This window comes from Panulirus ornatus, chromosome 7, assembly GCF_036320965.1.
Source record: "Panulirus ornatus isolate Po-2019 chromosome 7, ASM3632096v1, whole genome shotgun sequence".
Lineage (NCBI taxonomy): Eukaryota > Metazoa > Arthropoda > Malacostraca > Decapoda > Palinuridae > Panulirus > Panulirus ornatus.
The window spans coordinates 3,504,148-3,576,236 of record NC_092230.1 but is presented as its reverse complement, the minus strand read 5'-3'; the positions used below and the strand labels follow the sequence as shown (position 1 = coordinate 3,576,236).

The 72,089-nt window shown below is 43.3% G+C and overlaps 1 protein-coding gene across 1 annotated transcript; it reads left to right on the top strand.

Annotated features, from left to right (window-relative positions):
- The first annotated feature begins 19,986 nt into the window (after window positions 1-19,986).
- On the top strand, window positions 19,987-59,019 carry LOC139749374 (limbic system-associated membrane protein-like). The gene is made up of 9 exons (XM_071663156.1): window positions 19,987-20,159; window positions 26,077-26,293; window positions 31,004-31,153; window positions 37,995-38,123; window positions 44,558-44,686; window positions 46,235-46,378; window positions 52,555-52,767; window positions 54,640-54,747; window positions 55,310-59,019. Exons 1-9 carry the CDS (start codon window positions 20,019-20,021, stop codon window positions 55,405-55,407), a joined length of 1,329 nt encoding a protein of 442 aa, XP_071519257.1. The 5' UTR covers window positions 19,987-20,018; the 3' UTR covers window positions 55,408-59,019.
- Window positions 59,020-72,089: the final 13,070 nt, after the last annotated feature.

Below are 72,089 nucleotides of genomic sequence, written 5' to 3'. Positions count from 1 at the left end.
TGCTGAGGCTTCGATAGTTCTGTGATGTTCAGTGAGAGACGTAGGAGGAGAGATAGTAGCGGAAGAGAGAGACGATAGATAGGCAGAGATATCTTTATGATATTCTGCGAGAGACGGAGAGAGATAGAGACAGAGAGGGGTAGAGGAAGAGAAAAATATTGACATGGACAAGATAGATGGGTATAGATTCTTATGCGGTATTCACTGAAGGACAGATATAAATGGAGACAAAGATAGATAGATAAATAGAGAGAGAGAGAGAGAGAGAGAGAGAGAGAGAGAGAGAGAGAGAGAGAGAGAGACAGAGATAGAGAGAGAGAGACTGGACTGACATAGAGAAAATAGACTGGCGTCGATTGTGCCACTGAGAGACACAGATTGACATAGAAAGATAGAAAAAGATATTGACGTGTCATACCCACGTGACATGATGAGTGGAGAGGATCCTGGTGTTGACCTAACCACTGAGACACTGACTAGTGGCCACTGTATGGTGTGTTTCTCGTAAGGTCAACAGACTGTTAAAGACGGTCCTTAACATACGCAAAATGGCCATGAGCTACAGATAGTGGTGTTATATACGCCCTTTTTTATACTGCGTTATGTGTGTGCTTGTATGTGTGTTGCTATGGAGGTATGCGTGTGTGTGTGTGTGTGTGTGTTGCTACAGATGGCTACATGTATGTGTGTTGCGACGGATGAATGCGCATATTTGTGTTGCCACAGAATGGTGTTTGTCTTTGTGTTGCTGCAGAAATATGCGTGAATATATATGCAAATATAGAGGCGTGTATATATGCAGAAGAATATGAGAATATGCACGTGCATGCAAGAGTGCCTACAAGCATATATATGGGTGTTTATATTCATGACATATATGTACACTTGCGTATGACTCAAAGTTGTGGGTGATGTAGGCGTGTGTGTGTGCGTGTGTGTGTGTGTGTGTGTGTGTGTGTGTGTGTGTGTGTGTGTGTGTGTTACGGGAAGAGAGTTCTACACTCGTGTTGCCCCGTCTCTTAACCTTATAGATATGTATTATGTTTCAACTCCTATACGTGTATTTAATCACACACACACACACACACACACACACACACACACACACACACACACACACACACACACACATCCCAGCCTATTTTAGGTCCCCATTTATCGACCAGCCCCAGGGGAAGGATGAACACCTAAGTTTCGTGTGGGCAGACTGCCACACCCAGGATTCGAATCCAAACTTTCATAGGGTTTGGTACATGACATCACACGATCTCATAATACATGTAAAACAAGAGCCACACAAACACACATCCAGTTTCCCTACATCACCAAACAAGATTGTATTGATAAATAGAATGTCATTAATGGTATAAATTACTTAATGCTAAACTGCCAAAGATAAACTGGTTAATTTCCTACAGTTACAGACGCCTAGGATTTGGTTGGCCTCTTGTTCAGATCTACTCCTGTACCTTGAAGACTACAGCTGTGGCTGTTGTAGTTGTAGATGTAATAAGTGGTTATGAGCAGAAGGTCATATTAGTCTGGGTTATAGATGTGCAGATCTATACGCTGGTGTTTGAGTGTGTGGTTCATGGGGGATCTGGATAGCATTCGGGAGCGTTGGAGAATCGACTCCCGTGATAATAAACTAATATGCACGATGCTCATATGTTTTGTTTCCAGTCCATTATTGTGACCCTCTGTGGGTCCTGGAAGGTTGGGATATTGTAACCTTCTGTGGGTCCTGGAAGACTTGGATATTGTGATCCTCTGTGGGTCCTGGAAGGTTGGGATATTGTGACCCTCTGTGGGTCCTGGAAGACTTGGATATTGTGATCCTCTGTGGGTCCTGGAAGGCTGGGATATTGTGATCCTCTGTGGGTCCTGGAAGGCTGGGATTTTGTGACCATCTGTGGGTCCTGGAAGACTGGGATGTTGTGACCCTCTGTGGGTCCTGGAAGACTGGGATATTGTGACCCTCTGTGGGTCCTGGAAGGCTGGGATATTGTAACCCTATGGGTTCTGGAAGGCTGGGATATTGTGACCCTCTGTGGGTCCTGGAAGACTGGGATATTGTGACCCTCTGTGGGTCCTGGAAGGCTGGGATATTGTGACCCTCTGTGGGTCCTGGAAGGCTGGGATATTGTGACCCTCTGTGGGTCCTGGAAGGCTAGGATATTGTGACCCTCTGTGGGTCCTGGAAGACTGGGATATTGTGACCCTCTGTGGGTCCTGGAAGGCTGGAATATTGTGACCCTCTTTGGGTCCTGGAAGGCTGGAATATTGTGATCCTCTGTGGGTCCTGGAAGGCTGGGATATTGTGACCCTCTGTGGGTTCTGGAAGGCTGGGATATTGTGATCCTCTGTGGGTCCTGGAAGGCTGGAATATTGTGATCCTCTTTGGGTCCTGGAAGGCTGGAATATTGTGATCCTCTGTGGGTCCTGGAAGGCTGGAATATTGTGATCCTCTGTGGGTCCTCGAAGGCTGGGATATTGTGATCCTCTGTGGGTTCTGGAAGGCTGGGATATTGTGACTCTCTCTGGGTCCTGGAAAGCTGTGCTATTGTGATCCTCTGTGGGTCCTGGAAGGCTGGGATATTGTGATCCTGCGTTTCCTGAAAGGTCCTAGGTATTGTGACCCTGTGTGTGTGCTCTGGGGGGCCTCACATATTGTGACCTCGCACGGGTCCTGGAAGGGCATTAAGAGCTTGACCTGTGTGTGGTGGGCCCTGTGTTTAATACACGTTCCATCTGTGTTGTTCTCCGCTGTCTGTATAATCATGACACAATATCTCTCCCGAGCACAACTTGTTTACCACGATGTGTGTAAGACGAACGTTAATCATGTCGCCTCACTAATTATGCGGCTATCGTAATGGGGCTAATTAAGCAATAACTTCTTTCTTCATATCTTCATCTCTGGAGCCTCAGTCACGGACGATAATAATAATCCAGGCTGGATCCTAAATGAAACCTTGAAAAGGGATCAAGAGATAAAGAGATGATAAGGAAAGCAGAAGGGATCAATTCTGAGGAAATGATTAATGTATCATCTATTTCTTCAGATCATATCTGTAAGGAAAGATATAAAGAATTATCAGTATAGATTTCGAATATATTCTGGCTTGTTTAAGTATTGATATCTGTCTGTCTCAGTATTATGGACTGTCTGTCAATTAAGCGTCTTTTTTCTCTCTCCTTACTGAGAAATCAATCGACGAATAAGCTTAAGCTTTTAAGGTATGGTGATTATTCAAAGCCAAAGATAATGTAAGGAAAGAGACAGACCTTACAAAACACTTCCCTTCAGTTTCTGTCACCACACAGTGGTCAGACAGACGCATACGTCTGTCTGTAGACAGGGAAACACGACCAGTCATTCTTTGTGGAAGACGAAAACCCGAAGTAATAGCTGCAGAAGAGAGAGTGAAAGGAAACTTTTCGGCGAAGAGTATGTGAAGGATTAAGCTTGGGAGATGTTAGACCCCAGTGACACGCCCTGTCAAAAGCTTTGGATAACTCAAGCTTACAACACAGCTCAAGCTTACAGCACAACGCAAGCTTACAACACAGCAGTCCAGAATAAATCTCAGTGAAGATGACCAGGCATTGGTAACATTGGATTGGTACTGAGTGAAAAAGTGGCATAATATAAGGTTTAATGAAGGAAAGGAAATGTACGAAAGGGTAAAAGTATGCAGAGAACCACTTCTGATCTGTCCAGGTGGTAGATGGGATGTGGACGTTTGAGAACGAGTGGTAGGATGAGGATGTTAAGTTTCTGTGGAAAAAAAAAAAATTGTGAACAGCCGGTAGCTGCAGGGGAGGTGTGCGAAGGCTTGGGAGGGGTACAAGAGAAAGCGGCGGGAGGCCAGGAGGGAATTGCAGGGACTGAAAAAGAGCGCAAATGAGAGATGGGGTGAGAGAGCAACGTTGGTTATAAGGGAGGGTAAGGAGAGGTTTAGGGAGGAGGTTAATAATAAGATGAAAACAGGATGACGGCTGAGAGCGTCAATAAAGGGTTCAGATGAAGTAGTGGTAATAGGCAAAAATGGCGTCGAAAAATGATGGTAGGAGTAAAATTAGAATACAATTGAGTATGTTAGATAATAAGGAGGTAGATGCTTAGGACGAGGTGGTATGTGGAGCCAGAGAATCGTAACGACTGGTCTGGTGAAAAGAAATGAGGTGGTTAAAACCTTACGGAAAATTCAGTGTGGCAATGTGGCCCGTGGGGTGGATGGGACTGCAGATGAATTTCTCGAGGAAGGGGTGCGAGTAGTGTTGCTGACTGGCTCGTTAGTGATGGTGGTGAGGGGGAGGCAAGCAGGCAGCTGTGGAGTGGTGTCTCCGTCAGCGGTGGTGATGTGGTGGGTGGAGGCAAGCGAGCGACTGCGGCAGCGTCTCCGTCAATGCAGCAGATATATTACCACAGCTTGAGCCCGCCTCCAGGATCCATCTCCACACGCCCTAATAACTGTCGTGGAAGAGCGCAATATTACCTACTTCTTCCCTCACACATTATTTGAGGAGAGATTCCCTTCTTCAGGAAATGCTCGCTGCCTGACGAGGACGAGATGGCCAAGGGTGTTGCCTGGATTAGGCACGGCGTCTGCACCGCGTCAGGATCAAGAAGTTAATTTCTATATAATCATAAAAAAGAAACGTATAAAAGCCATCTTTTTTTTTCAGTCAAGGTTTGATTTTGCGCGTTTTTTTCTTAAATTTTGGACCGTTAAAGTGGAGATATTTTGAACGAAAACGTGTTGGCTAAATCTCACTTAAAAGTCCTCAATAAAGTTTGGGTTTACAAATGTTTAAAGAAATCGATAAAAAGAAGAAAGCAGTAAGAGATCTTATATAGACAACCACACATTCACGTGAATGCACGTGCGCGCGCGCACACACACACACACACACACACACACACACACACACACACACACACACACACACACACACCAACCAAAGCAAGGTACCCCATGTTTATCTGGTATCTTTCACGATGGTGTCGACGTGACGTAAATCCTCGTGGTGTAGGATCACGAGCACAGGGGATTATCTTCTGATTATAATGTGTTTGTTTTCCTTCAGTCACTTCGTCAGCATTATGGAAGGGACGAGTGGTGTGAGGACTGCTCTTTTGTGTCTTGCATAACGCTCCGGCCTCTCTGCGGCTAATGGTTCTTGGAGGTCTGGACTGAAGTCAAACGTGGAGATTGGACTGAGGTCAAACATCGCATCCTGGTGGAGATTGGACTGAGGTCAAACATCGCATCCTGGTGAAGATTGGACTGAGGTCAAACATCACATCCTGGTAGAGATTGGACTGAGGTCAAACATCTCATCCTGGTGGAGATTGGACTGAGGTCAAACATCGCATCCTGGTGGAGATTGGACTGAGGTCAAACACATCTCGTCCTGGTGGAGATTGGACTGAGGTCAAACATCGCATCCTGGTGGAGATTGGACTGAGGTCAAATATCTTATCCTGGTGGAGATTGGACTGAGGTCAAACACATCTCATCCTGGTGGAGATTGGACTGAGGTCAAACATCGCATCATGGTGGAGATTACAGTAGCTGTCAACTTTTATTTTCTTGACGTGAATGTTTAAGAAGGTAGCAGCAATTCAACCCTAGATTAGATAGGATTTTTTGATGATTATGTGGAGAGCTTTTATGGACACTGACAAGCGGTAGACCTTCCTTTTCATCCCCTGCATAGTGACGCGTTTGTGGAGTTCCTTCCTTTGATGTAAGGCATTGTCTGTCCTTCACTCTACCTCGTAAAAATCCTTGGCCTTTTCTCAATTGAAATTTCGTACGAAGTTTGGGCCAAAAAAGTCGTATAATCTTTCTTCTCCCAAATGATAAACGGAATTAGGAATCTGATATCCGGTTTGCAGCCGAGAACAAAAGACTGTCATTCATCAAGTGTTGGGGTGTCTGATACTTCCAGCCCATAGGCTTCAAGCACCACCAAAAACTCCTCTCTATCAAAGCTGCTCAATGGCAGATCAATGATCCCTTTGTCCTTGTCGTCTATGGCTTTATAATGGCATGAAGCAGCGCATCGGAACCAGTGTCTTGTTCTTGGTCAAGTAGATGCAGCATCGAGACGCACTTGATTTGTGTCCAGAATATAAGGATTTGTGTCCAGAATATAAGGAATTTATAATTTACACTTTGTGAAGTTTTCGTGTCGATAGATCGTCGTCGATTCTAGACCTGGACAGAAGTTAGATATAGTCTGTTAGGAATTTTGTAATTGTCAGAAGATATCATGTGTCTGTTGACTGCTCTGGCAACTATCTCACGTGAATTTTCACGACTTCATCAAAATAAATAATGAACCAGTGACAAACTCTTTCATAAGAGCAAGAAAATAAGAAGTACACTCTTGGTTGTGCGTCGCTCTCGTGCAGTGCTCTTGGCATCAAAAGCAGAAGAGATGCAATATTGATGAACAGTAAAACTGGTCCTTTAGGCAATGGGTCAGTTGTGTGTGTGTGTTTTCTTGTTGTCCAGCCTCTGAGGCAGCGCCAGGGCTGTTGGAGTGTGTGTGTGTGTCTGTGTGCGTGTGTGTGAGGGAGTGGTGAGTGGGGAGGTTATGGAAAAAGGGGAGATTAATGTCTTTGTTAGCAAGTGGGGAGAAACGCAAAAACTATGTCCGTTTTTCTCCTAGAGAGGTCGTGTGGGATGGAAGGGAACCGGATGGCGATTTTGATTAAAAGGAATCTTTTCTTTTCCTTTTTTTCTGACCGACTTAAATGAAAGTAATTTAGGTGGGGGAGTTCCGGGTAAACGCAAGTAGAAAGAAAAGGGCGAGAGGAAATGGGCGTGTTAGTGGAAATGGTGAGATCAGGTAGAGAGGAGAGTTGGGTAGATGAAGGAAAGGAAAAGTATTCAAGAAATGTGAGGAAATGATTGTAAGGAGTGTGAGGAGGTATGTATTGTTAGGTTGGGATTATGTGTGCAATAGACTGAAGAAAGAATAGGAAAGAAATGAAGGAAGATGACTGTAATCAGTGTAAAGAGGTATGTATGGCCAGTTTAAGGGCATGGTGTACTAGGGAGAAAGGGAGAACAATGAGAGTTTGGTTGATTGCAGTTGAACTCATACACAAAGTGACAGTCAGACAAAGGAATTGAAATATGTTAATTATGAGCGTCCATGATGTGGTCGTGAGGATGAGAAGACTGGAACATAGACAGGAGTGGACAGATGTATATGAAATTGTGTACACATGTTAAAAGATATGTATGTGTATCTTCACGTATGGTGTCCAATGACTTTCGAAATGATCAATACGAAAACATGAGCTTTGAGCCAGATGGCACACCCTCATAACATGAGGGAGGTCACCCACATGACACAAGTGCCCTCATAGCATGAGGTAGGCGACACCCTCATATCACACCCTCATAACACTAGGGTTGAGGCATTTAGCACCCCCCTCATAACGTGAGGGTTGAGCCATATAGCACACCCCTCATAACATGAGGGTCGAGCCACATGGCACACCACTCATAACATGAGGGTTAAGACTCATTAGACACCTCCCAGCAAGACAGACAGGCAAGTCTGGGAGGCAAACAAACCCTTAAAACATTTTAAGTCTTGTATATCCTTAAAGTAACTTAAAACTTGCTACCAATCATACCTCCCCACACTTCCCCCTCCCTCCCTCCCTCCCTCGCCAATTTTTCCTTATTCCGCGCCGAGCTGAGACCCCGAACAATGTGCATTAGGCTGCACGTATTTCACCACGACTGCCACGGTATAATTCGTTGGATGGATCGTGAGATGGGGGTAAGCAACAGGAGGGAGATTCAATTCAAAAGGTCGTACAGTTTACTGTGTACTATTCAACGTTTGGTCATGGCCTAGATGTTTGTACGTGATAGAAATGCATGTACTTGCTTGCATATCACACACACACACACACACACACACACACACACACACACACACACACACACCGTAGCTTATAGTTACCTGGTACAAGCTAGTGTGTGTGTGTGTGTGTGTGTGTGTGTATTTTAATACATAGGAGTAAAAACATGGTCCACACATATATGCATAAACACACATGGGTTTACATGGTGACCATTTATGCACGCTTGGGCCCGCCCGGGTTCGAATTCGGGGCGTGTCAATCGGCCCACAGATAACCCAGCTGTTCATGCCCCACACAGGGCTGGAAGATAAGTGAGCACCTCACTTAGACTTGGGTAGATAAACAGATAGATAGAATAAGTAAGGTATAGTTTATTTGGTTCAAGGAGCCATTCAGCTGATAATACGTAGTTGAGGAATTACTTCATTTTGAAGTCGTAAATGTAATTAGTTAGTCACAAAAGTACTTAAGATCAAAGTAGGGCTGAATACTTTTATACTTTGGATAAGCATATGAGTGACGTATATCTGTACAGTACAGGAAACTTGTACAAAGCAAAATTGATGGTTTATACATCACGTATTGACTGGTAATTAGCTGAACGTCACGTGATGTGATGTTACAATTTGGTTGAACTGCAGTAATAATTGACGTCCATTTTGTATTCAGTGGTGAGCATTAAGTGATGAATATGTCCTCGTTGATTACATGACAGTAATGTAGTCGTAGACTTGCCTATAATTGAGAAAAATAAGTTATTTGCTTAGTCATGCGCTTGGTCGTGGATTGTGTATGAATTGATCATGTTAGGTGTGGGTCTATCCTTGTATCTTACTACATGATCACTGAGTGGTAATACCCCATGGTGATCGTGGTGATGGACCCCCAGGCCGTGGAGTGGGTGCGGGAAGGGGTGTGAGGAGGTCTTGGGGATGAGGGAACATAGCGAGGTCCGTGATGGTACTTGTGTTTATCATTGTCATGGTGTTTCCACTGGGCGATCGTACCTCTGGGCGTTCGTACCTCTGGGCGATCGTACCTCTGGGCGTTCGTACCTCTGGGCGGTCTTACCTCTGGGCAATCGTACCTCTGGGCGATCGTACCTCTGGGCGGTCGTACCTCTGGGCGTTCGTACCTCTGGGCGATCGTACCTCTGGGCGATCGTACCTCTGGGCGGTCTTACCTCTGGGCAATCGTACCTCTGGGCCCCTACACACTCGAGGTGGTTGTCACCAGGGCGCTGGTTCACAGCGTCACTGGTACGTAGACTCGGGTATGCGTGTCAGTGTTATGGTGTTTACAACTACGACACCATATATATATATGTGTGTGTGTGTGTGTGTGTGTGTGTGTGTATGTGTGTGTGTGTGTGTGTGTGTGTGTGTGTGTGTGTGTGTGATAATGAGACGGTTATAAACACATGGATATAAGGGTAAAAGATAAATTGGTAAATGATAGTTTACATCAATCAACCAAGTAAGAATCTATATCAAATTGAGATCATAAACGAACAATGTAAGATCATGTACAGATGAAGCAACTTCATATTGGCATTCTCATTTGTTTCATACCTTTGCCTAAAAGTAAAGGCCTGAAATCTAAAGGCATTTCTTTTTCTTTGCAGGAAGGACGAAACAAGAAGAACACAGGACGAAAGAGTATATTGCTATGGTTATATCTTCAGTTGGAGGCCTTTTGATATAGGAAAAAAAAAGTTGTAGTCGTCTTTGTGAGGCAGTGCTGGAAACGATATAATACTTAATCCCAAGTCTTTAAACATATATGTGTACGTGTGTATATATGGCAGCGGCAAAGCTCTGTTTCTTATGGGGTGATGCAGAAGGCTAAAGTGACTTTGTATATATGTTGCAAAACTGAATAACATCACAGATAAACATCACAACGTCAGAGTCATACATAGAATCATTACAACAACGACAATGTTGACTGACAATACAAATAGTGTATATGGTAATTATGAATCACTGGACAATAGAATCATTCTATATACTCAATTTTACAGAGCAGATGTGGACGATTCTTTACCTATGAATCCTTAGTTCTATGTGTGGATAGACTGACGCTGGAGGGAGCCATAACCACACTACTGACATTTCAACTTCAAAGTAGATCACCTGCTTGAAATGCTTCATGTAAATACCAAGAGTTATGTTGACCTCAACCACGTTCAAAAGCAGTTCATTGAAAACGTATTCTGATTAACTTCAGGCTGAGTTCTCAACTACAGATATCAGTAAATACTGGAGCACAGATCATGAAATGTGCAGAGACAATGATATTCTATACTTAGTGATCATTATAGAACAAATACCGTGTATGAAGAGAGACAAGAAGAGTGTAAAGGTAATTATAACGAAAAGTTGAATCGAACCGTCGCATTACTGCGTTTATAGGATATGGAAAATATAGACGAATATTTCCGAACTTTCCCGAGGCAGGAAGTTAGCTATGAGGCGAAAGACCATCGACGTGAGGAAAGAAATAAAAGTAATAATGGCTTGAACACGTACACCTTAAACTTAAATCTCTTTCCAGATCTCGGGAGAGCAACAGGGTTAAAACTTTGTGGATTGGACGGGAGACCAGGATGTGGTGTTAGTGTGGGAGATGCGAAAATTAGTGTCCCGTCTCCCAGAGTGATTAGTGGTAGAGGGAACTTGAAGACATTGGGTTTGGAGGAGAGTAGCCTTGCGTTCACAGTCTATCAAGATCACGACAATGAATCTAGGAGAAACGACATATCCTCTGGTTATACTTGTGGTGCAATGACACGGTCTCCGGAGTCGCCTTCTGGTTCCTGTCATCCCGTGGATGAGGAAGAAACGCCAAGGTCTGTGTTCGAATCTTACCAGGAACAGAAAACGGTGTGTTATGATCAGCGTCTTGGGTCCCCGTCTTCGGCGAAGGCTGGTGGCCGAAGTAGACCAGAGTCGCACCGAGTGATTCAGTGTTCTAACGACACCCACAGGACTGGAGGGCAATGTCGAGGCTTCGAGACCACAGAAAATCCAGTTTATGGAAGAGACAAACGACCGAATTGCCTCTCCAAGAAGAGCGCGTGTAACGAACAGAGGCGGTGGGAGCGACGACCCTGTGGCACCCCGGAGATCCAGGTCTTCGACGGAGGCCACAGCGTGCCCCACCATCACATCAGGTCCTCCTGCGGCAGATGGTGGGTTCTGGAGGCGCGGAGGTTGGCATGGGCGCTGCTGCTGTTTCTCCTCCTACACGGCGTGGTGCTGGCCGATACAGGTGAGTTGAAAAACCTATTCCCAAACCCAAGAAAGACAGACATATGGACAGGTTTATCTTTGTGTTTTGTGGCATTGTTTTCAGCCGATGGACACGTCAACTGCCTCCCCTTGGGATCAGTATGTCAAAACTCCTCTGTTAATGTCGTATCTAATTATTTATCCCATCACTGTGACTCTTCAAGTGACAAACTATTCTAATTTTCGTAGTTTTCCGGGGTGTTTTTAATGGTTTATTCATTTCGTGTCTGATCGCCTCGCAATTTCTGGTGTCACACTCTCCTTGTAAAGTTCAGTTTCATCATATTTTCCAGCACTAAAATATATATATATTAGATTTCCTACACACTTCACTAGTATCAGATGATATGTATGTAAGGATTTCAGTCATGAACATTTCTCAGCAGATCTTTACCGTTCCATATCATCTATGCTACTCGTGCTTTGATTCACACTATACACATCATGTTTATAGAATGTCATCAGACGCAAATGTAGATGAAAGATGTTGTCAGTAAATTTCTCAACCTTTTTAACATATATATTCCAGTACACAGAAAAATATTATATCGTTATGAGATGTTTTCGAGCTATGTTTAGCCTTTGTGTGTGTGTGTGTGTGTGTGTGTGTGTGTGTGTATATATATATATATATATATATATATACACGGGGCGTTGGTCTGGGGAGGAAAGATGAGACTTCAGGAGTGTTGGAGATGTTTGGATCAGATGTTTGCTTTGAAAATGTGTGTGAGAAATACTTAGGGTTGATAGATATGCCGTGTTGGGGCAAAGCAATATCGCTGAAACACAAACCAAACGGCACAAACAACAAAGAAAGGTTGGAGCAAAGCCGTCAGTGGTGGAGCACAAACAAAGGAGGCAGAGTTACGGACAAACAAAGCAGGAACAAGAGAGATGGTCCTAGTGGCACAAACAAAAATAAGACGACAAACAATGCAGGAACAAGATAGATGGTCCAGTGGCACAAACCAAAGGTATAAGACGACAAACAAGCGGTATATGTGCCAAACAAACGGTATAGACGTTACAGTTGATACAGGAAAAAAACACACATGCTGAAGAAGCCAATGAAACGGTACAAAGGAGAAATATATCTCGCATGGTTACAGAGGAATGATAGAGAAGCTCAGAACAACGTTACAGGAGCACAAATGTACCATGTAGGAGCTAAGCAAACGAAACGTGCTGGACTACCAACCCACTGACATGGAGGATGTAAGATGGTTCCTGGCCATCACTTCAACCACAACTAAGTCAGGAAAGCAATACGTAGATGATGATTGCAGCAACTGAAAGCAATATTCTTCATGCAGAATGAAGAAAGAAGTATCTCTGCCTTCACTCTAAGAGTTGATGAGTCTTCCTAAAGCATTTGAATGAGCGAGTCATTCACTACGAAGGAAAAATATATAACTTCTCCTCCTCCTCCTCCTCTCTCTCTCTCTCTCTCTCTCTCTCTCTCTCTCTCTCTCTCTCTCTCTCTCTCTCTCTCTCTCTCTCTCTCTCCCTCAAGCGTGAGACGTCTCATCGGTGTTAAGGAAAGACAAATCCAGCAAGCAAGACTCGAGGCAAACAGAGAGTGGAACAATTCCCTCAAGTTGAACCTCACTGAACAGCCTCTTTTATAGCTCCCGCACCCCCAACCAACCCACCAACCCACCAACCCAACCCAACCCAACCCTCCCGCTCGCTCGCTCGCTCGGCAGCCAAGGAGCGCAAAGCCTTCATCTCTCAAATGCAACTGACTTGGTTAACTTGATTATTCCCGTCAGCCATTTCTTTTTTTGGGTGTGTGTGTGTGTGTGTGTGTGTGTCCCTTTTGTTGAGCGCGCCTCTGCTCCCTTCCAGTGTTTACTCCTTATCTGGCCCGGGGAAAGGGGACGTGTTTCTCCAGTATTTCAGCGGGTCTTCGCACCCTCTTCCACATTTTGTGTTCGCCTGGTGTTCTACGTATCCCAGCAGACCATATCTGTCTTCTTTCATATGCCATTATCTTCTTATTTTCTTCCCTCCTCCCTCCTCCTCTTGCCTTATCACACCACTGCTTCATTCTGTTTGTGGTCTTGCACCATCCGTGTTTGTTCCAGCACCCTCTATGTCTTTGCTCAGTTTACTTGTCTTCCAGCACTGTTTCTGCGTGTTTGTGGAGAGTTTATTTGTTTGTTTGTCTGCTCTAGTTTGTGTAGGTGCATCATTTTTTTTTTGAGCTCTCGCACTGTTTGTTTGTGCTCTTTTACTTGTGTGTTTTTGTTCTTTCCGTTTTTTTGTGATCTTTTACCGTTTCTTTGTCTTCCTGAATCGTTTGTCCCGTTGATTTACCGTTCTTTAACCATCTCTTGTACCGTTTGATCATATTGTTATGTCTTCTTTCACCGTTTCTTTGTGCTCCTGTTGTCCGTTTCTTAGTGGCCCTTCATCTTCTGTTTGTAAGGTGACTCCAAGTAGCGTTCCTGTGTCACTGTAACGTTTGCTGAATTCTGTAACTTTCCTGTATTCCTGTACCGGTTCTTAGTGTTGTCAATGTTAATTTGTATTCGTTCGGCGTTTGTTTGTGTTCTTTTGACGATTCTGTTTGTGGTCCTTCGACGTTTCTTTGTGATCCTCCGTGTTTGTTAGTGTTCCTGCGAGGTTATTTTTCTTTCTTACCTTTGTTGTTTGTTCTTGCACGATTCGTTTTGTTCTGCACCTGTGCATTGTTCTCCTGCACCAGTGAATTTGTTCTGACACTGTTTGTTTTGCATCTGTACGAGGTTCCACACTCTTCCAGACCTGCATTCCAGTCATCCTTACACCCTTACGAGCCATCACACTCTTCCAGACCTGCATTCTAGTTATCTTTACATCTTAACGAGCCATTCACTCTTCCAGACCTGTACTCCAGTCTCCTCATAGCCAAACGGGGGCATCACACTCTCCCAGAACCATAACACAACCTTCCAGACACCGAAATAGGTTCCCTCCCTCCCTCCCTCCCACTCACTCTCTCCCAGGCCTCAATGTACAAGTAGCTCCCGCTATTTCATTTGCTTGTGTGAGAGCACAGATAAAATCATGCCCTGATCAAAAGGAGAGTCCAAGATCTAGTTAGCGAAGGAGGTGCGTGTGTTCCATGAACGCATGTGCAGGCTCCCGACGTGGCGCTAGCTACAAATTAGGACGGAACTTGCTTCAACAAGCGACTAGATGGTGTTTTACGAGCGCTCGTGACCTGGGCTTATTCGAAGGAGACTGCCTATTGGCTCCCCAAAGGTTGTAAGAGATCTATAAAATGAATGTGTGTTGGGCAGAGTGACTGGAAAAGTGTATATATATATATATATATATATATATATATATATATATATATATATATATATATATATATATATATATATCATAGATCTTTATCGCTGTGTACACTCGGCAAATTAATTATCTTCACAGTTGGGTCCTCCAACAAATTAAGTATCTTCACAGTCGGGTTCAGTGGAGTTTTAAAATGACCACCAATACTCTCGTTATCTCAGTGGGTTGATAAACGTGAATGCGAGACGGATTTCTTTATAATGACAGCAACTGCTATATGCATGATGATTATTTTTAACAATGATTTAGATTTTTTTTTTTCTTTTTTTGGATATTGCGCCAGTCATAAGGATCAGTCATAAAGATATGCTTGGGTGTGTTTGTGTGTGTTCAAGATTAAGTGTAGGGATTGTGAAATGCATTGCATATGTCAAAAGGGAAGAAGCTTTAACACTAAGGCTAACATATATATATAGTGATTGAGTGGGCAGGGAAATAGGTATCTTGTTTCAAGATAAAGCTAAGAAGGATCATCATATTGACTGGAATAGTGCTTGCTTCATTTCTGAAGTTAGATCTCCTTTAGAAAGATGATTAGAATCTTTTATAATTTCTAAATCTTATGATGGAAACAAATATTGACTGTGGTGACTTTTACTGCGATCCAGCAATACTAAATTTGATGTGTTAAAACGTGTCTCTGTCCAGTTGAGCTGATATGTCCAGAGGTGTCAATCATACTTGGTAAAAGCTTCCCTCCCAGTTGACCTGTCTCGTCAGTCATTCTTGATTAACCCAGAGTGACCAGAGTGTCTGTTTATGTTACCTGTTACGTTACGTGTCTGTTGCTTAGAATGAAAGGTCTTGTCGTTACACTTCCATATGTATATATATATTGGATGAAATCATAGCTTGAGTATAACATATGCACACATAAACCACAGGAGCAAGAAAAGACGATTTGCAAGAGCTTTCGCATATTACACCTTTTGACAAAGTACTTTGTCTGGAGATGTAGTATACGATAGATATTGCCGGTCGTCTTTCGTCGCTCCTGTGTGTGTGTGTATGTAGATAGATACCAGCCAAAAGGAACTTCGTCTTCCTGCAACATACCAGCTCGAGAACTGCTCAACCTCCACCAATATACCACTCCTGGGAACCCCCTTCCAGGGAACCCCCTTCCAGGGAACCCCCTTCCTGGGAACCCCCTTCCAGGGAACCCCCTTCCTGGGAACCCCCTTCCAGGGAACCCCCTTCCTGGGAACCCCCTTCCTTCTTGCCTTCCTGCCAATATTGTGTCTCTCAGGGTCTCCCCCTCACCCCTTGGAACTGCATTTGGCGTCCTCTTTCATCTCACACGGTTGCAACATTTGCACAATATCCTCACCCCTGGGGATCTGTCTGCCTTGGGTCGTACTTAGGGGGTGGGGGAGTGGTGTGGTGGGGTGGGGTTGAGGTGGAGGAAGCAGAAACTCATTACTACCCGGCACGTTCGTCAGCCACGTCTTCCCGCGGCTGATGACGACCTGCCACTTGGGTTGACATGGTGGTCATGACGGCACATTGAACCGGAGAGGCGAAGGAGAGGGGGAATTAGAGGGGATTTTCCACCCCTCCTCCTAAAGATCATGGGTAAGTCTGATGCAGAACTTCGTGCCAAGGGAGGCGGAGTGATGACGAGAAAATGTAGTCTATGGCAAACGAATTCAGATGTCAGAAAACGGGAAATTGATGGGGAGACAATGAGAGAGAGAGATCGTAACGAGTCTCTCCAGAATTCCAATATATTCTTTCTGGAGAGAGATCTCTTCAGAAACCTGGTCTTCAGGCTCACATATGTGTGTATAATTGCTCTCATATGTGGCTGTGTACGAGACTCTCACAATAGTGTTTACTTAGCTGAGGTTATGAGACTCTTACAACATTATTTAGTGTATGTGTCTCAGTATAGCGTCTAGTAGGCTGGGTTAGATTTCATATTGCATATTCTATCCCATTATTTTCTCCCGAGACGGTTGGTAGACTGACTGGTCGCTGCTATAAGTGGTGGTGGTAGAGTGGTCGAAGCTTTGAGAGGTTGTAGACTGGTCGATGATTTGAGGGATGGTAGACTGGTCGAAGATTTAAGGGGTGGTAGACTGGTCGAAGATTTGAGGGATGGCACAGTGGTCGAAGATTTAAGGGGTGGTAGACTGGTCGAAGATTTAAGGGATGGAAGACTGGTCGAAGATTTAAGGGGTGGAAGACTGGTCGAAGATTTGAGGGATGGCACAGTGGTCGAAGATTTAAGGGGTGGTAGACTGGTCGAAGATTTAAGGGGTGGTAGATTGGTCGAAGATTTAAGGGGTGGTAGATTGGTCGAAGATTTAAGGGGTAGTAGACTGGTCTTGCGATTAGTGTGTTGGTAGATTGTTGGAAGCTTTGATGGGTGGTAGACTGGTCTTAAGACTAGAGTGTTGGTAGACTGGTCACCGTTTTGAGTGGTGGTAGACGGGTCGAAGCTTTGAGTGATGGTAGTCTACCTCATACAGTGTCTCCCGTTAATGGGCCTCATCTGCCGAGGTCTCTTTTGTATCGAATCCACCATCCAAGAACTCCTTTAGGGCAATATATCGCTCCCTCACCCTCTCTCGAATTCGTCGTCCAAGCCAGCCATTCGTAACAACCACGAAACATCTCTCGAACGAAGTTTCTCATAACCTACCACACTCACTATTCTCTAGGACTCCCTCATGTCTTATGCCGAATGAGTGTTTTCTCCTGTTGAGCCTCACAGTGTCTTAAGTAATGTATATGAATTTGTTTCCAGTGTTAGAATTCATTTACCAGTCGCCCCTTTCCTTGATTTTGGCTTGTAGATGAATGTGTTGCTGCTGGAAGACGTCAGTCATCATATACTGGAGAGGAAATGTAATTTAGATAATCATCACGATTACATTAATCCCAATTCTAGCGGATTATACCAATTCTTAAACACCTGAAATTTATTTCTATTGGTTCAATTAATCGTTCGTCTTGAAACTACAAACCAGTCTGTTATTTTGTGGATATGACCATGTTATATCGTTTGGTATATTGAAATTGTGTTTCCCTAATCTGGCAGATGATTGGAGACCAGTGGCCAGTAAATCCTACCAATCAGAGGCTGGATAATGAAAGTCCTGAATTTGGCGAATCGTGTCTTTTATCCATGTGATAATCCGAGTTGATCCTATTCTTACACAGTTGCCATTAAGAGCCTGGAGGTTCAGCCACTTCCAAATTGTCGTAATGCAATCCAGGTTTTAGGCCAATGACTTCTTTCTACGAAGCTGCTTAAACCAGTTTGTTTCAGTGTAACTTATGTACAAGAACCCTTTTAAGCCCTAGCCTTCTGCTGTGAAATCCTTTATGACCACAGGGACCATGAAATCCTTTTAATAACTATCCTTGTGCTCCATAAAATCCTTTTAAGAGTCAACATCATCTCCATAAAGTCCTGTAAGATCTAACCTTTGACCTTCATGAAATCATTCAAGATTTAACCTTTGACCCCATAAAATCCTTGAAGATATAACCTTTGACCTTAATAATATCCTTTAAGGCCTTTGGGGCCATAAAATCCTTTAGGATCTAATTAAGGAAGAAATGAAATGTGTGGGTTGATTGGAACAAAGGTTCACAGAACATACTCACCACATTTCAAGTCATTCGACCACAGAATGAAGAAACGGAGCTAAAACTCCAACTGTTGGAAAGAAGAAGAAGGAAATTAAGATAAGGAAGAAAGAACAAGGAAGAACGAATGGAAGAAATAAGAAGAAAAACAAGAAATAGATGACGAAAGGAGAAGAGAAAGAAGAAATAAAGTAGAAGAAAGAAAATAAGAGAATGACAGGAAAGAAATACAAGAAAAGAAAGAAGAAAGGGAGGATTTCCGGCCACCCGCTCCCGCCCTTTAGGGAATACGTGGGTAGTATTCTTTCTCCCCTATCCCCAGGGATATATATATATATATATATATATATATATATATATATATATATATATATATCGTTAATGGGATGGCCTTGATTAGGGCCTCACTTGCCCGTGCCGTCTTAGCCAACATGAAAAGAAAATGTAGAGAGAGGAGATTAAAGTTCACTTCGTAGATTAACTTTAATGAGCCAGAATGGAGGTCCACATACCATGACACGGAGGGCGTTTTAAAGGTGTTCCCAGACACCACTTCCAACACCTCGCACGAACAAAGCGAAAGAACAGACACAAGGAGGCAAAGATATATTCCAGTAGAGTTTCGATATGGAAAAGAGAAGGTTTATCACACATGATTTCGTCAGCGTGATCTTGGAAAAGAGAGAGAGAGAGAGAGAGAGAGAGAGAATCAGGAGCTCTTACGAAGGGGTTATGTAGGGATTATAAAGGATTACAGTGATCGAGTCGTATGTGTTATGTTTCTCGTCAGGCGTTATGTACGAGACAGAGATTATACTGTTGTGAGATCCAGCAAATAAAGTGGGGGGGTGAGTCAGAAAGATATGACAGCTAACTGGATCACAGGAGTGACAACTGACAGCCACGGAAGCCTTGGTTCACTGCGCAGTCATCCCTAACCTTATCCCGATGGTTAGAATTTTGTAGCCTTTCTCAAGACATTCTTGTTTAGATTAAAGGTTGTTTTTTTTGCTGTTTTATGAGTCGTGTCTCACGGGTATGTGAGAGAGTTCTCTGACAGGGAGGAGAAAGTCACTGCAATGGGTCAGGAGCGCTTCACGTGTAGAGGGTTTGACCTGGTGTGGTAATGGTGGATCTTCTTTACTGTGAATCTGAGTTGGTTGATTTGGGTCTTGTGGTTCTTTGCGCTGAGGAAGGTGTGATGGTTGTCAGTTCCTCTCTCAGTGGTTTAGTTAGCGCTGGTGTTATTTAAGGTTTCGATATGTTCTCCGATTCGTGTTGAAGGTGAGTGGTCGTGTGCGAGCTGGTTTCTTTGTCTTATGAGATGTTTAAGTTGTGGGGAGAAGTTTGGGTAGTACTCACGACACTGCAGGACCTAAGCCTGGTACTCACGACACTGCCACGTCATCTGTTGTATTAGTAGTTGGTAGTAGAGAACGTACATTTTATCTGGCTTTTTTTTTTTCCAAATTGTTTTTGACATTTGTTTGAACATTTTGGTATTAAAATATATCTTTTTTCATGATTTTATTATGATTTCGAGTCGCGATTGTTTTAGAATTTGTATAAATAGTGGTTTAGCAGTCTTCTCTATGCCAAAGCTGTACTCATCAGATACGATGATTGCATTATTATAACACAGCCATTGATCATTATGTAATGTTCTTCTTGTATTCTTGTTCAAATCTAAGTCTGATGATGAGAACAGAATTCGGAAAACGTAATCATAGAAAGATGGACTGATAGATAGATCTATATACACATTCAACACTTTCATAAAGATAATTTTCACAACATTTTTGCTTCAATAATTTAAGATCTTCAACTTCTTCCCATTGAAGTATTTACGTGTTCCTGATCACAATGATTTTCTAATGAATCTAAATCATTTCGTTGTGTCCCCCTTGACGTCAGACATGCGTCCCTCGCTCACGACGCCCCAGCAGAACCTGACGATGGCTGCAGGGCGCAAGGCGAAGCTTATCTGTGTGGTGGAGAACCTCGATAAGTACAAGGTGAGTGGTGGTGGAGTACCAAGTGTTGGTGGAGATGATGATAATGACGGTGGTTGAGTGCCTAGTGTTGGTGTGGTGGTGATGATATTGACAGTGGTGGAGATGACAGTGGTGATGGTGGAGATGATAGTGATGTCACCTATTTCTGCAGAAATGGTGGTGTGAGTAAGGAGGGCGAGCGAGATCTGTGAGGAATACACCGATATTGTAGTTGTGAGGAGGAGGAGGATATGTGCGTGTGTGTGTGTGTGGTTTTAGGATTAAATGTTGTTGCAAAGGTGTTGGAGATTCTCGATCCCTTAGTGGTTTGCTGGTAGTGTTGCCACCGTTGAAGGCATGTTATCCTGCAGAAGGCGCAGAAGGGTTGATCATGCTAGCGGAATCCTTTGCGTTTATTGGAGATTGTGGGGGAACTATCACAGGACTTCTGACGATGGTGGTGGATTTGTAGACATTACGAGTGTCCAAGCTGGGCAAGATTTACGTTTCCAAGATGTTTATGGTGTTAGGGACTTGTATGACTATGGATGTATAATGGTGTATGTTCTTATACTAGGAGGATATTATATATATATATATATATATATATATATATATATATATATATATATATATATATATGAGGATTAATCTCCAAGTACTGACGCTGGTGATTTACATCTGGCATGACCCTCGGTTAGGTGGATGGTATACAATGACATATACTGGATATAATCGGGTGTCATATTCGACCCGAGGGTTGGAGATCACGCGGGAATGGCTGCGGCGTCCGACCTTAGAGACAAACGGAACTACGTCGCTGAAACAACGCTGTTAGCAGAATTCTAGACGGTCCGTGCAACACAATATTCACCAACGTTGTGTTCACCAACACGGCCTGGACACCGTACAATGGAAGCAGAGAATTCGTACTGCTTGTGAATTTCTCGACGAAGAGAGGCGGCCTGCGGCGAGTGGATAGGGCTAGGGGCCAGGGAGGGCAAGGGATGGCCAGGAAGAACTAGCAAGGGCCAGGAAGGGCTAGGAAAGGCCAGGAAGGGCAAGGGATGGCCAGGAAGAGCTAGCAAGGGCTAGGAAAGGCCAGGAAGGGCTAGCAAGGGCCAGAGAACATTGGGTAGCTGCGTTTTTTGAGCTAGTGTGGAAGGCAGGTTTGGCCAGATCCAGTCTGCTTAGTGGGAATGAAAGATAACAATTTTAAGAAGGAAAAGTCGGAACAAGGGGCGGTGGGGAAGTTACCCTGGTACCTGATGGAAATAGTTCCATTAATTTCCCTTTCATTTCCAACTGTTGTGGGTGATTGCTTCCCCTTAGACAGCGCGTTTCGGTACTACAGGAAACTCAGTAAAGTAGCAGGTAGGTTGAAGTAGATGTAGATCGAGAGTGAGATTTCTAAAGGTGGAAAAAAAGAAATAAGAATAGGAATTGAAATTGGTTACCGAGCAGTTCTGTAACAGGGGGAAGGGAGTGTAGCGACTGAGGGAGGGGTGGAGGGTGAGTTTTCAGTATTGTATAGTGGTCGTTTGGCCAGACTTCCATAGTGCTACGGGAAATTGAGAAACATTGCATGATATCAAGACGAAGACCGAGAGCGACGTAACGTCATTTGAAAAGATGAAGATGAAATTATATGCATATATAAGAAAGAGAGAGAGAGAGATAGGTAGATAGATTGATCAGCAGATAGATAGCGCCAATGAGATGGCCTTAATTGGGGGGGGGGGGGGGGGCTCAGTTGCACGTGCCGTCCCAGTTAACGTAAAAAAAAAAGAATACAGGATAATTAAGCAGGTTTCATTGGGTGATCTTGAGAATGTTCACTGTAATATCTACCCTTGACCAGATTTGAGTTAGGGTCTGTACACTGCAAACGTGGTGTACTGCAGGTAGGGAGAGAGGCATGGGTTATCCTTTCCTAGGGGGGGTCGAGAATAGGTAGACGAAACTCAGACATAAGAATAGCTAATCCTCTTGATGATTGTGATATTTCAGATACGCAGTCTACGATCTTGCAAGTCCTGAAGGAGAATATGATACACGACTTCAGATTAGAGTTAAGATAGAAGGTGAGGCTATTGTATGTCCGATGTTAAAACCATTAAGGAATGAAGTTGAAGAAAAACATGGCTAACACAGCATTCAACACTGCTTGAGGAAGGGAGGAGGATTGAGGAACCCACGAACTGAGAATGATAAAGTTGAAGCAAAGTGCTTACAGAGGAGGCAGCGTCTACATCAAGAAAGCAGGGAGGGTACAGAGAGAAAGTGAGGTGGGGAATGAGCCCCTACTTACTCACACATGGGGAATGGACCCCACCTAATCACATGAGAAGGGAATGGACCCCACCTGATCATAGAGGTGAGGGATGGACCCCACCTAATCACATGAGAAGGGAATGGACCCCACCTGATCATAGAGGTGAGGGATGGACCCCACCTAATCACATGAGAAGGGAATGGACCCCACCTGATCATAGAGGTGAGGGATGGACCCCACCTAATCACATGAGAAGGGAATGGACCCCACCTAATCACAGAGGTGAGGGATGGACCCCACCTAATCACAGAGGTGGGGAATGGACCCCACCTAATCACAGAGATGGGGATGGACCCCACCTAATCACAGAGGTGGGGGGTAAACGCTACCTAATCACACGTGAAAAATAGAAAACAGAGGAAAGTCTGCCAGGCAAAGACAAAATCCTGTCGCACGAGTATGTAGGTAATCAAAACATTCCTAGAGAGTGACATTAAGGCAGAGAGGATGAACTAACAGTTTGGATCACATAGACGTTACTGATGACAAACAGTTTGGATCACATAGACGTTACTGATGGCAAACAGAGAGGAAAACTGTTTCCAGTGTATCGCAAGTTAGCTGGAAAGTGGGTATGGAAACGTCAGCTGGAAAGTGGGTATGAAAACGTCAGCTGGAAAGTGGGTATGGAAACGTCAGCTGGAAAGTGGGTATGGAAACGTCAGCTGGAAAGTGGGTATGAAAACGTCAGCTGGAAAGTGGGTATGGAAACGTCAGCTGGAAAGTGGGTATGGAAACGTCAGCTGGAAAGTGGGTATGGAAACGTCAGCTGGAAAGTGGGTATGGAAACGTCAGCTGGAAAGTGGGTATGGAAACGTCAGCTGGAAAGTGGGTATGGAAACGTCAGCTGGAAAGTGGGTATGAAAACGTCAGCTGGAAAGTGGGTATGGAAACGTCAGCTGGAAAGTTGTAAGTTTGTTATGGTATTTGGAAGAGCAGGACTCAAAGAGACGAAGATAAAATCGCCATCATGGAAGTGAAAGGTAAGAAGATGACGTAAGAGATGACGAAGAAAATGGAGGTACGCCGTAAAGGAGGAGTGGGACGCCCACTGATAGAATTAGGATGAAGGTAAACAAAAACTAAATCATATGGAAGGAACGAAAGCCTAGAACCGACCGGGTGAGGAATATAGCCAGTCTACATACACACAGTCAAGAACAGATCAAGAATGTCAAATGGAATGTAAACGCTTGAAGGAGATGTTCAATAACAAGAAAGAGATAGAAGAGGAGACTAGTGAAGAGGACCATCGTAATTGGAGATGGAAACCATAACCTTACAGAAGATGATGGTAGATAATGAACCTTTGAACTAATGGATGCTTAAGTAGATTAGTCTTCGAGATGAACCAGTCTGATAACCGTATTGGTACTCGATCTTTCAAGACAGAGGATCCTGGACAACTTTTTGAAGAAGAATAAATGAAGAAACAACTACGAGATCTGGTATAGATTCGACAACAGAAGCCAATAAATGAAGAAGCAACTACGAGATCAGGTATAGATTCGACAACAGAAGCCAATAAATGAAGAAACAACTACGAGATCAGGTATAGATTCGACAACAGAAGCCACGTAATGCGATGGTAAGATTCATATCTAACGTGACCTGAAACCATAAAGGAATGACTTCGAACCCACAAGAGAGCGAGAAACCAGATTCGGGTTCTCTTTTTGAAAAAGGTTTCGTAACACGTGCTGGAACGCACCTCTGGCCCAACATTTATCAAAAGTCAGAAAGTTAAAGGGGGGGAGATGGGGTTGGCGTGGTGTGGAGAGGGATGGGGTTGTGATGGGGAGAGGGATGGGGTTGTGGTGGGGATGGGATGGTACAGGGAACGCCATCAAGGCTGGATGTGGAGTCCTCGCGGGCGCAGTAACTGTGAAATTGAAAAACGGTTCTCGTGGGCACACCCGCCTCGGATCTGTGTTCATCTTGTTCTTCAGATGAAGTAAATTCTATATGTCTGATCTTATGCTAGTCAAGACGGCACGGGCAACTAAAGGCCCTAATCAAACCCATCTCCTTTACCCCTTATCTATCTATATATCAGCTGTGGATCTGTTGCTTTGAAAACGCAGTTGTGATTGTAAAAGATTCACCAGGACGTGGGTGTACATCTTTGGTTTTGTTGGCTTACGTTTCTGTAGTTACATACACCATCATCAGAACCTATAAAGAGAAAGGATAATACACATGTAATATCTACATTATGAGCTGCTGTTCATAAAGTCCCAAATGTTCCATGGAAAATATATATCATCATAAAAGCCCAGCGTGAAATTAGTCTTCGAGAAAGACTAAAGAAAATGGATAATGGCTAACAATCCTGCCTTATCAAAAACACATTAAAACGTGACTTGTATAAAGTTCAAAAAGAGGCTAAAATTTCCTACTAAAGATTCAAAGTCTATAGTTCAGGACTAAATATCTTAACTTAAAGCATACATTTTTAACAACTCTATAGATCAAATTGAATATGAAGTGTCATAGTGTACAATTCAAGACGCGACGATATCACCCCTGCTGTTCAGGGATGAGAAAGATAACTTAAAAGACTAGTGAATATAAATCCAACAGCTTTGAAAAGCTTATAGAGGAGGGAGACCCCGCACAAAACTCATGGACGCGATAACTTCTTACCATTTGGACCCAAGGAGTGCGTAGAGACCGTGGCTGATGGCAGCATTCCAGCAGCATAGAAGAAAGCCAACGTCGTGCCAATTTTTTAAAGAAGGTGACAGCGAGGTGGCTCTGAACCACACATTATCCTAACTCTCAAACGTAACCAGGAAGATGATGAAGCATCAGCCAACATATATAGAGGAGAAAATGGAACTGGCACAAGCGACTCAAGTAAGAGACGTTATAAGTTCCATATGGAAACTATATCGAGTAGACGAATCTATTGGGTTGACGCGAGGCAAATTTGTCAAAGGGTTCTGATATCACTGCCAACAAAAGATCGATGGTTTAGGTAAAGACCTAGAGTGAGGGATCAGAGGAGATCTATTTAATAGATTGACATCTCTGTAGGTGGGAGGGAATAGAAAATGTATGTCGGGGGAGCTTGAGGGAGTAGAAAACGTATGTTAGGGTGGGGGCTTGAGGGAATAGAAAACGTATGTCAGGGAGGTGGGACTTCTTAAGTTTGGCGAGGGGAGTGACCAAGTGGATGTGTAAGGACTCAGTATAGAGGCCACTGCTATCTGTGATCCGTGCAAGAACATCTGCCAGACGAGGCGGAATCGTACTCAAGTATGTTAGGCGACGATGAGAAAAATTTTATATGGTGTACAGGATGCGAGCGGTGTTGACGGGGGGCGTGGATGTGTTATGACAGGTGGCGTGGATGTATTATGATAGGTGGCGTGGATGTATTATGACCCCTCTACTGATAATGGTGTAGACAGGAGGCGTGGATGTATGATGACCCTTCTACTGATGATGGTGTTGACAGGTGGCGTGGATGTATGATGACAGGAGGCGTGGATGCATGATGACCCCTCTACTGATGATGGTGTTGACAGGTGGCGTGGATGTATGATGACAGGAGGCGTGGATGCATGATGACCCCTCTACTGATGATGGTCTTGACAGGTGGCGTGGATGCACTACGGGTTGACGGGTCGAGCCGTGTTGACCGTGGACACTGTGGTCATCACCAAGAACGAGCGTGTGTCGCTGCTTCGGGAGCGAGGGGGTTCCTCCTGGTCTCTGGTCATCACCAACGTCAACACCACCGACCAGGGCAAGTACCTGTGCCAGGTCAACACAGTGCCACCGGAAAAGCTCTACTTCCATATCTCCGTGGTAGGTGAGCTACCCGAGGGCCGTTCTTCATGCTCTCTCTCTCTCTCTCTCTCAGGACCTGGGCCCAGGTGAGTGGAACTTGGTAGCCACTTCGAGACAGTTTTATAGACTCTCTCTCTCTCTCTCTCTCTCCTTCCCTGGGACTACCTGGGCCCAGATGAGTGGAACTCGACAGCCACAGAGAGAGGAAATAACAGACTCTATCGATCAATTTATCTATCTATCTCTGTCTGTCTTCTCTGTGTATCTCTATGTCTTTCTATCTCTCTGGTCCAGGCGAGTGGAACTTTGACATGTCGAACCCGAACAGGTTTCAAGTCCTGGACGTGACAGTCGACCTGTAGTCAAAGGAGCCGCTCATCTTCCTCTCAGATCTAGTCAAGAGATAGGCTAGCGTGTACCTGTGAGCCTATACACACATAGGAAGCAAGACGTGGTATATAGAATTAAGAGACGGAACAACACGAGTGTAAAACCCTTTCTCCACCAAACATACAAATATTGTTAACACATTTACACAGACACACAATTGCACACATACAGACACACAAATGCACAAATACAGACATACAATTGCACATATACAAGCACAGAACATGATTGCACACATATATACACACATATATATATATTTACACCCATATGAATACACACACAACGTATGTGAAAGTATAAAGTTTCATGTAATATTTGAAAGACTCGTATGATATATACATATCTATTTTGGTGTGTGTTTATTATGGGATAGTCTATCCTTGACATCATTGCTGTAGAATCTTAATCCTAATTTTCTTTGATCCCATATCCCATATCCCATCCCAACGGCCGTTTTCTTCTGGCCCTCCAACCCCAGAGTGTCATTATTGCCTTCATTTGCCGTTCTCCTGTCGTAGAAAACGGGGTTCGAGATCTTTGAAACGCACAAAGCTTCCCCACGTCTCTTTCTCTGGTCCTACTGCTGAATATCGTGTGGAAATTCCTATGTTAATTCTGATCTTATGCAAATATGGTATAGCCTCTTCTCCGTGCATTCACCTGTTGATACCATTTCCCTTTGGTCCGATACGAGACTGTATTCGTGTTGTGTGTATTCGTGTTGTGTGTATTCGTGTCTTGTCTATCGGTCTAAGCCTGCTAAGAACTGTAGATTTGCCCAGGCTGCTCGAGACAATTTTACTCTCTCTCTCTCTCTCTCTCTCTCTCTCTCTCTCTCTCTCTCATATGACTATTGCTTGCCGAAGGGGAAGACCTCTCTTCTTAAGATATTCCTCAAAAATTCGCCTCTTTAACCTCAGCACATCTCCTTACTTGTTCCATACATCTTGTTAGATACTAGTTCATCAACATACATTCTCATCACCTGGCCCGAAACGGACATTAGATCCAATAAATTGGAGAAAAATTTGTCGGAATATTTTCGAGTGCGAGCTGTGATATGACGTTATTGTACCGATTTAACATTTAATGAGTGTTATATCACCTAATTACTTATTATGGTAGCAGACCTGTAGAACTTAATTAGTGGCAGACCTGTGGAACTTAATTACTCCGTCTCTACTTTATATGAACAGGTAAGTTAAAAATTAGGTCCTCATACCACACCGTCGTCAGGAGCAATTTTTTTTTATCGATGACAACATTGGAAGCCGCGTAGTCCCTCAAGGTGAGCGACGAGACACTAGAAAACATTGGAAAAGGACCTCAGCGATCGATAACTAGTGAGAAGATTGCGAGGCTCAGAATGATTATAGATATAAGACGTTGAGGAGGAGAATTTCAAAGACTTTACATAGTGTAGAAATCAATTTAGAAAAGGATCATGATTAGAAAGGTTATAATGGGTACTATTCTCTAGGACAGGGCGTTCCAGTGCATGTATAGAAGATGGGGTTCAGACTCTAGGAAGAAATGGTATAGACGAGCAATCACAGGAGACAATACAGAGGCACATTTCTTCGATACAAAGCTACATGGTCCATACGCTTTGCTTCTGCGTGTCCATAGAGAGAACGGCTCATTAGAATATCGATACGAGATTAGGGTTTCAGGTCATCAGTTAGTGAGAAGTGCGTCAATGAGTGAGACAATGTAAGAATCTTGCAAGATGGAGTCGAAGAGGAACAGAAGCTGGAAAATATTGTTTGGTCAGTGAGAGAGAGAGAGAGAGAGAGAGAGAGAGAGAGAGAGAGAGAGAGAGAGAGAGAGGTATATTATGCCGTCGTGACGGAAGCACAAGGGGAAAATAGAACCAAATTTGCTAGACATCTTTGGCCAAAGACCAAAAAGACTGGTCGGCGGTGAATAAGAAAAGGTATCCTTCTGGTTAAAGGCGCACTTCACCTTGAGAATAAGGGTGATGATTTCAAAGGAAGATGGAAGCTGAAGACGAGGCAAAGAAGAGTTATATCCTTATCTGACATGAAGTTATCTAGCCCAAGTGGCCTCTTAACAGGCCTGGTCGAACAATGGGTTAGAAGAAAGAGAAATAACCTCAGAGGAAGAGGGAATATACGTCCCCATACCTAGAGGGGAAAGGGAATAGATGACCCCATTTCTAAAGGAAAAAAGGGAATGGATGACCCCATTCCCTCAACAATAGCCTCTCTTTTTGGGCTCAGTAGAGATAGAAAAAAAAAAAGAAAAAAAAAACACCCAAGGAGAGGTAGCTGAAGGTAAGTAATGATCATAAAGTGTAAGTTATAACCAGCTGATAAGAGTTAGTCAAAGAAATGTTTACAAGAGTATGGCCACAGATGAGCCACCTGGAGGCGCTAGAGAGAAAATGACTTTTCGATTGAAAAGCGAATCCACAAATCCATCAGCTTTGGCGAGAGTGGTCTCGTGCTGGTCTGGGATATGAGGGCGGTGGTTGATAGAGTGGTCCACATCGTCAAGGATGGAAACCGTCAGGGCTTTGCCTATAACTCCCGACGTATATGTGGGAGGACTTGAACTAGTTCCTGTGGCGTATATCGAGAGTTTTCCCCCAGTAGAGGACATCGGGCGAACACGATGAGAGAGAGAGAGAGGCTCCTACGTCCTCTTAGCGAGAATCTAGATAGTTGAAGAGTGTTATAAAGTTTGTGAAGTTAGGAGGAGACCAAGAGGCGGCAAAGAATAGAATATCGATAGAGAGAAATCTTCAGCAAGTTAGCATCAAAGTTTTAAAAAAAAAAGACTCGAGGTCCCGAGCTGTGCAGCAGAAGGGGAGTCGAAGTAGGCACAGACCAGACTTGGATACTCCTCAAAGACGAGGTCACATAACATATAACTTTCTGAGGAAAGTGATGGCAGCTGTTCATGTTTATCCCATCATGTTTAATGACTGACAAGACACAGCTCTACCGACTTTAGGACAGATGTTATCACTTGGGGTAAAGGCAATGTCGTCTCGTCTTTTGTCAAAGATATAGTAATTATCTTCCTCTTTTTTTCTTTCCATTTATCCAACAGGGTCGTCTGCTCTTGTAGGTATAGAATATTGGATGGCATTTTGAAAAAAAAAAAAATATTCGTTTCATATCTTCATCTGTTCCGCCCGTTACCTCGTCTCGTCTGAAAATATTAAACTTGCAACACACGAATATTCAGTAATCACGCCTCTTCTTTATGAACCGTGCAATGTAAAACTTTTTGCAACCATTTCAGCACCCTTTACCCAGTTTACATCAAGTGTAGTAACTGTTCGTCGAGGATAAAGAAACGTCTAATATCAGTTCTATAATATCAAAAGTCAAGGACACGCACACACATATATGAAGGAAAAAATCCTGCTAGATATGCACACGTGTCAGAGCGATGCAGCTCGAGTAAAATGCAGACTGTCAGAATGGAACAGATGCAAGGTGAACCAAGTGAGTGGGACAGGACTAGACGGGATAAGGGAAAGGTGGGGAAGCCCTTAAGATATCAGTCCTTCACGTAACTGATAAGATTACCTTAGGTATGGCTTCCTTATACCTTATAAGATTATCTTAGGTATGGCTTAATTTATACCTTACCTAATCGCTCGTCAAATGGCTAAACCAGTCCTTGACCCCCAATCCTAGAAGGCGTGTGCCTGATATCCCAGAGAAACAAAATTTTACTGGAAATACTCAAATGATAACACCCCAGTCGTAGGTAATATACAAGATAACGGTTATCTGTGTAGGACAGGATTAATTACTTTCATTTCAATGCCATCTTCACAACACCGTTATTCAACTTCCTCTTTCTTTATCTTCTTATCATATAGTTGTTTACAGTTATTTATTGCCAGCTTCGATTTCCGACTCTTGGGGTCAATGTATATCAATCCCTTATCATCAAAGCGGTTTTTGATAGCGTTATATTTTGGCCAATTTCGATCCTTTCCTCTTAGGATGAATGCCATATCAACTCCTTATCATCAGTGCAGTAGATTATAGATTTATCTTTTGGCATCATCAATCCCTGGCCCCTGGGATGAATGGGTGGGTCATCAATTCTTTATCATCAATGCAGTTGTCGATAGAGTTATATCATCGTCGTCTTCAAACCCCCCCCATACTCCAGAGATGAATAACCATCAATGGAGATATTGATAGAGTTATTTCTCGTCATTTATAGAGATATTTCTCGTCATTTATCGATTTCATTACTCGCCTTCTTTTATCTCTGGTTCCTGAGGGATGAACTGCTTATCAGTTCCTTATCATCACCAAGTACCTGCCCTTCTCTCCTCTCCTGCCAGTGGCGCCCAGGATCAAGCGGCCGCCCGCCGACGTCTCCGTGGTCGAGGGCGACCAGGTGCTCCTCGAGTGCGAGGCGTCAGGCGACCCACAACCCAGCCTGACCTGGCGCAGGGAGGACTCCAAGCCCTTCTCCCTGAACCGCTCCCAAGGTAAGGGGGGAAATGGAGGCAGGGAGGGAGGTAGGGAAGGGAAGAGAGAGAGAGAGAGAGAGAGAGAGAGAGAGAGAGAGAGAGAGAGAGAGAGAGAGAGAGAGAGAGGAAAGAGAAAAAAAAGACTAGAAAGGGAGGGAGAGAGAAAGAGAGGGATTGTGTGCGTCTTTTCCTATAACAAAGAATTACTCAACCTTAATTAACTTTACATATTAATGTACCTTTGGGATGGTTGTGTGTGTGTGTGTGTGATCACAAACAGTGAAATACGTCATACGACATTATCACTTAGATATTCATATTTCTTTTTTCAGTTCTACATATGTGTATATACATGCATCATAAGTATACTTTGGGTCGTGTATATATATATATATATATATATATATATATATATATATATATATATATACATATAATGCTGTATAGTGTGTGTATCTGTTTCCCTCATCCATGTACGACCGTTTCCTCACACATGAGAGACTCGTCTCAAATGAACAGGTTCCTGTCACACATGGACGACCCTTTGTCTAACGACCTCCTTCCACACATGAATGACCCCCCCCCCCCCCCCTCACACATGATCGACCGCCTCTCACAAAAGAACAACCCCGCCCTCACACACACACACAGTCACCCCCTCCCTCATACAACAACGAATCCCCCCTTCCACCTTCCCCATTACTCCCCCATTTCCCCCAGCCTTATCATCATATTACCTCTTCCCTAATCAGCCCGGGGGCGCTCTGGCCCAACATACACACGAGTCCATTTCTCTCCCTCCCCAACACACGGGCATCACAATTTTTAATATCCTTTGCCTTTCTCCCTTTTAATCTGCATACATGTTCCTCTCTCTCTCTCTATTTGTTCATGTATGCTCACACATACTCGCTACGGTATCTTAGTGTTTACATGCACCCTCTCATCTGATCCTCGTTGTTCTAAACAAATTCCTCTTATTTAAACTAAAGTGATTTTTTCTTCCCCTTTTTTCCACTTCTATTTACTATTATAGGTAATTCCACTTCAGCGCAGTATAGTATATAACAGTTTATTATGATGTAGTGCAGTGTAGCAAATCATATTACAGTATAGTATACTGTAGTGCAGCATAGTACAGTATAGTATAACATACCACAGCGTAGTATAATACAGTACAGTATAGTATAACATACCACAGCGTAGTATAATAATAGTCCAGTATACCACAGGTTTACCAACTCATTCCATTTTGCACTTGGACCCACCAGTACATTTGCATGTCTTCATCACATTCTTATCTCCGAGATCACGATAAGGAACCCGTCATCTCTCCATTTCTATGACCCTCTCCCCCCCTCTGCATATCTCTATACCCTCCCTCCACACACACACACACACACACACACACACACTGCAAGACACCCGGACCACCTGTTAATTATGCTTGGCAATTATCTTGATCATACACAGTGCCGACATGTTAGTTTCCAGCGGAGAGTCATCTGTGCCTGACGATGTCTACCCTCAAACAGACTCGTCGTACGTTTTCTATCACTTCTCCACCTCCATTCTAGTCGCGTCCTTAACTCCCTCACTCGCTGTGGAGGCTGGAGTTCCTTCCTTCGACTCCCCCTGGCTGGAGGAGGAGAAAGTTTGATCTGCCTCGCCCTCAGTGGTTCCCCACTCGAACTCATTTGGAAGCAGTGGCTTCGTGCTGGCTGATGGAGACTACATAGAGTAGCGACGGAGGCACGTTTTCTTTACGCTCGACACTCGACCTTATGATCTACCCTTCAAGGCTTGTTTATGTTAGTAGAGACAGCCCGGGCCAGCGAGGTCCTTATCAAGGCTAATATATATATACATATATATATATATATATATATATATATATATATATATATATATATACCCCCTAGCTGAAGCAGGTACCCATTTTATCAACCATCACCTACATGTGGATGAACACCTGGGATGACTGTGGATCGACGGCCGTACAACCAGGATTCGAACCTATGCCACGCTCGACCTTGGGCGTTTGGACCCGTGAATGCGTCACGGTCAGGAACGCTAACCACTATACCACAGCGGTCCCATTACCAAGTCTATTCTTAAACGTATCTATGGTACAAGAACTTGTTGATGGAGTTTCCTCCGTGTGTGTGTGTGTGTGTGTGTGTGTGTAGCTTGCGTCATCCTGTGGTCACAAGGGCTTCTGCCCTCACCCAAGGGCGTCGCCTTTATCACCTGTGTTTACGATACAGGTTGGGTTGGGTTCTCCAAGGCCGTCTGGCTGAGGTTGGGGCCTACATAAATTCCCTCTGTCTCATTTACACATATATGTACATGTATAAATTCATTTGTATTAATGTATATATATATATATATATATATATATATATATATATATATATATATATATATATATATATATATGGCATAGTGCCATTGTACAAAGGCAAAGGGGATAAGAGTGAGTGCTCAAATTACAGAGGTATAAGTTTGAGTATTCCTGGTAAATTATATGGGCGGGTATTGATTGAGAAGGTGAAGGCATGTACAGAGCATCAGATTGGGGAAGAGCAGTGTGGTTTCAGAAGTGGTAGAGGATTTGTGGATCAGGTGTTTGCTTTGAAGAATGTATGTGAGAAATACTTAGAAAAGCAAATGGATTTGTATGTAGCATTTATGGATCTGGAGAAGGCATATGATAGAGTTGATAGAGATGCTATGTGGAAGGTATTAAGAATATATGGTGTGGGAGGAAAGTTGTTAGAAGCAGTGAAAAGTTTTTATCGAGGATGTAAGGCATGTGTACGTGTAGGAAGAGAGGAAAGTGATTGGTTCTCAGTGAATGTAGGTTTGCGGCAGGGGTGTGTGATGTCTCCATGGTTGTTTAATTTGTTTATGGATGGGGTTGTTAGGGAGGTAAATGCAAGAGTTTTGGAAAGAGGGGCAAGTATGAAGTCTGTTGGGGATGAGAGAGCTTGGGAAGTGAGTCAGTTGTTGTTCGCTGATGATACAGCGCTGGTGGCTGATTCATGTGAGAAACTGCAGAAGCTGGTGACTGAGTTTGGTAAAGTGTGTGGAAGAAGAAAGTTAAGAGTAAATGTGAATAAGAGCAAGGTTATTAGGTACAGTAGGGTTGAGGGTTAAGTCAATTGGGAGGTGAGTTTGAATGGAGAAAAACTGGAGGAAGTGAAGTGTTTTAGATATCTGGGAGTGGATCTGGCAGCGGATGGAACCATGGAAGCGGAAGTGGATCATAGGGTGGGGGAGGGGGCGAAAATTCTGGGGGCCTTGAAGAATGTGTGGAAGTCGAGAACATTATCTCGGAAAGCAAAAATGGGTATGTTTGAAGGAATAGTGGTTCCAACAATGTTGTATGGTTGCGAGGCGTGGGCTATGGATAGAGTTGTGCGCAGGAGGATGGATGTGGTTTGATCGAGTGAGTAACGTAAGGGTAAGAGAGATGTGTGGAAATAAAAAGAGCGTGGTTGAGAGAGCAGAAGAGGGTGTTTTGAAGTGGTTTGGGCACATGGAGAGAATGAGTGAGGAAAGATTGACCAAGAGGATATATGTGTCGGAGGTGGAGGGAACGAGGAGAAGAGGGAGACCAAATTGGAGGTGGACAGATGGAGTGAAAAAGATTTTGTGTGATCGGGGCCTGAACATGCAGGAGGGTGAAAGGAGGGCAAGGAATAGAGTGAATTGGAGCGATGTGGTATACCGGGGTTGACGTGCTGTCAGTGGATTGAATCAAGGCATGTGAAGCGTCTGGGGTAAACCATGGAAAGCTGTGTAGGTATGTATATTTGCGTGTGTGGACGTATGTATATACATGTGTATGGGGGGGGGCCATTTCTTTCGTCTGTTTCCTTGCGCTACCTCGCAAACGCGGGAGACAGCGACAAAGTATAATAAAAAAATAAAAAAAAATATATATATATTCCCTCAGTCCGTCATTGTTTTATTTAGAATCTCGTTATATTTCTCTCTCTCTCTCTCTCTCTCTCTCTACCCCACCACCCCGTGTTCTTCCAATGTGTTGTTCAGTCTTTTGTCCGCTTGGATCCCATGGGAGAAGCACACCCTATCGTCCGTCATCAACATGATTTCTGCCACACACACACACACACACACACACACCAGCCTGCGTTATATCATGGAAACAGGCCATTCGTATTTTATGATAATTGGCCCCGTCATCATTACGATGGTATACAGTACACCACGCATCTCCATGTCCATAAAAAAAATCGCCTCGTCTTTAGAAAATTTGTTGGATGCAATTGGAGAAAACTTGAGGGAAGGAATGTCGAAAAATATCAGCTCATTTTGATTATTTTTATCTTTTCTTATCAGTATTTTGTTATCAGAGTCGCCATTCTCTACATGTGTATATTTATGAATTTGATATTTCGCTTCCGTTTTTTTCCAGTTCTTATCTGAGAAAATCTACACACGAATTATCCCTATTAGGGATATATAGCGCACAATGGGACGTATAATTCTACATGGGATATGCGATTCTACATGGGACATTTGACTCTACAGACGACGCAAAGTTTTACACAAAATTTGAAATTCTGGTAGACACACACAGTCTTCATAGGACTATTTTCGTAAGATATTTAATTGTAGATGGAACAATCGTACTTAGAAGTTATATTTCTACACGGGGTGTGTAATTCTAAATGGAATATAATTCTACTTAGAAATTGTATTTCTACATAGGACATGAAATAACTAGGCTTGAAGTATGGAAGATTGATGGAACCTACAATCTATCACTTGAAGTGGGAGTAGATTTAGGGAGTAAATAAGTAGAGTGTAGCATCACCTTTTAACATATATATTAAATCATGGAATACATGCAAACTATATACCTCTGGGAGCATGAGGATTCGAACCTGGGCACGTTCGCTTAGTGTAATGCTTTGGTATGATAGCGGCCTGCCACTAGCAGGCCCGGGTTCGAATCCTCAGGCGCTCAGGGGTATATGGTTTCCATTAAACACCGTTGCACACTCTTAGGGATAAAGTATTAAGTACTTTTCCGGTGCTTCGAAAACTTTGCGGTCAAATAGTCGAATCTTTTGAAGCAACGCAGAATGCCATGAGGCATTCATGGCTATAATGAATGCGTAAGTTACGCCGATTTCACCTCGTGACGCATCACCGTTCCACGGAACAGAAGTAGAACTTTCCCCATCCCTCTTGTCTCTTCCTCGACCCGCGATTAGTATACAGACTGGCGCCTCTGACTTTGATTACACACCGATCATAATCGTAATTAATCAATGATAATCCTATATATTCTATGGCGATTTTAGTCATATAGACAAGAACCTTCACTTGGATTATATTCTCTTGTTCATATATTGCGGAAACGTAGATAGGAATAATTTTAAAGAAAATATACGAGGCTTTCTTTAATGATATAGTTAAAGTCGATTCTGTTGGGATAAAGAAATCACGATTACTTTCGATTATTTGTTCAGGTCCCTTTGCATCCCAGAGACAATTTTTGGCTTCAGCTTCGCCTTATTGCATCTCTTTTTCCCCTTGTAAGACCGTGGTTCTGGTGTGGGTACTGGATATCCTCGCTCCGCAATAACACGATTTAGTCTTTTGGTTTTGAAACAGTTCGATCAAGCCTCACTTGCCTTCGAAACAACTCAATGAAGACATTTTCTGTTCTAACCTTTCCCCTTATTTCTTTCATTTACTGACAATTTCTCCTCATTCAGGGCTTCCACTAACGTCTACGAGGACTATAGCAACATTCTGTCGACATCACACTGTCTATCGGATATCCGTTCGTCTGTCTACTACGTATTCCCGCGTCTTAACTTTGGGGTTTTGGTTTCTTTAAAAACCTTTTCTCATTAACGAATGAATTTAATACTCTCGTCTTGCCCTCGCTTAGTTCTCCCGGAGAATTCATGGTACATGAAACGAGATGCATCAGTTTTATTAAATGAAAGCGATTCAAGGAAAGGCGTGCGTGAAAGCCAGGCGGAGGAGTTAGCAAGGAGAGTGGACGATAGTACATTGAAGGGGCTGGTGTGTGAGAGCATGACCACCTGTGACATGGGGAACGGAACAGTTTTGGAGGGAAGAGGAATGTGTGGAATGGTTATGTATCGAACGAGTTGAAAATCTGCGACTAACTTCTTTTATAATCGTGGTGGAGTTTAAAATCCCATACCCAAGTCTCGTATTGCCTCAGCCTTGGGGGAACCATTTGGCTTCCCTCTCCAAAGAACAATGCGCGACAACCGTGGTTAAGAAAGAGGAATAAAAAAATTTGAGCCAATGATCCTGATCGGAGAAGAAAAAAAAAAGAGGAGTATCCACAAATATTTGGAGACTCCTTGACATCACAGCTGTATCTGGGAGAGCAGTAAAATGTTTATGACGGAGACGTGCTCCACTCCAGGCTGGTCAGAGGGAGCTAAAGCGGCTCCTTTGGGTACCCTGGGTGTGTGTGCGAGAGAGAGAGAGAGAGAGAGAGAGAGAGAGAGAGAGAGAGAGAGAGAGAGAGAGACTCGTCCAGCCTCAAAGAATAGATATGGCCCATGAAACCTTAATGTCTTTCCAACACACAAGTCTGGTTCATCGCTGACAACATGACTGTACCTAAAGAGCAAGAAATCATCAACCATTCTGATATGTTCAATGTTAAACATGACTGTATTTAACCTTCCTGACGTGTTCAGTGTTAAGTATCACGGTTTTTAACCATTCTGATGTGTTCAGTGTTAAATATCAAGTATATAACCCTCCTGATGTGTTCAGTGTTAAGTATCCTGCCATTAACCTGACCTCCCCGCTGGTCCTCCTCCCACAGTGGTGGAGGTTGCTGGCCCACGTCTCCACCTGGCCTCCGTCAACCGGGAGGACAGCGGAGCCTTCCTGTGTGTGGCCTCCAATGGTGTCCCACCTGCTGTTTCTGCCAGAGTCCAGGTCTCCGTCAAGTGTAAGTAGGTCCAGTGTAAGTATAAGTAGGTCTCCGCTAAGTAGTGTAAGTTGGTTCCAAGTCTTTACCAAGCTTAGAAAGTTAAATGATCTCATAAGTCCAGGTTTCTTTTAAGCTTATAAAGTAGAGGATTCCATGTAAGTATTTAAGGGTCTCTGTCAAGTATATGCAAGTACGTACAAGTCATTACGTGTAAGTAGTCCGATATGAGCTTACAAAGGTCCCTACCAAGTCTCAGAAAGTCCTGGTTTATGGTAAATTTCAAGACTTATATAGATACACAGACCCAAGGTCAAAGCGAGGTGGTCTGACCTTATAAAAAAAAGACCCCAAGTCTCTGTCAAGTCGAAGAATAAATAAGTGTAGTTCTGTATATAAGTAAAGAGTGGATCCACCAGTTCCTCACTGTCTACATCTTCAAGAGACCCGTCTACGAATTCCCCTCGCACGAGTGGGTTTAAGTGGGCGTGTACCAGGTTTAATCAAGCCCCAGACATACGCAAGTCAAAGTATACACCTTCACCTTAGTGTACGCCAAGCGTACGTGCGTTGTCAGATTAGGTCACCCTTAATAATCACAGTGTTGGAACAGATCTTCTTTAATTATGCATTAGTTTGAACCAGATCTCTCCACCAATCGCGATTATTTCAGGGCCTTTCTCTCGAGCGCATAGGTCATAATATAGTGTGGCTCTACATGCGAGTTCTACGATGATTATATCAAGATTATGCGAGTGTGATGAGCTGAAAAGATATATTGAGGTCTTAGCAGACAACTGCAGAGTCGGAAGAGGCAAATCTTCGTGGGGGTAGACTAGGAAGGGGGTATCTAAATACTGAGAAAATCGGGCAAGGTTTTAAGAGATGAAAAAAAAATATATTTTTGAAGGTTACTTCGAACGGGGAAATATTCTAAGTGGAAGATGACGAGAGAAGGCAAGATCTGAAACAAGCAAGATCTAGGTAGGAGGAGAAAAGCTATAATGGGAAGTTGAATCGCTGGTAAAGTGTGGGAGAGAGAGAGTGTGTGGGCGAGAGAGATGTTGGAGATGTCGAGGGGTTTTAAGGAAGAATGAAGAGAGTTTGGAATGTGTTGGAGATACAAAGTGGGGGTTTGAAGTAGGAGTGATGGAAATGTAAACGCGTTGGAGATGACGTAGAAGGGCCTGGAGTAAGAATGAAGGAGATGGAAACGTGTTGGAGAGGTGGAGCGGTAAGGTAAGAATGGTGGGGGATGCGGAGGACACTCAGCAGTGAGGAAGGATGTAAATAAAGTTGTGAATTATTGTCCTTGACGGTGTGGACGAGGTGTGGCATGGTGGGGATAGAGATGGAGGATGTACAGTGATGGAGATGGAAGGGGGAGGAGAGGAGAGGAAAAGAGAAAAAAAAGGTTGTGATGGGAGAGTGTGGAAGGCGAGCCCTGCTAGTGAAATGGGAATGAAATCATCATGTTAGGTACAGTGGGATATGGTAAGGGGGTCCTCTCTTTCTCCCTCCTTCCCTCTCTCTCTCTCTCTTCCTCTCTCCTTCCCTCTCTCCCTCTATCCCTCCCTCTCCTCTTTCTCTCCCTGCACTGCAAGAGACGGACCCCACGAATGAGAATGTCCAACGTGTATATACAAAACATTTCGTCCTGCCGTGTTGCACGGTCACCAACGAAACATAGAAACATATTTAGAGATAGAATTCACAAAATCATGGCCTGGGGATAGTGGGGAACTGAACACACAAACAGCATAAAAAAGGGCTGAGATAACTCCGCCTATCCAGAATAAAAGAGAGAGAGAAAGAGACATACAGATGATAATCTGAACTTGGCAACAAATTGAAGGTATAATTGAAAACGAGTTAAAACCCGAGGGCAAGCCTCTCTCTCGAGTAATTAAATCCTCACGAATATTGTGGAGCAGAGCGAAAATGAATGCAAGATACATGACAGCCCCAACAAGATGGCGAGAGCGATTATTCAATATTCTGTCAGGAGAAATGTAAGAGAGGCACATGCATGGAACAGCTACACTGGCACTGAAGAGGATACATGACGTGGTTGGGAATCGGCCCAGGACGAAGGAGATGTATAGATGTCACAGACCAGTCAAGACACCGAGCAAGAGCATCGTGTATTGTGGGTACATTTGTAAGGACGTAAGTAGACACACACACACACACACACTTTCGCTCTCGCTCTCTCTAACTAAGAAATATATATAAAAAAACCACGAAAGAGGAACAAAGGGAAAAAAAAATAAAGGTGCGAAAAGGAAGCGTTTTCTCTCTCTCTCTCTCTCTCTCTCTCTCTCTCTCTCTCTCTCTCTCTCTCTCTGGGTCCCCGACATCCCGGCCTCTCATATAATGACCCAGAGAGCGAAAGAGAAACTTTTAAGCAAAGAACTCCCCCCCCCACACTCCTTCCCCCTTCCCACCCCCTCCCTCCCATTACATTACTTCGACAGGGGACAAGAAGGAAGTTTTGAGTCTCATTAATGCTCGCTTTACGTTGCCCGCGAGACACACACACACACACTCACCCACACCCACGACCCTGGCGCTTTACTTATGATTTAAGTGATGATTTTCACCAATACTTTTTCTCTTATTGTTGTCCAAGTGATCCAGTTTGTGGAGAGGGATAATGTAGTGAAGTGTCGGAACAGAGACATGTCCGATGATATGCCTCATGTCAATCCAGCGTTCATGGTAAATATCCCTCATTTAACCCGTCCATATTTGGTGAATATCCCTCATTTGACCCCTCCTTGTACTGCGAATATCCCTCATTTTAACTCCCCATGTACGGCGAATATCCCTCATTTGACCCCTCCATGTACGGCGAATATCCCTCATTTGACCCCTCCATATACGACGAATATTCCTCATTTGATCCCTCCTCTTCATCCACTCCTACGGTTTGGTCGACAAAATGGGGTTCTAACCAGAAACTCTGTGGTAAATGATGAAAGTAATACCAAACATTGTAACGACATGAGGAGGCTGAAGATCATGGAAGACTTTCGATAGGAAGACAATCATAACCAAAGGGAGTTAATGGCCGTGGAAGCCTTTGGATACGAGGACTTCCACCTACTTCTAATAGGCAAATGAACTTGTTACTCGTAACCATCACAACCAGGGTCTTAGCCAATGAGAGAGAGAGAGAGAGAGAGAGAGAGAGAGAGAGAGAGAGAGAGAGAGTGTGGGACATATACCCCACAAGCAAAGACTTTTATTGATTGGACTCTCTACTTTTTCGTCCGTCCCACCACAACAATGGATCCCCAACACATTTTTCTTCTTTCCTCATCATCCATCCACAGTGATGAAGAAGAAGCCCGCAGGCTTCGCACAAGAGAATCGGAAAATGAAGACGATGTGTCCGAAATATAGTAATACAATTTCAACCTCTTAACTTTTTGTGAACTTAGGTAAAATAAACTTCAAAAGAGTCGATTTTCATTCTCCAGCAAGAGATAAAAGTACCTAAAGAACAAACCCAATAACTAGGACGCTCATTAATGCCTGGTCGTTGCTTTGATCTTGAACGAGAGATAAAGAAAACGTGCTGCACAACTACAGAAATATATCATTATCATATAACCCTCAGGACTGCTTCCTCAAGGGTTCATGTGGCTTCAGGGCTTCGCCGGCTGAAAGAACAGGATGGAAGTCTTTGAAGTTAGAAAGTCTTTGACGCGGCTGTACTCTCCTACGTCAACTGACTTTTTTTTACCCGTGGTGTAACCTCAAATATATGTATATATATATTATCATACCTTGTCGCTGTCTTCCGTGTTAGCGAGGTAGCGCAAGGAAACAGACGAAAGAATGGCCCAACCCACTCACATACACATGTATATACATAAACGCCTACCCACGCACATATACATACCTATACATTTCAACGTAAACATACACAGACAGTCATCCTTGCTGCCTTCATCCATTCTCATCGCCACCCCGCCACACATGAAACAGCACCCCCACTCCCCACGGGCGCGCGCGAGGTATCGCTAGGAAGAGACAGCAAAGGCCACATTCGTTCACACTAGGTCTCTATCTGTCATGTGTAATGCACCAACACCACAGCTCCCTTTTCACATCCAGGCCCTACAAAACTTTCCATGGTTTACCCCAGACGCTTCGTATACCCTGGTTCAAACTATTGACAGGACGTCGATCCCGGTATACCACATCGTTCCAATTCACTATTCCTTACACGCTTTTCACCCTCCTGTAAGTTCAGGCCCCGATCGCTCAAAATCTTTTTCACTCCATCCTTCCACCTCCAATTTGGCCTCCCACTTCTCCTCGATTCCTCCGCCTCTGACACGTAGATCCTCTTTGTCAACCTATCCTACATAGAAAAGAAGGTCGAGAGGTTAAGCAATATAGGTTTTCACAATCATTAAAGGCTTCGATAGTCTCAATACAACGAGCTACTTAAGGTTAGATTCATCCGATTTCATTCTTAAGAACTGATTAAAAGTTAGACAAATATCTCGCCTCGAATGATGCGAAGTACTCTTTCTTGAACAGGATTATCTACGTATGGAATTATTTACCATTAAGAGTAATTGTAAGCAGCATCGTGGATAAGTTTAAGGATAGACTTCATAACTATCTTCACTTCAAATTCACGAGAGATATTAATTGCACCTTCTTAGCTACACGATAAGCTTAAACAAACCCCCACCACAATGATCCACAAGTTTCTGTTGTCTTCCACAATCACAAACAGCGTCGTTACAGGACCCAGTGGTCTGTAGCTGTTTGAATTCACTCGTATTTAATCGAATTCAGTTGTACCCAGGATTTCGCCACGCGTAGGAATGAGAATTATGAACACTCCCCACATAATAATGAAAACATCAAAGCAACTGGAGTAAGAAAAATACATCGTTTCCTCGAGGCCTTCTCGTCGCCTCAGAGTTATTCTGATGTTGGATTTAAGTTGAAAAATATTCGTCATAGTCTCATAACATTGAATACATCTGATGCACGAAGTCCACCACGAAGCAGACGACCATTTCTGAGCAAGAGTAGATTTATGATTTAATAACATAAACCAGCTGTCCTCAATTACCAAGAGAGTTTCACTTGAATTTTTTTTTTCTTTTTAACAGACAGAAAACATTTCGCAACGTCTATTGCAGTTTCAGGAATGTGCTGAAGTGGATACGGTTTGTTACAGTGGATACAAGTGGGAACCACTGTAACTAGATTCGATTTTTTTCTTTTTCTCTATGTTAGCCGAGACAGCTCAAGCAACTAGAGACCTAATGGAGGCCATCTTATTAACGGCCCATAATCAACCCAGCTGTTCATCTACCCCTAAGGGGTTGGTCAATAACAGGGTTCCTTGACCAGGGTAGGGTATGTACCGCCTCAGCGAAAAGAAAAACGATGAATTAACAAGATGAAATAATAAATCAAGCAACATACACAGATCGAAAAATAATAAACACCTTCTTCAGGTGTTAATGATAAATTCTAAAACCACATTCTCTCTCTACCTCTCTCTCTGTCTATGAATGCGACCTTGACCCTATGATGTCTTTGTCTATCATTTCGCTTTCTTTATTTTTCACTTTATGGGCCGGCATACATTGCCATCAGAACAACAGGGAGTGGGGGAGGTTATGATCAAAATTACAGGGAGTGGGGAGATTATAATATGATTAGCTTACAACTGACCTGTGTTAATCACTTGGGCACTGTGATTACTTCTCTCTGGGGGGCATATCTTGTTCTTATTATCTGGGGGTGGGGGGGAGGAAGCATATCTTAAATTAGTTATACTAGTTTGTTTTCTTTAGTTAATTTTTTGTAGCTTCTTTGGGGAGACTGTGGTATTTTTAGTGGGGGTTTCGTGAGCAGTTTTGTTGCTGGGTTGTGGGTGTGTCGCGTATATATGTGGGGTCTTTGATCTTAAGTCATATATGGGCAGCAGATGGTCCTACTGTGGGTACGTTACCTCTCGCACTTTGTCGTCACTGACCCCCCTCGGCTTCAGCATTCTCTCTCTCTCTCTCTCTCTCTCTCTCTCTCTCTCTCTCTCTCTCTCTCTCTCTCTCTCAGGATTTCACAAAGAATTCGTGACGAAAATATACCAACAAACGAGTACGTTTTTATACCATGTTTTTATGAAAGAATTTATATGGTATAATTATGGCAGCGCAATCGTACTTCTGCATGGCATTTTTACCTTATATCTGGTCTACATTTGTCGCTTGATACATGGCTACTCTAACCAGGTAGGCCCATATATAACCATTTTGATACTAAAAACCAGAAGGAGGCCTTGCTTGATGCCTTCTCAAGTCTAGAATCGTGGACTTCAAAGCACAACTTGACTGTATACTGATGAGCGAGATTGTTGCTTGTTCCATGGTCTTACGACTCACCATATCGTCACTGGTGTACCGTATTTGCAGTCGCCCCAGAGATGCGCGGCGGGACGGGCGTGGTGTGGGCGGAGACGGGCACGAGGGCAGTGTTGGCATGCCAGTACCGCGCCTGGCCCTCCCCACACGTCACATGGACCAAAGACGGAGCCCTCATTGGTAAGTAGATGAACTCATGTTTCGCCTGCCCTCATTGGTTAGTAGACCTCTTCAGTATATGCCCTCTACCCGTATTGGTTAGTAGACCTCTTCAACATGTGCCTCATGCTCTTATTGGTCAGTAGACCTTCTCGCCATGTGCCTCCTGCCCTTAGACATCAGTAGCTGTCCTCACTATGAGAACTCTGCCCTTACTGGTCAGCACTAGTTTTACCAAGCGTGTCCTCAACATGCCTCCCAAACTCTCATTGGTCAGTAGAGAATCAACGATTTTCCTCCTACGTATGATGGCCACTTTGTGGCCGAAGTTTCCTCCTTGCCTGGTTGATCCTGTGGCTCTTTGACCTATCACTTATCTGTGGTTATCATGCTCCGCCACCCGAGCCTGTTTGGCCTTCATTCTTGCCAGGCATTCGACTGTTTCTGTCACGTATTTACATATTTCTCGAAACCTCAGTCCCTGTTGTATCTCCCTGTCCAATTTGATCATCATTGTGTCTATTTCTCTTCCGATTTCTCGTCCTTTTCGGGGATTTATTTCGCATGGAAGATTCACCTCCATGGCTTTCGGCAACATCAAAACTCATCCTCATATTCTTATAACGACTCTAGGCAAGCGAGAGTCTCTCCTTCCTCATTGCTCAGTACTCATGGCGCCTCTCCTACTTATTCAAGAAACTTTTTCTAGGTATTCAAGATGTTATTCCTACATTACCAAGATGCTACATTTATGTTGTAAAGATATCATTCCTACGTTCAAGCATATTCAAGTTACCTTATGACTATATACTCAAGATACGATTAAGAAAGATAATTTCTGCATATCTAAGAAATCATTCCTACATGCTGTATACTCAAGAACTATTCCCACAAATCGAGGTATTTCTATGCACTCAAGATGCCATTCCTAATCATCCAAGATGCAATATCTACATATCCAAAATCTTTCCTAGCCAAGCGTCCCCCGCAACAGAATGACAACAATCACTGAAACGCATATCTGCCTCCCCTAACCCTATCCTTTAAGCTTCTGGGAAGATCAGTTCGACTACCTAATCTTCATTCCGTCTTTTGGGATTTCATCCTCTAAGGCGCCTTAATATAAATCATTGAGGAATTCTTTCCCCAACCCTCTCCTTCAAGCCTCTGGGAGTAATCCTATGACGTCGTAATCTCCATTCTGTTTCTTGGGATCTCCTCCTCTGTGACTTATTTACTTATATCATTGAAGAAATCTTGCCTATGTTCTTTGTGGTCTCCCTCTTCACCACGGTCGTCTTCATGTGTTCGTGGTAGACCGTCCCGTATCATTCGCCTCTAGAAATGTTTTCTCTCTCTCCTTCCCTGTGCCTTCAGAAATATCTTTTTCGATTTTGTTCCTCTTTCTTTTAAAAGTATCACCATCCGTGCTTGTCATATCTCCTAACACCTAATTCTTATCCTCAAACATTTAATGTTTTGCCTTCCAATGCCTCATTTTCGGCCTTTGATTCTAGCTCTTCCCTCTCAGCACCTGGCATTCCCCTACTAACATCTGCTTCCTGCCAGATGGGTCACTGGAGGACTGGGAGGCCGAGGGGTCAGGGACCTCCACGCTTGCCCTCACCTCCGTCGGGCCCGAAAGCTTCGGCCACTACCGCTGCACCGTCGCCAACCATCTGGGCACCAACTCATCCCTGCTGACTCTTGTGGGTGAGTGTGTGTGTGTAATCTACCATTTTGTACAGTATAGGGAGAGTGTTAACTGTCATTGGGCCCAGTGTTATGATCTCTTACTAAAACGAGATTTTTGGCATTAGGAAGGGCTAGCGCGTAGCGCTCACCACCGGAAAATCACCACAGTGTGTGCGTTTCAAATTGTTCGTCTAGGAAGCAGGCCTTGCATTCATGGGGCCTTCCTTCGCCTGTTCCTGATGCTAACTCGAGAAACGGTGACTATATATATATATATATATATATATATATATATATATATATATATATATAAAATCATCCCAGGTATTTCTTTTCCCCCTTTCCATTTACTGACCGGCTCACCATCGTTTTTGTTAGATATCTCCCTCTGTTTTTTGGGGGAAGAGAGAGAGAATCAGAAAATGAACGAGTTACAAAATCTTAGAATCAGATCGTCATAAAAGGGATTTCGGTCCTGTATGGTCACCGACATCGAACCAAACACCAGCTTCTCCCTAGTTCCTGTGGTTCTAGAGTTCCACAAGTCACTTGTGGCTCTCGTCTGCTTCTCTCACTCTGGGTCCCGAAGCTCTGAACCTTTGCGTATCGATTCAACAAAAGAAAATGAAAACCAAAAAGTTTGTACCGCGTCTGCCACGGGAGTGATCCATCAAATTCTTCTTGTTCGCCGAGCGGCAACGGGAACCTATCAAGTGGTTTTTGGATGCGCTTCTTCTTGACCAGCCATCTCCCTAGCCTCACGCAGTGATTTGGAGGCATCACTGGAAATACTGATTAAAACTCTTATTTTACTTTATGAGGATGGATTGCTCAGACTGGACCCGTCGAACGAGTCCTGTCGAAAAACAGACTATTCACCACAGCACAGAGGCACTGTACGATAGCGGCTAAACCTACAGAAGCAGCACCGCAAAGACTTAAGTCATTGTACTTATACTTCATAGAGCCAGCATTAACTCCCCCGAGACCCCAGGCGGGGTAGCAACACCTCCCTGGACGTGTTCAATGCTTGATTACCATCTGTTTCGCATCGTCAAGTAGAGGATCATCCTGCGGGGGTAGAACCCTATCTGATCCTCATGGTGTCCAATGACGTCCCTTAGATTAAGGACATCAACGTATGGGATGCCAAGAGTTGTACAGGGTTGGATGAACTAGGGGGAAGGACGGGGCTATACGAGACATGAAAGGAATGTTAGAGAGACTGGAAAAAAAAAGATAAACATTAAAGCCAGATGTCATCAAAGTTAGAGGACTCGAGATCCATGAAGCAAGCAATGGGAGTGTGTATTGTGTTACAGTATGAGCAAACGCCACCCTTTGGATCTGTGAGGAGCGAACTAAGCGACCTGCCACAACGCGTCAGACATTGTGGGTGATTAGGAGCAAAGTATCAGAGTGGATAGCATAGGTGAAGACCAATATATATCCTGGTCGCATGCTTCATCGGGAATTAAACCGTGTTATGATTGGCTGTTGATAACATTACTGTCATTAACAATGATAAATACATGCATACCATTTATTGTGGTAATTTTCGATGCTTGAGTAGCTCTAGGTTTCTCATTAGCGACGCTTTCTGGATGTTGTCACAAAGACTCGCTTCGTTAGAAAAGTTCCACTTTTACAAATTAGTCAAACTTGCGCGAAATCTGCTCCTTTTCAATGTCATTTTTAAGACTATAAGAAGCTGACAACATGAGAGGAGAGTGAAGGGAGGTTAGATGATGAATATAACAGAACATAATAGGTATAATAACTGGATATAACGAATCATTCGGAGCCTTTAACAATCCCTTAAAAGAGCTAAAGTCACTCAGAAGCTACGAATGGAGACTCATGTTATGAAGAGAAAGACCTCACACAAACAAAATACGACGAAAAAAAAGATAAGAATAGCTCTGGATTACTCAATATCTGACATCGGCTTGCGGAAAAACAAAATGGCTTGCCAGGCAACACACATCAACCCTGGTTCCGTAGCCACTTATGTCGCACGTTGGATATTTCGACCGACGACGGAAAAAAATACGTTGGTGGACTTAGAGTGGAATTACAGATGTAGTGCAGAGGAGAAGCATCAGCCTTGGACGCATGGGTTACACAGAGAAGATCAAGGGAAGGACAATGTGGATTACTGTTACACAGAGGGAAGGGTAGATTCGAGATCATATGTGGGTTCGTGTTTCGATCGTGTCTTGATAAACCTTAGCTTTAGCCTTGTGTCCTGATTAACCTTAGCTTTAGGCTTCTATCCTGATTAACCTTAGCTTTAGGCTTCTATCCTGATTAACCTTAGCTTTAGGCTTCTGTCCTGATGAAGCTCAGCTTTAGGTTTCTGTCCTGATAAACCTTAGCTTTAGCCTTGTGTCCTGATAAATCTTAGCTTCAGAACAGCGTCCGGAATAGTATTAGCTGAAGTCCAGAGTCGTGGTAAAGCTTAGCTTCAGGTTAGCGTCTTGGTGAGCTTTTTTTTTTTTCCACAGGACAACGACCTGATTAGGTCTGGCTGCAGGAGAGCGTCCTGGAAGTTCTTGCCTCTGGAACGACATCTTCCAGTTATTCCTCACTCTCAATGTGCATCAGTCGCTCGAGGATGATTTTACTCCAAGGGATTATGGAGGTTTTGGCGTGGTAGCGCCCCCAGCGGAGTGTGGTGGTGGCGCGGGACATAGGTGGAGTGTGGTGGTGGCGCGGGACATAGGTGGAGTGTGGTGGTGGCGGTCCTCCGATGGAGTTTGGTGATGGTGTAGGACCCACGGTGAAGTGTGGTGGTGGTATGTGACATAGGTGGAGTGTGGGACATAGGTAGAGTGTGGTGGTGGCGTGGGACATAGGTGGAGCGTGGTGGTGCTCCGCCCCGGTGGAGTGTGGTGATGGCTCCTGGGGAGACCTTCCCTATGCACAACCTCACGATCGGTTCACACTTCACTGTGAGGTGGAGCTGTTGCAGAGTGACGGACAATTATGCTAATAAGGGGAAGATGTGGGAGGGTAAAAATACCAAACCTGGAGAGTTGGTTTGGTTAGCCACATTTTTACAAGACGGAATAGATTCCTCAATTACTTCGAAGCTTGTATTGTTTGTCTGGCCTCGTACTCACTGTGAATGCTTATCTGGAGTGTATCACGTATTCTGGCTGTCTATTTGATTCTATGACGGTAAATTGACGTTACTCACAGTCTGTGTTGATGGGAGGTGATGTCGTTTGGTAGCCAAATGGTGGTACTCGTGGTCTGTGTGGTTCCCTGTGGTACGCCAAAGCCATTTTGATGGTTCCTGGCTCTTAGAATCGGTTAACTGCAAGGGAGAAAAAAAAAGTACAGAACGTGAAATAATTTTCACTTAAAGATGAATAATGTATATTTCACAAATATTTCTCTCTACTAAGGAATGTCTTAAACGTAAGATTGAATTGGCCTAAAAGAAATATGATAGTTTGTGCTTATAAAGGGAGAGTTTTACACTTAAGGTGGTACATATAAACGGAAGGAGAGAGAGAGATTAGCGATACGCCACTCAAAAATATTATAAACCACTGGTTTTGTGTCAAGAAAGAGAATGATTACGAGTGTGAGCGAGACGAGACTTAACATTCATGATTTAACTCACTGATGACCTGCCAACTGCCATGTACATTGATGATGATACATAGTTATCTGGTTCACAGAAAGAAAAACTTAGAAATATTTCCTTTTGGTTAAGTATACCAGAAAAACTATCCAGGAGATTTTCCTTCGAAGCAGATGGTAAAGATCAAATGCAGTCAAGACAAAGAAGAGCCTAAGGTTTGTATGAATGTTTATATATACACAATTTCAAGTAACGAGGCAATAGCAATAATAGAACCAGTTTTTAAGGTAATACCACAGCGTGAAGGGCCCCAAGTGGAAACAAGACTAGGGATGGAGTGTATGATTTTGTGTGATTACTATTTATGTGTTACGTGGGAGAGTTTTTACACTCGTGCTGCCCCCGCCTCACAAACATGTGCATATTTACCAAGTCTTTACTTCCATGTGTATACACACCCACCCACACAAGCCGGAGCCAGGTACCCATTTATCGACCAGCCACCAAAGGGAGGATGAACACTTTAGTTGGGTGTAGGCAGACTCACGCGTCCAGGATTCGAACCCATGCTGGTCGGACCCAGCTCTGGCTTGTACCGATTCGTAGTCAGCAACACTAACCACTTCACCATGGAGGTATCTGTGTGTGTGTTATACCAATATGTTCTGTGATAGGACGGAATTTTACACCAGTGGGGCCCTGTCTCTCGAATATTCTCTACTAACATACAAATTCTTAAATTCGTGCAAGTTGTCTACACTAACCATGTCTTTGGTCATCTTATTTCATTCCTCCACCACTATATAAATCCTCCTTTACATCTTCTTAAACAAATTTCTTGCTTATCTTCACATTATGTAAAAGCTCAAAGGATGTGATGAAGTCACCCATCACTTTTTTCTCTTCCAAGGGTAGCAAATCTTTATAAAGACCTGTGCTTTTCCTAGCAAGTAATTACTCTAAATTCTAATGCCATCTTTATTGCCCATCTCTATCTGTTCTTTGTCCTTCTTTAGGTGCGGTGACCAAACTAGAGAAGCATATTCTGGCTTTGGTCTTTCGTATGCAAGATATAAACAACGTGCTAAATAATTCCTTATCCATATAGTTGAAAGTTATTCTAATATTTGCATGGAGAAAGTTTGTCTCTTACTATTCTCGTAATGTAGGACTCTGGCGACAGGCTAGAGACGATGTCGACTCCCAAATTCTTCTCATACATAGCTTGATGATCATATTCAGACCTTCTTTCACTTTCTCTCATCCTTTTTACTCTACGTATGCTTAGGCAATTTCATCAGTCTTGTATCAGACCAACTTTGGAACGTGTTTAGGTCCCCTTGTAAGCTACTGCAATCCTCGCGACTTTGGAATCATCTGTAAACATAGTCAGATAGGATTCCATACCTTTTGGCAAGCTATTTCCAAGGATTAGGAAGAGCAACGGTCCCAAAACAGAACCCTGGAGTACTCCATAGATGACCACCACCAATCTGGAGAAGCTACTATGATATGGGTCTTTTGTCCCTTTCCACAGAGATAATATTCTATCCTTTGGAGGATTCTCCATATCAGTCCTGCCTGGTATTCCAGCTTCATAATTAGCCTCATGTGGAACAGAGTCAAATGCTTTCTGGCAGTCAAGTCTTAGATAATCTACCTGGCCTTCCCTTTTGTACATGACAGTGCTTACTCTTATAAAACAGTGTTGCCTTTCACTTAGGTAATTTCTTCTTTGTAGAAGACCATTCATTTGCTTATTAAATTTTCCAGTACCTTATGGACCACACTTGTCAGCGAGACCTCTGTAGTTCAGGGCCTTTTTCCAGTCTTATACATGGGCGTGATCTTGCAATTCAGTTCCTCATACATCCTAAAAGTATCCCCAAGGAATTTTCCTCCGAAGTCCTCATTCTGATTAGGTGCTCCTTGATGAACAGTCTACCTTTGACGAGTTCATGGAAATGTTTTGGATTTCACCTGCCTGTTCAACAATACTCTTTCAAAAATTTTACTCTCCTTCTATTCTTATCCTCCTAATACTTATTCTTTGCCCCCTCATATCTTTCACATGATGGCTAGCTCGAGTGTCTATACTGACGCCAAGGCACACCTCGAAACACCTATACATCTTTGATCTAGCCAGTCTCACCCCTTTCTTAACCTTCCCTTTAAATGCGAGGCTTTAGGTACCTATGTGCACTCTTCTTCACTACCAATCTAAGTTACAATTGCTTCCATTGTTATATCTCCTCCTCAAGTTCTGTCTCACCTCTGCTCTTTTAGCTCCCTCATTTAACCACATACTTAAATTTAAGCATAACATGGTCACTCTTTCCTGTGGTGTAACATATGTGATGTCTTCAGTATCCATGTAAGCATGTGTGAAGATAGGAGTGATAATGGTGTATCAGTCCCTCTCATTCGTATCTGAAATGCTGGTCTGAGAAATTTTCCTGTACACACTACAAGAATTTGTCTCTTCGTATTCTTTTCACCATCGAAATCCAAGCCTCACCATAGTCTTTCTCATTAAGATAAAAAGACTGATTAGCCAGTATCATTAATACGATTACCATTTTCGTCTCTTTCTTTACAGAACTGTCTACCACCACCACCACCACAACAACAACTACCACCACAACTACCACCACTACTACTACTACTAGTACGACCACCCTGCAGCCGTCGGGGGCTAAGAATAACAAGTACCACGGAGATGGTCGGACGTCCGGCAGGGCTATGGAGAACGCTACCCCCTTAGCTTCAGGCTCCTCCTCCTCCTCGTCTTCGCCTTCGTCATCCTGGCAACGTAAGTGTTGACTACAATCTAGCAGTATCCCCTGCACCTTGGGCGTGAGGGCGCAATATCCCGTCCCAACGGAAATACCAGCTGAGCTACGAGAGTGGGAGGAGAATCCTTAAACCCCTCCCCCTGATGGGATTTACGAAGGATCCAAGACCACTCCTCCGCCTCCTACTCAAGACGGAGTGGGATTGCACCAGCGAGCGAATGTTTGCCTCACCCCCCTCTCTCTATTCTCATCTGCCATAATCTTTTAAGATGAGAAATTTCCTACATCTAAAACAGGTACTTTTTTTCCCCCCTCCTTTTTTTTTTTCTTTCTTTCTTTCTAGCGGCGCTCACAGCTAGCAGCTTTCTCCCCTACAGTACAAGGTCCATTAGCGAACTTTGCTACGAATTTTTTGTGGCGTGATATGTTTAGCTCTTCCTTTAACCCTTAGCGAATCCTAACATTATTTTAACCCTTTGCTAGACGCTTGAAATCAGTTTATACCTTTTAGATCATCAATTAATCATGGCTTCCTGGTCGAGAGGGGAACCTCCGTGACTGAGAATCACAATAAATCATTAAATTTCGTTGACAAACTTGTTGATCTGGTACCCGGCCGATTGTGGAGGGAGAGATACAGCAAGGAGGTGCTGTGTGTCTGATACTCAAACTGCAGACAATGAACCGTGGCAGATCTGACGTTCGTAAAGGTGAAGTGAGGTTCCTGTGTATCCCAAGGTTGAGAGATATGTCGAGAATGTCATGGCTGAAGAAGTGGAAAGCTTTGGTTACGATACGTGTGTGCGTGTTTACCTATTCGTGAATACCTACATGTGCTGTAGAGAATGGAGATTTACACTTGTGCATGTGTGTGTGAGAGAGAGAGAGAGACTTATGTACCACACGAACTCACTTTGAGCATGTAACACATTTTGGCGAATCTAACATTATTCTCTTCATACACTGACCCTTGTAGACCCTTGTAGTAAAGAGATCTGTGCCCCCGGCCCCCTGCATCAATACACCATTGCCTAGGTCGCACCCCTTGTGGTTTAACGATGTGGCCTATTAGGACTACCTAACTCTCTGCAACTTTGGTATTATTCAGAAAATATGTGGACGTAAAGATTTCTAGAGTTTAGCTGTGGAAGTAAAGAAACGGACTGAAAATCGTCCAATTCTCGACTTGCCAGCACTCATGATAAGTGATCCCCCTCCTTTCTTCTTACAGCCAAGGTGTGGAATTCCCACCCTTCCTTTCGTCTTTCTCTCCCCCATATAACTTTTTCATCTCCATAACTCAGATCCTCAACCAACTCCTCCAGCACCATCTCCTTTACCCAGTATTGCCGCCCATCATTGTACCAAAGACATGTCACTTATATCATGAAAGGGTTTCTCATGCTCCATAATGTGAAGCCACTTTTTTTTTCCTAGCCAGTGAGGAGGATGGTTCTGTCCTCACCAAGCTAAACTATCCACTGTCCACCCAAGTAGCAAGCTTCCCCGTATTCGTTATGGCAAGACTAACAGACTAGTAAAGCAATGTTCTCCACACATAGGAAGATAAAAGTCTTGCTACATTGTTACTCAAGTGGCTTAGTGGACCAGCTAGAGCCTCCTAACTACCTTAACTATAGGTTTGCCTAGTTCTGTAACCAGGCTTTTCCAATACCATATTTATAGGCCTTTCCAGTACAGTGGTTAGGCCTTCCCAGTACAATAACTAGAGGTCTTACTAGTTCCATAACTAGAGCTTCCCAGTACAATAACCAGGCCTTCCCAGTACCATAACCAAGCTACTGGGGTGATAAACTATTCCCCTCCCCACCACACTGCGGCCCGGCCACCCAGGGTAATAAAGTAGTCTCCCCCGCCTTCCTCCCCAGGTACGACTAACCACCCCTCAGGATCCACCCCTACAGACGCCGCTCCCCACCGGTACGTCCAGGATGCCGCCCCGCCCAGTGACCCCCGACCCCGATCTCTCTTCCCCGGTGAGTTGTGACCTCAGTGGTGTGACCTCAGTAGCGTGACCTTAGTGGTACGACCTTCCACACTTGACCCCAATTCCACCTTAATCCAGCAAGCCCAATCCACCTCTTGGAATATCTACATTTCATGCTTGTACGCCATTTCCCTGGTGATAGCACGTTGGCCCCACTATACCACATCGATCCAGTTCTTTTTTCCCCTCGGGCGCAAGCCTCACACTCTCCTGAAGGTTCAGTCCTCGGTATCCGAACTCTATTCTTCTATCTTGTCCTTCTCACCTCGCTTCCTCTGCATGGGTCCTCATATTCACTATTTCATCCAGTCTATACGCTCGAACCATTTCGACATGTCTTGGAAGGCCCTTTTCAATCACATTAAGCTCACTACATTTCATCTTCTTCACAAGATCACTTCAAACTTCCAAACTACCTTTCACCAAGAAGTGATCAAGCATTCCATACCCCGTCCCTCTCGACCACCTTCACATCCAACCTCTCTCAATCCACAACTCCAAATTAGCACATAATCTAATAACAGCCTTTGTCTTTTCTTTTTTTTTTTCAGAAGTAGCCAGTTCGTGTGAAGGGTTACCAGGGGATATGCATCACTGGGTTTACACTGTTCCCTGCTTACTGCATCTGCTGCCTCATCTGCTGCACTGAATGTCTGCAGCTCAACCTGCTCTGCCAGGACCCTGAGGGACTCTTTCTACTGCTAACATCTCTACAGTGCTTTCCCCCGACTGGTTACCACCCATGATAATAAAGTCTAATTTACACAAGAACTTCTTTAAAGAAATGGTTTACACATTTGTCTGAGGTGTTACTCTTGTTCTCACGCATTGTCAGAAAAGAACCAAAAGACGTTTTCCACAAGACAGTAGACAAAGGAGGTGAAGATATAGAATTATGTTGTCTACATAGAAAACGCACCTCTATATACTGTTAGCATCGAAATATTCACACAAGTGTGAGGGATATCTCTGGCGAACAGGAGGCTTGGAAAAACACAATTTAGACTCCTATCCTGATAAGCTCTTCACACTAACGCCAAAAGTGGCTTTCTCAGTTCACGTGTTGGTATTGCAATACGACCTTCAGCTGGTCTAAGAAAAAGGGTCCCTTGCTGGCCTGTCGATCGTGTGAAATACGATACAGTGTCACAAATATCGTTGACATCACTATAGATATCGCTTTCAACACCTTTTGCTCTTGCTCCCGACAACTTGGGGTCATTTCCTCAACATCTTGGCTATAAGGGAATCTGATCCTACGAGTATTTCTTCTCTTTTGTCCACTACGAAATAAAGAGAAAACCACAAAGATAAAGGATTGTTATGGAGGTGAAGGCTATCCTCCTGCATACTCATCATAACCCCCCAGCTTCTGTACCATAACCTAGACCACTTGTACCAAACACATAGCTGCGCCTGTCTCAATCTAGCACCATAACCCAGCGCCATAAACCCAGTACCTGTCGTAACATAGCCCAGAACCTCTTACCACATCCTAGCAACTGCACAATAAACCAAGCATATTGTCCACAACCTATAAGCCAGCACTGCAGTAATTTTGTTGTACCATAACCTAAAACCTTTACCGTACCATTATGATAATCAGCCATACCCCTCACCTACCATTTGTACCATAACCCAGGTACCTACTCCTGTGTACCATAACTCGGCACTTTCACTATAATCCGTCAGCTTTGTCAGTAATTCAGACCCGCTACATAATCACGTTGTGCCATAACTATGTGAAGTCATTATCAATTCACAAGAATGTCTGAATTGAAATAGACTATCTACTCAAAGGGAAGAATTAACATAGGTAATGGGAGACGAAACTGTAGGAGGTTTTCAGAAGATATATCTTAATATATTTCTGTACAAGAAAAATATGCTTATTGTTGCTCAAATTCCAGTCTACAATATATAAGGGGTGCATTTCTCCCATCTTTTAAAAGCTCTGTGGAATATTCACAACTAATCGAATATACTCGTTTCTTATGAGGACTATTGGTGCTTTGTGTATAACCAAATTGGTTATATCTAACGTCATGGGCAACGCATAGTATATATCGGGCAACATGATGTGGAAGGCTGATACATAAGGATGAAAAGTCAATAGAAATGAGAACAAGAAATGTAATACGGAAGACAGTGCGAAGCTTCGGAAGTATAAGGTGAACAATGATAAAAACAGATTATCATGAAAGACATGTAAAGGAACAACGAAGACAGTATATTGTCCATTTTGTTTTAACCACGAAGATCTGTAGATAGGAAGGTTTCGTACGAAGAATCACTACGAATTTTGAAAAGACAAGACCAATATTGTTTTTTCTCCATAGTATTCGTCTTACCATATCTGCTACATAGGTGGTTTACCCTGGGATTACAAGTGACCAATAGTGACTAAGCCTTCGGGATCAATAGACAAAAATAAGGAGAACATATCAATCTTTACTGGTGGTCTTTTTCTAGATCGTTTCATGTAGGCGACTGCCAGAGATGTAGCTTTCGCGTGCGACTTCTATCGTATGTGGTCATTTCCAAGTACATGACATATATACAGTGAATGTGTGTATGTGTAACATGTCTCACCTTTTGCCATTCTACACTATCTCTCCTGGCATTTATTCACACAAAAGCCTATTTTTCCAAACTCACTCACTCACTTCCACCATTCTTTTCTTACTCATAGTACTTCCATTTTCCCTCAAATCCTCATTGGTGTCCACAACAGAGTTATCCGTCTTGCCTCAAACCTTCCATAAAGTCATTCCTTTATCTCAGACAGTTATCTCATCTTTAACGCACTACAATGTCCAGGGAAAAGCGTACAAGGCAGAAGAAGCAAAGCTACGTAGACTTTCTTATGTTGGAATACTCGACTGGAACCAGTTAGAAACGATGTGGACCAATTTGAAATCCTGACACCTTAAAGTGTATCATTGACCATCATAAGGAAAAAGGCATCTACATCAGGTGCTTCGGAATTCTCGGAAAAAAAAAAAAAAAATGTATGCATGTTGAATTCGCTAAAGCCTCGGTGTGCATTGGAATGGAGCGAGGGGAATGTGTTGTATTGGACGCCCAGGCAACGATGTAGATGGAGAACATAAAGGAGAGCGTCAGGAACAGAAGAGGATTAGCGGCAGAACAAAAGGTGTTCGAACAAAGGAAATTACGGCGAGCGTGCAAGACAAGAGGTTTAGAATCTATACAGTATTTCTAGTCACGCTCATCTGCACTATATTGGTGTACATATACCCGCACATGTGACAGTAATTTTGGTAAAACTGTTGGTTTCTGGGTAACGCGAGTGTGACGTAGTGCGACTAGTCTAGCTAGACCCCGTTGCTCATGGACGCGAGGGGAAGGGTATTCCATTACTAGTAATGGGATACACCGCGTTCTACTGTGGGTTCCATAGACTAATGGTTAGCGTACCCAACTCCCACAGAAATTGGCAGCGGTTCGAATCCTGCTGTCAAGGAGGCATTGTGTGTTCAGTGAAAAATGCTCGCTCCTCACGGTATTATAGTCGTGTATATATATATATATATATATATATATATATATAACGTTATATGATTCTGGAGCACTTCTGTCGGGGGTTCATTATATCTAATGAGGTCTTTTTACGAAATGTTTACATGAAGTGTAAAATTGATAACGTATCAGCTGGAAGGATACAGTAGAGACTTGTTCAAACATTGATTGTGGATTTGTTCCACACCAGCATCAAAGAGGTGCCAACAACTGGTCAGGAAATAATCACCAGTGATTCATAAACATTGAAAATATAATGTGTATTTATGCTCCCGTGAGTGTGTGTCTGTGTTGCCTATTTGCACCGTGTGGGGACAGTTGTGCGTTTGTGGGGTCCCATCTCCTGAACATTAAGTAATTTTTTTTTTTTCAGAGGAAGGAACAGAGAAGGGGGCCAGGTGAGGATATTCCCTCACAGGCCCAGTCCTCTGTTCTTAACGCTACCTCGCTGAGGCGGGAAATGGCGAATAGTATGAAAGAAAAAAGATATATACATACATATATATATATATGCCCTCGTGTGTGTGTGTGCGAGAGTGTGTCTAAAGGTCATATCTGTCCTGGTGCAAGACGCACCGGCCCTTCCTTATAATAACACTGTGTGTACCATAATATGTCATCACTAGTGATCAAGTTAACTGTAGAGTCTGTAGCTTTGTCCACCATGTGCATATCCCCACTCGAGGGTAGGGTCTCTCTCTTATAATAACTAAATAGACATTTTCACTTCTCTGGCTTTCATTCTTAATCCTTAAGGTTTGTAAAAGCACAATGGGACCAAGAAAACATTACCCAGTGTCATATTTACATATACGACACAAATACTTTACAAGACTGAGATAAAGAAAATATTAATCAGCGTCGTAAATGCATCGACTTTAACTAAAAGGGAACAAAAACCATTCAGTGCCATGCCTATACATATCTGACAATATTCTACAAAATAATGATAATAAAGACTTTTTCATTGTCGTTTATACATGTCAGACATTATGTTAAATAACGATGCACAGCACGTTTGATATATGTTATGGTAAGTAATTTCTTCATCCAGCCTACGGCAGGCCTAGACATAGCTTCGAAGCTTTGATCATTCCAGGCTTCGAAGCTTCGATCATTTTAGGTGTTTTAGTGGCCAGACGTAACCCACACAAACACGTTCTCCATCGTATGAGCTCCTTTGCATGTCCCTCCCATTGCCCCTATTCCCACTGCCCTCACCTGGCCAAACACCCTGCATAGTTCTCTACTCCCCCCAACCCTAGCTCCTGCCCTGCCCACACCTCCTGCATGGCCCGCCCCTCCAACGACCCCCACACTGTCAAGTTCGTCCCATCACCCTACCCACCTACTTTTGTACAGACTTCCCTCCCTCCTTACACAGATACCCTACCCCAACACGGTCCTCCCATCCATTCTCCCTACTGGCACACACACACCTTTCTTGATAAAAACTCTTCACCTCTCCTACTGCTTTCCTGCCCCACCATATCTTCGTACCACCTTCCATGAGGCATCTCTATCAACCTTAGCATATTCTTTCTCTAGACCCATGATTTCATTACAATATTTTCGGTATCAATTATGAATAATTACTTTTAGAACGGTCTGCTGTAGGAGGATGTGCTGTCGATACAGATGCATCTATGACAGTTTTCAGATAAGCTGGCCGAGGGCGAGACGATGTGGCAACAGCGCGAAGGATACGAGTTCTGGGACAGCGGTCCGGAATGTGGATGGGGGGAGGGTGATAATCTGCTCTAGATCATAAAGAATGGATACCGTGAGGGCTTCCATTCCCCCGTCCATTTGCACTGGAGGAATTCAATCATATTGTACAGTATTCGAAGAAATATATATATACAAGGCCTCAGCTTGTGAGCAAGAGGATGTCCAACCTGATTAAAAAGATTGGCGAAGGAATTCATATGATTATGTACAGTTTGGAGAGCAGCAAGTGAAAAAAAAAAGAGGGAGATGAGAGAGAGACCGAATCAGACAACTCGAAACCTTGAAAGATACGAAGTCCTCAAGGTGTACCACAGATGTGATGATGTTAGAGTAAATCTTTGAAACAGAATCGCGAGTAAAGATTATAGTTGCAGATGAGGAAGGTGCTTGTGGAAGACACTATATAGCTTGGCTTTAGAAGCAAGATATTAGGCGAAATATTAATTGGATAGTCTTCAACAGGAGTGATAGACACTACGAATATTGGGGAAATATATGTGGAAAAAAAAGAGAGTCGCGCCTATTAGGGAGGCAGAGGTTGTGGAGGGAGTCGAAACGTTTAACGGCCGGACCCACCCTCTCATTAGCAGGAGAGTCGGGCGGGAACAGAGATTCTTTGCAGTCCAGGGTGTGGTGGACGAGGGTCCACATGTTCGATCGACTCTACCATGTCTATATCTACACAACAGTAGAAGGTAATGCTATATTTCTAGAGAGCAAAATACAATATAAAGAAAGTATTCTTTACGATATAAATATAGACGAACTGATGATCTGTCGTAGACACTGAAAAAAATGACAGACGATCTGTGTACCCATGTTTGTGTTTTTTTAATCCAATCGGCCTTCTTGAACACAATCTTGTACAAGATATCCGAATATATTATTCATACGCTCACTTTTAGTTTTCCATCTGTTTGATGATGTGTTGCCTTATAATAAATGACAATTATAAAAAGTGGAAGATACATTAATCTGAACCCATAGTCACTTAGCAAAGTATATGACTCCAGCATTAAGGTCTACATAAAAATAAAGATATCCCAGTCAATTACCGTATATTAATCCTGTTTATATTGTGATATAGACTAACACTGAACGAATCTATGAGAGATAGCAGTACGATATCCAGTGTCTATGAACTGGATAGCCAATACGCAACATGGAGAGAGAAACCCACAGACCTTCTTCCTTGGCACGAGACAATCACCACAGTTTTCTCCAAAGTTCTGGTCTCCAGGGGTCTCCCACACTCCTCGCTGGGACAAGTCCCAACCTTACGTCCCAGGATGACACGCTCTCTCTATGTCTCTGTCTGTCTCTCTCTCTCTCTCTCTCTCTCTCTCTCTCTCTCTCTCTCTCTCTCTCTCTGTGCGTGTGTTAAGCCATATTAAGCGGGTACTGACAGAGAGAGAGAGAGAGAGAGAAAGAGGAGCGGCAATTACACACGATTATGGAGGAATAGATGAGAATCATGATGAGTTACATGACTGAAGTTTGGGTTCATCATACGTGAGTGTACGAGGGAGAAAATGATGAGAAGTGCAAGTCATCATTCTCATCTAAACCTCAGCTAACTTGCTGTCTCTCTCATTTCCTATACGAGTTATACTGCAATTTTCATCTACAGACAAACCTCAAATAATACACGCAAAAATAAACAGTTATATTATTCACATTTACATGAAAATGAACCTCTGCTAACTTATTTTCGTTTACTATGTATATTTATCGTCACTCATCTACATACGAACCTCAGCCAATAACACGACCAGATAACATAAACCTTTGCTATATTATCAGGTACAGACGAGACTCATAACATAGCTAATTTTGGGTCTTGTTATCAGCCGAGGTTTGTATAAAGTTGGGAATAGTGCTAATGTTAGCAAATGAAAATGAAAACATCCAAACTCTGCGGTATTTGCACGTCCTATTAGCCGAGGTTTTGTGTGCAGCTGAGCATGACAGCATATATAGCCGATATAGAGAATGATAACATAGCTGATATAGCGAACCAGTATGAAAAGTTAGTCTATATAATGGACGACACATTTCATCGCATGATGACGTGCCAGAACACCCAGCCTCCCCTGGCGGAAACATGCGCAAGAGCAGCTGTGGTGCGCAGAAGCAACAGAAATTGCTATAGGGAGTTAGCCACAACAGCAGAAGCAACAGCAGTGCCATTGGCAGCTCCAGTGTTGCCAGTAGGAGCAGAAGGAACAGCAGCTGTTGGGGAAGGCCTCCAACAGCAACAGCTGCTGCACAAAAACGAAGCAGTAACGGTAGAAGCCCCAGCTGTAAGGAGTGTACCGTCAACAGAACGAGAAACGTCATGTACATGTGTGTGTGTATCTGTGTTCATGTGTAAGTTTCTGTCTGCTTAGAGTATCAATAATTCTCACACACACACACACACACACACACACACACACACACTTGCACTACACATCCTCTAAACACGTACACACCCTCTAAGTAATTTCAGATCTACACGTCGACAGATACATTGTCCTGTAGGAAGAATATTACCATCTCTTACGTTGGTGTCACAGAGACGAAGCGATCTTTATCTCCAGGTACTTCCTTCCCTTCGGTTATATCTCTGCGAGCAAGATGGGTTGTCAATACTTATAATTGAGCAATATCTTAGGTAGCATGACCGTCAGGCTCGCGTGTTACCGCACTTAACCCTGACGCTAGACAAATGGTCCATTTACCTAGCGAAGGACCATGCACACGCGAGCGCACAGGAAGGTGCCACAGGGAAGGGAGAGAGAGAGAAAGTGTGTGTGTACCTACCTGCCAGAGAGTACGTAGTATTAAGCTTAGCCAGAGGGAAAATCTAGCGCGTAATGCTCACCGCAGGGTAAAGTATAGTCACGAAGAACCAGTCACGAGAGTTAACGTAGGCTGAATCCCAACAGCTCACGTGTGGATGAGGCAGGAGAACGAATTGGAAAAGCTACCTGGGCCAAGGGAATGAAACTTGACAACCACAGAAGTGTTGGCGAGAGGAGAGGAAGAAAATCTTACGTGTTCAGTGCAAATACACTCATGTACCCATAGAAACACTGACACATACAGTAGTTCTGCCTACTACATATGCCAACCTTTCGAACACCTCTCAACACCCAGAGATGGAGTACTGCCAACTGCATGACCATCCAACTCAAACCATTGTCGATGACAACAACACTTCCAACCCTCTGACACCCTCTCCTCTCCTGCTGGGCATCCAACACCTTTCCAAGTTGTGCGTTCCATTTAGCTTCCAATCCAGTCTCATTCACTACTGTCTTACTAGCCAACAGCCCCTTCCAGACTGTTTAATTTACTAAGGTACATAAGGTCGACTATGATCAAGGATAAATGAGGATGTCATCCTTCTTAGATAGGTTTGCTTACGTCTTAAGGACTTTTCAAAATGTAATTACAAGTGTCACCACCCTAGAGTTCCTGTTCCTTTTTAATGAATCACAACGACACGAATCAGAGGACGAAGATATATGCAATATTCATTTCTTTTTTTTTCACGAGATTCCCCGTGGAACGAGACAGAGTGGGTCAAACAGCAGCTGCTGGGGGCACACGACACTCCGTCAGGAGCTTCGGATATTATAGATTCTCCCAGCAACAGGCTTGTCATGGTTCAGTGGCTGATCCGAATCCACCTCCAGGGAGGTGGAGGATGAAGGGTTCCCCCCCCACTCCCCGTCCTCCTACAGGTGCTGGGGTACTGGTCAATCTTTCAAGCTACCGCACCAACACGACTTCGAAACCCTGCAAATCTAGGCCTTGAACTCTTCCAAAGCTTCAGTAGAATCGACCCGACCGAGACTTTTCGAACGATTCTTGGCAGTGCTCGATGTGTCAAAGGAAATGTATTTGACGTGAATATGCCACACAGACACCCTCTTCCATATCAGACCCAAGCAACACGCTTCATAGTGCTTCATCCAAGCACGACCGATCCAGCTTCTCGAGCATGATGGATGGACCGCTTGGCGCGGAAATACACGATCTCAGAAAAGGAGAACGGATGTATTCGAGGATAGACTGGACAGGGGACCGATCATCGCTCCTCGCCTTCATGACACCAATCCAAGACATTCCAAAGTCCATCATACTTTGTGGTAGTCTCGTGTCATTATTATCTGCTACTTCATATACGTTTAATGAAGTAGGTGGTCAAGTTTCGATGAAATCGAACAAGTCACAAAATCGAAGCATTGATGAAATCGAACGTCGATAAGATCGAAGCATCGATGAAATCGAACGTCAGCAAGATCGAAGCAGTATCGAAAAACATGAATAGTGTTTTGATAAAGTAGATTTAGTCTCGATAAAAACGAACAAGTTTCGATAGAATTGAGCAGAAGGTCTCGATACAGTCGAACAATTCTGTATGAAATCGAACAAGTTCCGATGAAATTCGACACATCGAAAACACCGAGTCATGCATAATTCACTAGCGGAAAAGAATAGATGAATAGTTCACAAGTTTTACCTTCAGCAATATCGCTTTTTTCTCGTCAATTGGTTATTGTTATGAAGTGCCAGTGTCTGTACTCCAGATCTTGGCTAGGGATATGTCGATTCTGTCAAACAAAAATACTTTCCTTTTTCTCTCTCAAAGTCTCAATTTCTTTTCTCCAATTCCCTTGATGTATGACTGGAATTAATGGAAATGTCTCGTTCCCTTGAAATGATAATGTGGAGGAAACATTTCACTTTGTCTTTTTCTCAGTGAAAAAAAAGTTCAGATATTGTCGTCTCAAAGTTAACATTCTTTATCAGTATTACCAAACTCCGGCTGCCAGAGATAACACAGCGAGGGGAAAAGTCACCTTTGGCGAAACTGAATCATTGCGAGTACAGTCTCATCAAAGAACTTTTCATTCTAAAGGGATCTACATTGCCCCTGCTACTGGAAGTAGCGCAGCCTTGGTGCTACACGAAACTTTTGAGAGGTCAAGGGTAACACAAGGACTCCTTCATTAAAAACTGTCCCTAAGCAGTTAGCACACAGATGGGAAGAGAGTATGACAACCATCCTAACACCCTGTTCTTAACCATGAATCAGACTTTAATCCATATGAAACTGCGTTCCCCAGGTATGCACGAGCTACTTTTTTCCTCGTCTCTCCGAATATGACCTATTTCTCCAACACTGCAAACATAGATTTATAACATAAAGATGCAGCTTCTATAATTAAGATTCTGACCACTTATTCCTAACTTATCCTACGTTCATCCCACAAAAATATGAAATTTATCACAACGCTTCTTGACCTGTGGTACAGTCTGGTGGACGTGGCTGGCTTTCTGAGCGCTGCCAGTGATCTAGGGAAGGAAAAGCATCTATACACATATATATATATAGATAAATAGCATGTCATTTCTATACACCATCTTAGTTTCTCTACCACATCTCATAAGCTCAGCTCATCTCTCTCTCTCTCTCTCTCTCTCTCTCTCTCTCTCTCTCTCTCTCTCTCTCTCTCTCTCTCTCTCTCAACGGAAATAGCAGGCTGAAGAAGGGAAGGAGGTCAGGGTTGGACGATAGATAAGGGCAATATCTCCCTGCCGTAGCCTGACACTGTGGGTATCCACCGTGGCCAGCTGGTGGCGTGTTCTGACGTGCACCGAGAGGCTGGAGACCTATAGATGGTGACACCTGGTTTCGCTCCTCAGTGTCTCCAAGACTGTGCTGTAGATGGGACTTATTACGCTTACGCTCCCGTGACGCAATGATCGCTATTTTCTAGCGTCAGCGAGGTAGTGCGAGGAATAGATGAAAAGGCAGCATCCGCTCACATCCATTCTCTATCTGTCATGTGTAATGCACCGAAACCACAGCTCCCTATCCACTATCAGGCCCCAAAGGCCTTTCCATGATCTGACCCCGGACGTTTCTCGCATGCTTTGGTTCACTGAAGCCTTTTAAGAGCATGTCAACCCCTTGTATATCACAGTTCAAATTCCCTATCCTGTGCACGCCTTTCAACCTCCTGCATACTCAGGACCCGATCGCATTTTCCATATTTTTTCGAAGTAAACACCTGATGCACACATCCTCTACCACTTCTGGAACCACACTTCTCCCTAATCTGATGCTCTGTACACTGCATCACCCTCTCAGTCACTACCTTTCCATACAAATTACCAAGTATATTCAACAAACATGCTTCTGCCGTTTGAACACTTTTATCCCCTTGCTTTTATATAATAGCGCTGTACATGCATTCCGTCAATCCTCAGGCACCTCATCATGATCCTACATACAACGAAAATTCTAACAATCTAACACAGTCGCCACCTCTATTTATAACTTCAAGTGCAATATCATCCACCATACGTAATGCTTTTACCACCTTCTCTCTTCATTAAACCGCTCTCCACGACTCATGTCGCCTACCGCCCCAGCCCAAACACACTACATCTGCCACCTTGTCATCAAACACATTCAATAGTCCTTCAAAATACTCACTCCATCTCCTCCTCACTACTTATCACTTTTCCCTTTTGCCTCCTTCATCGATGTTGCTATTTGATCTCTAGTCTTTCTACACATTATCAACCTTCCAAAACATCTTATTCTCTCTAATGTTTACCAATACTCGCTAATGTCAACACTAGTTTCCCTAATCATAGATATATCACCAGGACTTTGAAAAATATTTTTCGTTATATTGACTAACGTTTTTGTGATTATATATAGAAAGGATAGTATGCATTTGATATCTACATCATGTTCAAAATCATGTGCAAAATTTTCTTTTGAAAAATACACATCATAAAAGCCCAACGTGAAATAAATCGAATTAAAAAAGATATGATAACCAATAATCATACTTTATCTAACACACATCAAAACGTGACTAATACAACAGAGTCAAAATATATCATAAGATCAAAATCCTTCGGTTTAGAATTAGATATCTTAACGTTCAAACCTACGTTCAAAACCCGAGTTAATAGACAGACTCTAAACCTAATCAAAACCCGAGTTGATAGACCGACTCTAAACCTAATCAAAAAACTTACCTAAAAAAAACACCACAAAAACTCCATCGATACTGCACTGTTGCTTGTAGTGGGTTCGATCCAACAAAACAGACAGGATCTCCCGTACTGACGGACCGGTGATGACAGGGGCACTGGTCCAGCACAGCGGAGCTCCCTACCAACACAGTGTAGCCACTGTCGCGAGCCTTGTTCTGTACTGTTAAGAAGGGCTGTTGGGTAATTAAGGTGTTCGTTCGTACAGATCCCACAAGGTCCTGAGCTATGGTTTCGTCTTGCCGATATACATCACAGTTGTTGTACTTATACTGGTAGACAATGGACGACTATAACTCCTTATGCGTAGTATTTTTGAACTTGATAAGAATGACTGGATTGCTTTTCTTGCATTTTGAAACTACGCTGATATTAATCTTGAGTAAAATTCACGCAATACATTAGTTCTAAACAAATTGTATAACCGACCTTGCCAGTGAACAAGATTGGTAAATATATTACATATGTACAGTCGATGGTGTTGATAAATGACATGATAATTCACTTAGTGTTTAAATTCGATCGGGATTTAAAGAAATCAATTTCGAGCAAAGTCCAGTAAATGTACGTCTAAAAATTGCAAGTGTCATGAGGGAATTACCACATTTGCATATCTTTTTTGTATTAATAAAGAAATGCAGGGAAATCTTTTTCTTCCACTTCAGAAATAGATTCAATATTATATTTGGTAGTTCAAATGATTTAAGAATAAAAGGAATATCGTTCACAGACTTCAAAGTCGAAATGCATCGGGTACATAAGGTCTATAACACAAAGGTTTTGAAGTGTGAAGAACGCCCTTCCAGCCACCAGATTTCGTGGCTAGATAAATACGCGTCAGATAATGCTATACCCAGAGGACGAGCCATTATAACACCATCCTTCAATATATCTGTTACGACACTGAGAAAAAAAAAATTAGAGGTTACATGATGAAACAATGAGGATAAAAATTCCTTAAACTAAGACGTTAGTTAACTCAAGAACTGCGTTCGTATCCCTGAATGGGTCGTTAGTACACAATACGATGGTTCGCAAGCAAAGTGGAATTTTATAAACAAAAGACTTGACGTCATAACACAGCTAATGAAACCCAATGTACATATTTGTTTTCCACAGGAAATTAGAATCCTTTATTGTAAATTCATTATCAGTTATTGGTGACATAATTATGATAAAGAATTTAACTATATTGTAATCATAAGTACAGATTGCAGAGCCTAAAGGAATAGTCAACCTTACGGACCCTTGGCAGAGCGTACATAATGCCTAGTCGGGAGCCAGATACATATAATTGTAATTACGTTCCAATTATTAATAATATAATTCACCTTTGGATTCCAGGAATCTATCGATTATTCTTCATTTTCCATGATTAGGGGAAAATAGATCATGATCTATCCTTTCGAATTCAATCCTACAATTTTCATGTCACCTTTTTTTTTGTACATAATTATCTCTGTTAAGTAGAACAGCCCCATTATCATATCGACCTACGTAATTAGAGTATTAGAATGGGTACATAATTAAGACTTTCCCCTGACGCTTCTACCCTCTACAATCGCCATATCTACTTACAATCTACCTAAATACTGCGTGTCACATAATTTCAACATTAACTAATAATAGATTTAGAATACTGGATTGTCTTCTGTCGTGTATAGATTAAATATGTCAATTAGATTTAACGTGGAATCCTTCTCTATCACTATTGCATTCTGGAAACCATTGTATTGACGAAGAACCTACCCACGTATAGTTTCATGGGTTTAACGAGCCTTGAAGGTTTAGATTTCAAAGCCAACTGACTTACTGCTTTATTAAATCATTTGAGATCACAACATAACAACATTGAATTTACCTCAGGCGTGGTCAGTAACACTAACACTCTCGCTTTCTTTAATATCAAGTTAAGTAAATGTAGTAATTCCTTCATAACATTAATATACGACATTTGCTTCTTGTATCACGATCGAATTGAAACGCAACTTGATGGTACCATTGGCCACACGAACATCTTATATATGTATATATTGGATTATATTCAGTTCCACATTGAAGTAATATCACCGAAATATGTTCTACATAATTGTAATACATCTACTCATCTTGGTCACTTGGAAAGACTCGTATGAGTCTATTTTTTCGCGTCAGTTTTACCTAAAAAGGGAATTCAAAATAATTTTTAAAAGTAAAAAAGATTACAATCTAGACATTTTGCAAATTCATGGATGTTATTCTTACTAAGTTATAGGTCGTCCATTGTCTACCAGTATCAGTACAACAGTTGTGATGCTTTGTATATATATATATATATATATATATATATATATATATATATATATATATATATATATATATATATATATATATATATTGGCAAGACGATGCGACACAGGACGAGTGGCCCACGAACACAGTGAGCGGTCAGGTACCTACGAACACTTTTGATTACCATACTCACCCCATCAACAATACGAGATCACTCGTAGGGCAATAATCACCCAGTGTTGGTAGCGAGTTTCCCCTGTGCTGGCTGGTGGGGAACACATTCAATTTGTGATCCGTTAATACCACATCCCCTCCTGTTCTACAGAAGGAAAGATACAAAAAGCATCAATAAGATATCGACTGAGTTGTAGTGTGTTGTGTTGTGGTGTGTTGCGGTGTGTTGTGGTGGTGTGGTGTGGTGTGGTGTGGTGTTGTGTGGTGTGTTGTGGTGTGTTGTGGTGTGTTGTGGTGTGGTGTGTTGTGGCGTGTGGTGGTGTGGTGTGTTGTGGTGTGTTGTGTTGTGGTGTGTTGTGGTGTGGTGTGGTGTGTTGTGGTGTGTTGTGTTATGGTGTGTTGTGGTGTGTTGTGGTGTGTGGTGGTGTGGTGTGGTGTGTTGTGGTGTGTTGTGGTGTGTTGTGGTGTGGTGTGTTGTGGCGTGTGGTGGTGTGGTGTGTTGTGGCGTGTGGTGGTGTGGTGTGTTGTGGCGTGTGGTGGTGTGGTGTGGTGTGGTGTATTGTGGTGTGTTGTGGTGTGTTGTGGTGTGGTGTGTTGTGGCGTGTGGTGGTGTGGTGTGTTGTGGTGTGTTGTGGTGTGGTGTGTTGTGGTGTGTGGTGGTGTGGTGTGTTGTGGCGTGTGGTGGTGTGGTGTGTTGTGGCGTGTGGTGGTGTGGTGTGTTGTGGCGTGTGGTGGTGTGGTGTGTTGTGGCGTGTGATGGTGTGTTGTGGTGTGTTGTGGTGTGTTGTGGTGTGTTGTGGTGTGGTGTGTTGTGGCGTGTGGTGGTGTGGTGTGTTGTGGCGTGTGGTGGTGTGGTGTGTTGTGGTGTGTTGTGGTGTGGTGTGTTGTGGCGTGTGGTGGTGTGGTGTGTTGTGGCGTGTGGTGGTGTGGTGTGTTGTGGCGTGTGGTGGTGTGTTGTGGTGTGTTGTGGTGTGTTGTGGTGTGTTGTGGTGTGGTGTGTTGTGGCGTGTGGTGGTGTGGTGTGTTGTGGTGTGTTGTGGTGTGGTGTGTTGTGGTGTGTTGTGGTGTGGTGTGTTGTGGTGTGTTGTATTTGGTTTAGAGTAGTACTGTCTAGTTGTTTACAAATGTACTTTTTCAAGAAAGGATATTTTATTATGAACTGTATGAATTTAATATCAACCGGTGAATATCACCTCTGTTGAACTTATATAAGTCACATTTAAATATTTATCAGATAAGTTAGGACTGGAGTATATTCTTCCTCAAATATTTATTCCATATCGGACTGTTATGATATATATGTTTTAAAGAACATTTCATACTTCATATATTGAACAGAAACTCGTCATGCAGATGTTACATGCATATTATCTTTTCTCCTTAGGTTCTGGTGATGGTATACACACACACACACACACACACACACACACACACACACACACACACACACACACCCAGTCCCCTCACTACACCTCACAAACCTCCTGGAGGCGAGACATTTACTCACACATACCCAGCTCCTCACTCCACCTCTTCCTACGGCTCCCAGACTGGGCGAACACTTTAGGCAACTCAGGTAATGGATCTGCAGGTCTCCCTGGAGGGCCAAAACATCTCCTTAACTTCAGTGGGGACCAACATGCTGCCTTAACTTCCGGCAGCACCTGGGACGCGGGACGATCCCAGAGTTGACCTGCTAAAGTTGTGGTGTAAACAGACAGGGCCGTATATCCCCACCTTGAAGCCCATGGGCGTCCTAGCCCTCCTGCATGGGTGGAGTGGTGGACGAGGGGAAGGTGGTGTTGATGGCTTCGGGACCTTTGGTGTAGATGAAATCTCGAAACTTGGAGGAGTATTCGGTTGGGTGTTGACTGTGTACTTCAACGTCATCCCTCGACATCTGACATCTTTGTCTCCCAAGGCGATCGGGTCCTGAACATGCAGGAGGGTGAGAGACATGCACGGGATGTGGTATACTGGGGTCGACGTACAGTCATTGGAGTGAACCATGCACGGGATGTGGTATACTGGGGTCGACGTACCAGTCATTGGAGTGAACCAGGGCATAGAAAGCGTCTGGGGTAAACTATAAAAAGGTCTGTGGGGCCTGGATGTGGATAGGGAGCTGTGGTTTCGGTGCATTACACATGACAGCTGTTGGATGTATGTAAGAGGATTCGGTCTTTTCTTCGTCTGTTCCTGGCGCTACCTCGCTAAAGCTGCAACCGGCGATCAGATATGAAAGAAAAGAAAGATAATGAAAAAGAGTGCATCAAAATGGATCAGTTTCCAAGCAAAGATGCGCCACAAAGAACAATATAATTCACATTTCCGCACGTGGCAATAACGCTAAGCAAGCAATTTACTCCAAGCCCTGTTCAGCCACTTTATTTTATCCCTTTTGTATCTAAGGCCATAAAACCAGGCCTTGGAAACGCCTTCAGAAGGCCGTAAAGTGAACCAGCGTACCTTCCCAGGGGACCAGTCATCCCTGTGGTTCGTCGATCCAGTTCCCCGTGGGGGAGAAAATGAGTGATTAGATAA

Bases quoted from the DNA above. Each gene is read 5' to 3' on its own strand.
- LOC139749374 (XM_071663156.1), top strand. From the start codon at position 20,019: ATGAATCTAAATCATTTCGTTGTGTCCCCCTTGACGTCAGACATGCGT. The intron at 26,294-31,003 runs GTGAGCTACCCG...CTCTCCTGCCAG, and splicing joins CTTCCATATCTCCGTGGTAG to TGGCGCCCAGGATCAAGCGG. The intron at 52,768-54,639 runs GTAAGTGTTGAC...CTTCCTCCCCAG, and splicing joins GCCTTCGTCATCCTGGCAAC to GTACGACTAACCACCCCTCA.